The 53301-nt window shown below is 45.4% G+C and overlaps 1 protein-coding gene across 4 annotated transcripts; it reads left to right on the top strand.

The window, feature by feature from the left end:
• The first annotated feature begins 13199 nt into the window (after positions 1–13199).
• dennd5a (DENN/MADD domain containing 5A) lies at positions 13200–51974 on the top strand. 4 transcript variants are annotated; one of them, XR_004222173.1, is made up of 24 exons: positions 13200–13475; positions 20717–20788; positions 24040–24149; positions 25340–25991; positions 26344–26531; positions 29799–30116; positions 30956–31174; positions 38178–38412; positions 38984–39134; positions 39950–40043; positions 40954–41085; positions 42086–42238; positions 42320–42401; positions 42764–42848; positions 43374–43502; positions 43592–43713; positions 44841–44986; positions 45375–45493; positions 45911–46092; positions 46298–46380; positions 47301–47372; positions 47747–47870; positions 48239–48407; positions 50771–51974. XR_004222173.1 is itself a non-coding variant. In NM_001127996.1 (23 exon segments), coding segments are annotated over 23 exon segments (3858 nt in total). In that variant the 5' UTR covers positions 13256–13366; the 3' UTR covers positions 50955–51974.
• Positions 51975–53301: the final 1327 nt, after the last annotated feature.

The raw sequence follows: 53301 nt of genomic DNA, 5'->3' as shown, positions 1-53301 counted from the left end.
GGCTGAGGGAGCCGTGAGGCGGTCTGAGTGACTACAGAAACGTAAAGCTTTAACCCTTTGCTTTTTATTGTTTTCCAAGGGCTGCTGCTAAATTCCACACTGTGTGGCTAATGGGAGCGGCGTTTTGTAAGGTTGCTACGCGAAAGTTACCCAAATTGCGTAAGTTAAGTATAAAGTTACGCTGAAACTTACACAATTTACGTAATTTCCGCAGAAACTGCCTAGAAAACCACGTAACTTGCCTAAAAACATACGTAACTTGTGTAACAAGCAAAAGCCAATGACTGGTTATTATAGAGTCATATCAGCTGTTTGTATTGGGATCTATTTACTGACTGATATGAGCGGCTCCTACATGAACTTTCCAGCAGGGGAATGACTGGTTATTATAGAGTCACATCGGCTGTTTGTATTGGGATCTATTTACTGACTGATATGAGCGGCTCCTACATGAACTTTCCAGCAGGGGAATGACTGGTTATTATAGAGTCACATCAGCTGTTTGTATTGGGATCTATTTACTGACTGATATGAGCGGCTCCTACATGAACTTTCCAGCAGGGGAATGACTGGTTATTATAGAGTCACATCAGCTGTTTGTATTGGGATCTATTTACTGACTGATATGAGCGGCTCCTACATGAACTTTCCAGCAGGGGAATGACTGGTTATTATAGAGTCACATCAGCTGTTTGTATTGGGATCTATTTACTGACTGATATGAGCGGCTCCTACATGAACTTTCCAGCAGGGGAATGACTGGTTATTATAGAGTCACATCGGCTGTTTGTATTGGGATCTATTTACTGACTGATATGAGCGGCTCCTACATGAACTTTCCAGCAGGGGAATGACTGGTTATTATAGAGTCACATCAGCTGTTTGTATTGGGATCTATTTACTGACTGATATGAGCGGCTCCTACATGAACTTTCCAGCAGGGGAATGACTGGTTATTATAGAGTCACATCAGCTGTTTGTATTGGGATCTATTTACTGACTGATATGAGCGGCTCCTACATGAACTTTCCAGCAGGGGAATGACTGGTTATTATAGAGTCACATCAGCTGTTTGTATTGGGATCTATTTACTGACTGATATGAGCGGCTCCTACATGAACTTTCCAGCAGGGGAATGACTGGTTATTATAGAGTCACATCGGCTGTTTGTATTGGGATCTATTTACTGACTGATATGAGCGGCTCCTACATGAACTTTCCAGCAGGGGAATGACTGGTTATTATAGAGTCACATCAGCTGTTTGTATTGGGATCTATTTACTGACTGATATGAGCGGCTCCTACATGAACTTTCCAGCAGGGGAATGACTGGTTATTATAGAGTCACATCAGCTGTTTGTATTGGGATCTATTTACTGACTGATATGAGCGGCTCCTACATGAACTTTCCAGCAGGGGAATGACTGGTTATTATAGAGTCACATCAGCTGTTTGTATTGGGATCTATTTACTGACTGATATGAGCGGCTCCTACATGAACTTTCCAGCAGTGGAACCACAGCAACATCATTGGGCCCCTACGCTTATGCAATTTACGGAACTTATGCAAAAACCTATGTTAAAAAAAGTACATAGCTTGCGTATAAACTCGACTTACTCCCCAATCAAAATACTGACTTAATAGAACATTATTTTTATGAACTACTACTGACTAGTTATTGGGCCCCTAAACTTACACAGTTTGCGTTAACTGATGCAAAAACTCCCGTAACTTCCATATCAAGCAATGGCAGCGCAGAGCAGGGGCAGGTTCTGGAAGCCTTTTCCAGCAATGTTATTGTGATCTGAATTCTGGAGTGGGCACCCTACTGGCTCCTTGTGGAACTACAACTTCCAGCATCACCAGGACCAATTCCTGTTCCTATTTGCCAAGGTTGCAAATTAATTTCAGTTGTGATTCATAAAATTCAAGAAAAAAATGCAAACAAACTTTTTTTGGCTACAACTGTGCTCTTTTGTTTTAGTTTTTACAGGAGTATGGAATAAAGGTTTTTGCTGGGTACATGGGTTTCACTCACATTAACACTGTCACCTTGTGACTGACTGGAACATTGCAGCGACATAAACAACTTTGGTTTGAATGCTGAATTTTTATTACCGAGCTTACTGTATCAGCCCAGAGGGAGGTGCAGCAGCCCTATAAAAGTGCCCCAGGCCTTCACAGTTAACCCAGCAGCTCCCCATCTTGGATATTGTTAGGCCATCTTTTGTGTGTCAGTGGCACTGCACATGCTCCGTGGGCTCTGGGCTGCTGCTGAAAAGCTAAGCTTAGGGGGCTTGGGAAATTATCAGGAAGTCAGGTCACATTTGTCATAGAAGCTGAAGCTACAGGGCTGATTATGAATCAATTCTGATGCAGACTGCACTAGTCTCTATGCTGCTAAGTATTGTGACTGAATTAATTACTAATCAACCTTGTATATTTTATATATACTGTATATTGTGCTTGTTATAGTGTGTATATATATATACTGTATATTGCACCCGTTATAGTGTGTATATACTGTATAGTGGGCCCGTTATAGTATATATACTGTATAGTGGGCCCGTTATAGTGTATATATACTGTATAGTGTGCCCGTTATAGTGTATATATACTGTATAGTGGGCCAGTTATAGTGTATATATACTGTATAGTGGGCCCGTTATAGTGTATATATACTGTATAGTGGGCCCGTTATAGTGTATATACTGTATAGTGGGCCCGTTATAGTGTATATATACTGTATAGTGGGCCCGTTATAGTGTATATATACTGTATAGTGGGCCCGTTATAGTGTGTATATACTGTATAGTGGGCCCGTTATAGTGTGTATATACTGTATAGTGGGCCCGTTATAGTGTATATATACTGTATAGTGGGCCCGTTATAGTGTATATATACTGTATAGTGGGCCCGTTATAGTGTGTATATACTGTATAGTGGGCCCGTTATAGTGTATATATACTGTATAGCGTGCCCATTATAGTGTATATAGACTGTATAGTGGGCCCATTATAGTGTATATATACTGTATAGTGGGCCCGTTATAGTGTATATATACTGTATAGTGGGCCCGTTATAGTGTATATATACTGTATAGTGGGCCCGTTATAGTGTGTATACTGTATAGTGGGCCCGTTATAGTGTGTATATACTGTATAGTGGGCCCGTTATAGTGTGTATATACTGTATAGTGGGCCCGTTATAGTGGGCCGTTAGCGTATATATACTGTATAGTGGGCCCGTTATAGCGTATATATACTGTATAGTGGGCACGTTATAGTGTATATATACTGTATAGTGGGCCCGTTATAGTGTGTATATACTGTATAGTGGGCCCGTTATAGTGTATATATACTGTATAGTGGGCCCGTTATAGTGTATATATACTGTATAGTGGGCCCGTTATAGTGTGTATATATAACTGTATAGTGGGGCCCGTTATAGTGTATATATACTGTATAGTGGGCCCGTTATAGTGTATATATACTGTATAGTGGGCCCGTATAGTGTGTATATATACTGTATAGTGGGCCCGTTATAAGTGTATATATACTGTATAGTGGGCCCGTTATAGTGTGTATATACTGTATAGTGGGCCCGTTATAGTGTGTATATACTGTATAGTGGGCCCGTTATAGTGTGTATATACTGTATAGTGGGCCCGTTATAGTGTGTATATACTGTATAGTGGGGCCCGTTATAGTGTGTATATACTGTATAGTGGGCCCGTTATAGTGTGTATATACTGTATAGTGGGCCCGTTATAGTGTGTATATACTGTATAGTGGGCCCGTTATAGTGTGTATATACTGTATAGTGGGCCCGTTATAGTGTGTATATACTGTATAGTGGGCCCGTTATAGTGTGTATATACTGTATAGTGGGCCCGTTATAGTGTGTATATACTGTATAGTGGGCCGTTATAGTGTGTATATACTGTATAGTGGGCCCGTTATAGTGTGTATATATTGTATAGTGGGCCCGTTATAGTGTGTATATACTGTATAGTGCGCCCGTTATAGTGTATATATACTGTATAGTGGGCCTGTTATAGTGTATATACACTGTATAGTGGGCACGTTATAGTGTATATATACTGTATAGTGGGCCCGTTATAGTGTGTATATACTGTATAGTGGGCACGTTATAGTGTATATATACTGTATAGTGGGCCCGTTATAGTGTATATACACTGTATAGTGGGCACGTTATAGTGTATATATACTGTATAGTGGGCCCGTTATAGTGTGTATATACTGTATAGTGGGCCTGTTATAGTGTATATACACTGTATAGTGGGCCCGTTATAGTGTGTATATATACTGTATAGCGGGCTCGTTATAGTGTGTATATACTGTATAGTGGGCCCGTTATAGTGTATATACACTGTATAGTGGGCACGTTATAGTGTATATACTGTATAGCGGGCCCGTTATAGTGTATATATACTGTATAGTGGGCCCGTTATAGTGTGTATATACTGTATAGTGGGCCCGTTATAGTGTATATATACTGTATAGTGGGCCCGTTATAGTGTATATACACTGTATAGTGGGCACGTTATAGTGTATATACTGTATAGTGGGCCCGTTATAGTGTATATACACTGTATAGTGGGCACGTTATAGTGTATATACTGTATAGCGGGCCCGTTATAGTGTATATATACTGTATAGCGGGCCCGTTATAGTGTATATATACTGTATAGTGGGCCCGTTATAGTGTGTATATACTGTATAGTGGGCCCGTTATAGTGTGTATATACTGTATAGTGGGCCCGTTATAGTGTGTATATACTGTATAGCGGGCCCGTTATAGTGTATATACTGTATAGTGGGCCCGTTATAGTGTATATATACTGTATAGTGGGCCCGTTATAGTGTATATACTGTATAGTGGGCCCGTTATAGTGTATATATACTGTATAGCGGGCCCGTTATAGTGTGTATATACTGTATAGCGGGCCCGTTATAGTGTGTATATACTGTATAGTGGGCCCGTTATAGTTTGTATATACTGTATTGTTGTGCTTGTTATAGTGTGTATATACTGTATAGTGGGCCCGTTATAGTGTATATATACTGTATAGTGGGCCCGTTATAGTGTGTATATATACTGTATAGTGGGCCCGTTATAGTGTATATATACTGTATAGTGGGCCAGTTATAGTGTATATATACTGTATAGTGGGCCCGTTATAGTGTATATATACTGTATAGTGGGCCCGTTATAGTGTATATACTGTATAGGTGGGCCCGTTATAGTGTATATAATACTGTATAGTGGGCCCGTTATAGTGTATATATACTGTATAGTGGGCCCGTTATAGTGTGTATATACTGTATAGTGGGCCCGTTATAGTGTGTATATACTGTATAGTGGGCCCGTTATAGTGTATATATACTGTATAGTGGGCCCGTTATAGTGTATATATACTGTATAGTGGGCCCGTTATAGTGTGTATATACTGTATAGTGGGCCGTTATAGTGTATATATACTGTATAGCGTGCCCATTATAGTGTATATAGACTGTATAGTGGGCCCATTATAGTGTATATATACTGTATAGTGGGCCCGTTATAGTGTATATATACTGTATAGTGGGCCCGTTATAGTGTATATATACTGTATAGTGGGCCCGTTATAGTGTGTATACTGTATAGTGGGCCCGTTATAGTGTGTATATACTGTATAGTGGCCCGTTATAGTGTGTATATACTGTATAGTGGGCCCGTTATAGTGTGTATATACTGTATAGTGGGCCCGTTATAGTGTATATATACTGTATAGCGGGCCCGTTATAGTGTGTATATACTGTATAGCGGGCCGTTATAGTGTGTATATACTGTATAGCGGGCCCGTTATAGTGTGTATATACTGTATAGCGGGCCCGTTATAGTGTGTATACACTGTATAGTGGGCCCGTTATAGTGTATATATACTGTATAGTGGGCCCGTTATAGTGTATATATACTGTATAGTGGGCCCGTTATAGTGTATATATACTGTATAGTGGGCACGTTATAGTGTATATATACTGTATAGTGGGCACGTTATAGTGTATATACACTGTATAGTGGGCCCGTTACAGTGTATATATACTGTATAGTTGGGCCCGTTATAGTGTATATATACTGTATAGTGGGCACGTTATAGTGTATATATACTGTATAGTGGGCCCGTTATAGTGTAAATATACTGTATAGTGGGCCCGTTATAGTGTATATATACTGTATAGTGGGCCCGTTATAGTGTATATATACTGTATAGTGGGCCCGTTATAGTGTATATACTGTATAGTGGGCCCGTTATAGTGTATATATACTGTATAGTGGGCCCGTTATAGTGTGTATATACTGTATAGTGGGCCCGTTATAGTGTATATACTGTATAGTGGGCCGTTATAGTGTGTATATACTGTATAGTGGGCCCGTTATAGTGTATATATACTGTATAGCGTGCCCGTTATAGTGTATATAGACTGTATAGTGGGCCCGTTATAGTGTATATATACTGTATAGGCCCGTTATAGTGTATATATACTGTATAGTGGGCCCGTTATAGTGTATATATACTGTATAGTGGGCCCGTTATAGTGTATATATACTGTATAGTGGGCCCGTTATAGTGTGTATATACTGTATAGTGGGCCCGTTATAGTGTATATATACTGTATAGGCGGGCCCGTTATAGTGTGTATATACTGTATAGCGGGCCCGTTATAGTGTATATACACTGTTATAGTTGGGCCCGTTATAGTGTATATATACTGTATAGTGGGCCCGTTATAGTGTATATATACTGTATAGCGGGCCCGTTATAGTGTGTATATACTGTATAGCGGGCCCGTTATAGTGTATATACACTGTATAGTGGGCCCGTTATAGTGTATATATACTGTATAGTGGGCCCGTTATAGTGTATATATACTGTATAGCGGGGCCCGTTATAGTGTATATATACTGTATAGCGGGCCGTTATAGTGTGTATATACTGTATAGCGGGCCCGTTATAGTGTGTATATACTGTATAGCGGGCCCGTTATAGTGTGTATATACTGTATAGCGGGGCCCGTTATAGTGTGTATACACTGTATAGTGCGGGGCCCGTTATAGTGTATATATACTGTATAGTGGGCCCGTTATAGTGTATATATACTGTATAGTGGGCCCGTTTATAGTGTATATATACTGTATAGTGGGCACGTTATAGTGTATATATACTGTATAGTGGGCAACGTTATAGTGTATATACACTGTATAGTGGGCCCGTTACAGTGTATATATACTGTATAGTGGGCCCGTTATAGTGTATATATACTGTATAGTGGGCACGTTATAGTGTATATATACTGTATAGTGGGCCCGTTATAGTGTATATACTGTATAGTGGGCCCGTTATAGTGTATATATAAGTGGGCCCGTTATAGTGTATATACCTGTATAGTGGGCCTGTGGTATATACTGTATAGTGGCCCGTTATAGTGTATATATACTGTATAGTGGGCCCGTTATAGTGTGTATATACTGTATAGTGGGCCGTTATAGTGTATGCATACTGTATAGTGGGCCCGTTATAGTGTGTATATACTGTATAGTGGGCCCGTTATAGTGTATATATACTGTATAGCGTGCCCGTTATAGTGTATATAGACTGTATAGTGGGCCCGTTATAGTGTATATATACTGTATAGTGTGCCCGTTATAGTGTATATATACTGTATAGTATATACCGTTATAGTGTATATACTGTTATAGTGCCGTATAGGTATTACTGTATAGTGGGCCCGTTATAGTGTGTATATTACTGTATAGTGGGCCCTTAGTGTTATACTGTAGTGCCCGTTAGGTATATACTGTATAGCGGGCCCGTTTATAGTGTGTATATTACTGTATAGCGGGCCCGTTATAGTGTATATACACTGTATAGTGGGCCCGTTATAGTGATACTATACTGTATAGTGGGCCCGTTATAGTGTATATATACTGTATAGCGGCCCGTTATAGTGTGTATATACTGTATAGCGGGCCCGTTATAGTGTATATACACTGTATAGTGGGCCCGTTATAGTGTATATACACTGTATAGTGGGCCCGTTATAGTGTATATATACTGTATAGTGGGCCCGTTATAGTGTATATATACTGTATAGCGGGCCCGTTATAGTGTATATACACTGTATAGTGGGCCCGTTATAGTGTATATATATCTGTATAGTGGGCACGTTATAGTGTATATACACTGTATAGTGGGCCCGTTATAGTGTATATACACTGTATAGTGGGCCCGTTATAGTGTATATATACTGTATAGTGCGGCCCCGTTATAGTGTATATATACTGTATAGCGGGCCCGTTATAGTGTATATACACTGTATAGTGGGCCCGTTATAGTGTATATATACTGTATAGTGGGCCCGTTATAGTGTATATATACTGTATAGCGGGCCCGTTATAGTGTATATACACTGTATAGTGGGCCCGTTATAGTGTATATATACTGTATAGTGGGCACGTTATAGTGTATATACACTGTATAGTGGGCCCGTTATAGTGTATATATACTGTATAGTGGGCCCGTTATAGTGTATATATACTGTATAGTGGGCACGTTATAGTGTATATATACTGTATAGTGGGCCCGTTATAGTGTATATACTGTATAGTGGGCCCGTTATAGTGTATATATACTGTATAGTGGGCCCGTTATAGTGTATATATACTGTATAGTGGGCCCGTTATAGTGTATATACTGTATAGTGGGCCCGTTATAGTGTATATATACTGTATAGTGGGCCCGTTATAGTGTATATATACTGTATAGTGGGCCGTTATAGTGTTTATTATTAGTGGCCGTTATGTATATACTGTATAGTGGGCCCGTTATAGTGTATATATACTGTATAGTGGGCCCGTTATAGTGTATATATACTGTATAGTGGAACTGTTAGATTGTGTATATACAGTACTATATATTGGGAGTTTATATATATACTTTCCTGCTATAGGGCTGGGGGGCCTTGGGCTAGCCTATAACAACATGTCAGCGCCCCTGACTGACTGTGCCACCTATACCCAAGGCTTACTGGCACGCTGATGCTAAAGGGGTGGGTGTGTAGATGCAGGACTAGATTGACAACCAGGATACTCCATACAACCATACTGCCCATAACAGTATAACAGGATAACCTGCAGTCAGAACCCCAGTGAGGGAAATGCCTATGGGCAGGGAGAGCCATGCAATGTGTATTAAGGGGAAAGTTCTTACTTCCCCTTTACGCTTGTGGCTAATTCTGAGGTTGCCTTGTGAGTAAATTCCTTTCCATCTTCCCCGCTGTTCCTCTACCTTGGAGCAGTTTTTGCTTTTCAATGTATGAAACCCACTTATTGTACAGCGCTGCGGGATATGTTGGCGCTTTACAAATAAATGTTAATAATAATAATATATTTGGTATTGGCACGTTCAGGGGACATGGGACTTTCCAAATCAGTTGTATTTTCATGCTAAAAATAATAATAATAATTTTTTGGTACTTAGTCCTTGGCCAAACGTTTGCCACATAAGCGCACCTGGTTTGTGCCACTGCCTCTCCTGTCTTGTAGTTGAGGCTGAAAAAGCACATTTATCATGTACAACCCTATGTGCAACTAGTACTCATCATGGTTTGTGTGTCTCTGTGACTGGCACACACACACCCACACACCAGGTGCCACTGGGCGGCCTTTAGTAGTGGCAGGGTCACGGGCAGGGGCCCTGGAAAGTCATACCCAGTCCCACCCATGGGCAGCCTGTCAGCCCTAGTGCCACCGGTGGGCAATGGATCTCTCAGTCACTGGGCACAACTAGTCTCCTACATGGGCAGCCCGTCAGCCTTAGTGCCACCAGTGGGCAATGGATCTCTCAGGCACTGGGCACAACTAGTCTCCTACATGGGCAGCCCGTCAGCCCTAGTGCCACCGGTGGGCAATGGATCTCTCTCAGGCACTGGGCACAACTAGTCTCCTACATGGGCAGCCTGTCAGCCTTAGTGCCACCAGTGGGCAATGGATCTCTCAGGCACTGGGCACAACTAGTCTCCTACATGGGCAGCCCGTCAGCCTTAGTGCCACCAGTGGGCAATGGACCTCTCAGGCACTGGGCACAACTAGTCTCCTACATGGGCAGCCCTAGTGCCACCGGTGGGCAATGGATCTCTCTCAGGCACTGGGCACAACTAGTCTCCTACATGGGCAGCCTGTCAGCCCTAGTGCCACCAGTGGGCAATGGATCTCTCTCAGGCACTGGGCACAACTAGTCTCCTACATGGGCACAGTTCCGTCAACCCTAGTGCCGACCAGTGGGCAATGGATCTCTCTCAGGCACTGGGCACAACTAGTCTCCTACATGGGCAGCCCATCAGCCCTAGTGCCACCAGTGGGCAATGGATCTCTCTCAGGCACTGGGCACAACTAGTCTCCTACATGGGCAGTCCGTCAACCCTAGTGCCACCAGTGGGCAATGGATCTCTCTCAGGCACTGGGCACAACTAGTCTCCTACATGGGCAGCCCGTCAGCCCTAGTGCCACCAGTGGGCAATGGATCTCTCTCAGGCACTGGGCACAACTAGTCTCCTACATGGGCAGCCCGTCAGCCCTAGTGCCACCGGTGGGCAATGGATCTCTCTCAGGCACTGGGCACAACTAGTCTCCTACATGGGCAGCCTGTCACGAACTAGTGCCCACCAGTGGGCAATGGATTCTCAGGCACTGGGCACAACTAGTCTCCTACATGGGCAGCCCGTCAGCCCTAGTGCCACCAGTGGGCATGGATCTCTCTCAGGCACTGGGCACAACTAGTCTCCTACATGGGCAGCCCGTCAGCCCTAGTGCCACCGGTGGGCAATGGATCTCTCTCAGGCACTGGGCACAACTAGTCTCCTACATGGGCAGCCTGTCAGCCCTAGTGCCACCAGTGGGCAATGGATCTCTCAGGCACTGGGCACAACTAGTCTCCTACATGGGCAGCCTGTCAGCCCTAGTGCCACCAGTGGGCAATGGATCTCTCTCAGGCACTGGGCACAACTAGTCTCCTACATGGGCAGCCCGTCAGCCCTAGTGCCACCAGTGGGCAATGGATCTCTCTCAGGCACTGGGCACAACTAGTCTCCTACATGGGCAGCCTGTCAGCCCTAGTGCCACCGGTGGGCAATGGATCTCTCAGGCACTGGGCACAACTAGTCTCCTACATGGGCAGCCTGTCAGCCCTAGTGCCACCGGTGGGCAATGGATCTCTCAGGCAGGGCACAACTAGTCTCCTACATGGGCAGCCTGTCAGCCCTAGTGCCACCGGGGGAATGGATCTCTCAGGCACTGGGCACACTAGTCTCCTACATGGGCAGCCTGTCAGCCCTAGTGCCACCGGTGGCAATGGATCTCTCTCAGGCACTGGGCACAACTAGTCTCCTACATGGGCAGCCCGTCAGCCCTAGTCCAACAGTGGGCAATGGATCTCTCAGGCACTGGGCACAACTAGTCTCCTACATGGGCATCCTGATAGTGCCACCGGTGGGCAATGGATCTCTCAGGCACTGGGCCACAACTAGTCTCCTACATGGGCAGCCTGTCAGCCCTAGTGCAGCCCCAGAGATGGCAATGGATCTCTCTCAGGCACTGGGCACACACTAGTCTCCTACATGGGCAGCCCGTCAGCCCTAGTGCCACCAGTGGGCAATGCATCTCTCAGGCACTGGGCACAACTAGTCTCCTACATGGGGCCCGTCAGCGTGCCACCGGTGGGCAATGGATCTCTCTCAGGCACTGGGCACAACTAGTCTCCTACATGGGCAGCCTGTCAGCCCTAGTGCCACCGGTGGGCAATGGATCTCTCAGGCACTGGGCACAACTAGTCTCCTACATGGGCAGCCTGTCAGCCCTAGTGCCACCGGTGGGCAATGGATCTCTCAGGCACTGGGCACAACTAGTCTCCTACATGGGCAGCCTGTCAGCCCTAGTGCCACCGGTGGGCAATGGATCTCTCAGGATAGAGATACAGTCTCCTACATGGGCAGCCTGTCAGCCCTAGTGCCACCGGTGGGCAATGGATCTCTCAGGCACTGGACATAAGTCTCCTACATGGGCACAGCCCTAGTGCCACCGGTGGGCAATGGATTACTCTCAGACACTGGGCACAACTAGTCTCCTACATGGGCAGCCTGTCAGCCCTAGTGCACCGGTGGGCAATGGATCTCTCAGGCACTGGGCACAACTAGTCTCCTACATGGGCAGCCTGTCAGCCCTAGTTTCCACCGGTGGGCAATGGATCTCTCAGGCACTGGGCACAACTAGTCTCCTACATGGGCAGCCTGTCAGCCCTAGTTCCACCGGTGGGCAATGGATCTCTCAGGCACTGGGCACAACTAGTCTCCTACATGGGCAGCCTGTCAGCCCTAGTGCCACCGGTGGGCAATGGATCTCTCAGATACTGGGCACAACTAGTCTCCTACATGGGCAGCCTGTCAGCCCTAGTGCCACCGGTGGGCAATGGATCTCTCAGGCACTGGGCACAACTAGTCTCCTACATGGGCAGCCTGTCAGCCCTAGTGCCACCGGTGGGCAATGGATCTCTCAGTCACTAGGCACAACTAGTCTCCTACATGGGCAGCCTGTCAGCCCTAGTGCCACCGGTGGGCAATGGATCTCTCAGATACTGGGCACAACTAGTCTCCTACATGGGCAGCCTGTCAGCCCTAGTGCCACCGGTGGGCAATGGATCTCTCAGGCACTTGGGACAACTAGTCTCCTACATGGGCAGCCTGTCAGCCCTAGTGCCACCGGTGGGCAATGGATCTCTCAGGCACTGGGCACAACTAGTCTCCTACATGGTGTGTTACAATGGGCAGCCAATGGCATTTAGGCACAGCAGCACCATCTCTGGTTGGTTAATTACCCCTGTCACAGGGAGGAGCCAGCATCATCTCAGTTTGCCCAATCTCCCAGGTCACAGAGAGAACCCAGGATAAATTCAGGTTGTCTAATCTCCCCGTACACAGGGAGCCCCCCAGTACCATCAGCCAATCACCCTCGGTCCCATCGGTGGGCAGCCAATCCCATCACTGTACACAGACTGTATCCGCCCCGCCCTCACACACTGCCAGGGACAGTGGGATCCAGACTGCATGATGTCACCCTTGCGACTCAGTGCGCCTGCGCGCCTCATCCGCTGCCGACTCCGCCCCCTGCGCAGCACGGCCCGCCCACAGCTGGGTAGCGGCAGGACAGCTGTCCGGTGGGCTCCCGTGATGCAGCGCGCAGAGCCGTGTAGCCCCGGGCCCCCGGAGGAGGATGACAGGCGGGAGAGGAGGGCGGTTTGACAGCAGCACCATGAGCGGGGGCGGGGGAGGCAGCAGCGCGGCCCCGGGCCGTTTCGCTGATTATTTCGTGATCTGTGGGCTGGATACGGGCACCGGGCTGGAGCCGGACGAGTTGTCTGGTAAGGGCGGGCCCTGGGGCCCATGGGTGCTCTGCCGGGCTGGGGGGGGGGGGCTCAGGCAGCACCCTTACATAGGGGGGTCTGTGTAATGTAGGGGCCCTACTGTGTTATAATGGGGGGGCCCTACTGTGTTATAATGGGGGGGCCCTACTGTGTTATAATGGGGGGCTGTGTTATAATGGGGGGCCCTACTGTGTTATAATGGGGGGGCCCTACTGTGTTATAATGGGGGGGCCCTACTGTGTTATAATGGGGGGGGCCCTACTGTGTTATAATAGGGGGGCCCTACTGTGTTATATGGGGGGGCCCTACTGTGTTAAATAAGGCCCTACTGTGTTATAATGGGGGGCCCTACTGTGTTATAATGGGGGGGGTCCTACTGTGTTATATTGGGGGGGCCCTACTGTGTTATAATGGGGGGGCCCTACTGTGTTATAATGGGGGGGCCCCTACTGTGTTATAATGGGGGGGCCCTACTGTGTTATAATGGGGGGGCCCTACTGTGTTATATGGGGGGGCCCTACTGTGTTATAATGGGGGGCCCTACTGTGTTATAATGGGGGGGTCCTACTGTGTTATAATGGGGGGCCCTACTGTGTTATAATGGGGGGCCCTACTGTGTTATAATGGGGGGGCCCTACTGTGTTATAATGGGGGGCCTACTGTGTTATAATGGGGGGGCCCTACTGTGTTATAATGGGGGGGGCCTACTGTGTTATAATGGGGGGGCCCTACTGTGTTATAATGGGGGGGCTACTGTGTTATAATGGGGGGGCCCCTACTGTGTTATAATGGGGGGGCCTACTGTGTTATAATGGGGGGCCCTACTGTGTTATAATGGGGGCTACTGTTTATAATGGGGGGGCCCTACTGTGTTATAATGGGCGGGGGCCTACTGTGTTATAATGGGGGGGCCCTACTGTGTTATAATGGGGGGCCCTACTGTTTATAATGGGGGGGTCCTACTGTGTTATAATGGGGGGGCCACTTGTTATAATGGGGGGTCCTACTGTGTTATAATGGGGGGGCCCTTACTGTGTTATAATGGGGGCCCTACTGTGTTATAATGGGGGGGTCCTACTGTGTTATAATGGGGGCCCTACTGTGTTATAATGGGGGGCCTACTGTGTTATAATGGGGGCCCTACTGTGTTATAATGGGGGGTCCTACTGTGTTATAATGGGGGGGCCCTTACTGTGTTATAATGGGGGGGGCCCTACTGTGTTATAATGGGGGGTCCTACTGTGTTATAATGGGGGGCCCTACTGTGTTATAATGGGGGTCCTACTGTGTTATAATGGGGGCCCTACTGTGTTATAATGGGGGTCCTACTGTGTTATAATGGGGGGCCCTACTGTGTTATAATGGGGGGCCCTACTGTGTTTTATAATGGGGGGGCCTACTGTGTAAATGGGGGGGCCCTACTGTGTTATAATGGGGGGGCCGGTTGGGGGCCCTACTGTGTTATAATGGGGGGGTCCCTACTGTGTTATAATGGGGGTCCTACTGTGTTATAATGGGGGGCCCTACTGTGTTATAATGGGGGGCCCTACTGTGTTATAATGGGGGGGCCCTACTGTGTTATAATGGGGGGGCCCTACTGTGTTATAATGGGGGGGCCCTACTGTGTTATAATGGGGGGGTCCTACTGTGTTATAATGGGGGGCCCTACTGTGTTATAATGGGGGGGCCCTACTGTGTATAATGGGGGGCCCTACTGTGTTATAATGGGGGGTCCTACTGTGTTTAATGGGGGGCCCTACTGTGTTATAATGGGGGGGTCCTACTGTGTTATAATGGGGGGGGCCCTACTGTGTTATAATGGGGGGGCCCTACTGTGTTATAATGGGGGGGCCCTACTGTGTTATAATGGGGGGGCCCTACTGTGTTATAATGGGGGGGCCCTACTGTGTTATAATGGGGGGGTCCTACTGTGTTATAATGGGGGGCCCTACTGTGTTATAATGGGGGGGCCCTACTGTGTTATAATGGGGGGGCCCTACTGTGTTATAATGGGGGGCCCTACTGTGTTATAATGGGGGGGTCCTACTGTGTTATAATGGGGGGGTCCTGCTGTGTTATAATGGGGCCCTACTGTGTTATAATGGGGGGGCCCTACTGTGTTATAATGGGGGGGCCCTACTGTGTTATAATGGGGGGGTCCTGCTGTGTTATAATGGGGGGGTTCTGCTGTGTTATAATGGGGGGTTATTATGGGAAGGGGGGTCTTACTGTGTTATAATGGGGGAAGGTATTGTGGGAAGTGGGGGGTCCTACTGTGTTATAATGGGGGAATGGGGGGGTATTTTGGGAAGTGGGGGGTCCTGCTGCTGTGTTATAATGGGGGGGCATGGGAAGGGGGGGGTTCTGCTGTTTTATAATGGGGACTTATTATGGGAAGGGGGGTCCTGCTGTGTTATAATAGAGGGCTCCTATGTGATGTGGGGGCCCAGGGTGTTATAATGGGGGGGGGGGGGCTTATGTAATGTCTCTGTAGAAAGGACACTTTGCAATATGGGGGCGACTGGTATTATAGGGGGACCTGTTGCTGGGTAATATAGGGGCACTCAGGTCTTGTAACACAGGGGAACCTGTTGCTGTGTATAAATGGATCATTGTACTGCCCCCCCCCCCCCGCTGTGAGCCCATGTGCTAGCAATTAGTGGTAGCCCACACGCTGTATAATTAGCCAGCCACTGCTCCTTACTCCCCTATTTGTTTTTGGCATTGTGGCTTTTCTCTGTTTATTGTCACTATTGGGTGTCACTGATGCTTTCCCTTTTCCCATCGCTGTTTGTCATATGCACGGGGCTATAAACTGGGGGCTGCTGTTAAAGGGGAAGTAAACCCAAAATAATATGTTGCCTAAAGAAAATGTCTGAACGACTCCCCAATATCCATTCATTCCTCATTCTCACTGGGTTTATAGTTATGTGTAACTGTCACTGTGCCTGTCCCTTTCCCTTCTCTGCACTGCTGGTTCTGACTCCTGATACAACTCCCCAATATCCATTCATCCCTCATTCTCACTGGGTTTATAGTTATGTGTAACTGTCACTGTGTCTGTCCCTTTCCCTTCCCTGCACTGCTGGTTCTGACTCCTGATACAACTCCCCAATACCCATTCATTCCTCATTCTCACTGGGTTTATAGTTATGTGTAACTGTCACTGTGCCTGTCCCTTTCCCTTCTCTGCACTGCTGGTTCTGACTCCTGATACAACTCCCCAATATCCATTCATCCCTCATTCTCACTGGGTTTATAGTTATAACTGTCACTGTGTCTGTCCCTTTCCCTTCCCTTCCCTGCACTGCTGGTTCTGACTCCTGATACAACTCCCCAATATCCATTCATCCCTCATTCTCACTGGGTTTATAGTTATGTGTAACTGTCACTGTGTCTGTCCCTTTCCCTTCCCTGCACTGCTGGTTCTGACTCCTGATACAACTCCCCAATATCCATTCATTCCTCATTCTCACTGGGTTTATAGTTATGTGTAACTGTCACTGTGTCTGTCCTTAACCGTGTTAAGATGAATAAGTAAATCACAATTGGAAGTGCTAGCTGTGATTTTTACTGCTGCTTAGTGAATCTGGGCCTATCAGGGTTACATAGGCATAATGTGCTGTAGCCAGTAACCCATAACGACCAATCAGATGTTTGCTTCCAGTGGCTTAGCAGATCCCTAGAAACTGACTGCTGATTTGTTGCTATGGTTTATGGCAGGGTTCCCTATCCCTAATGTAGTTGGGGAGCTTCACAACCCAAAAGAATCAGCATTAATTATGCACCTTATTAGTTACTGGCTATTGTATTAGGGGAGGGGGATTATGGCGGCCCACCAGAACCAGCATGGCGACCGGTTTTGGCTTCTGACATAATGGTCTTTGGGGCTCATCTGCCTTTATGAAATTGATATTCCTTGCGTGGCGCCCTACTGCCACCACATCTGCCTTTTCCATGGGTAACCCTGTCTCTTTACCACCGGTCCGCGCCCCCCCCCCCGTGCCTGACGGGGCCCCTGACAGCCATGCATGTGCCTTTGCTATAGTATATCAGTGTTTTACCCATACAGCTGCGTCTGTTCCCGTCTGACTCCGAGCTACTTATTAAAGGAGCGATTGTTTTGTTGCTGGGGGAACATTCATTTCAGTAAAGTAGATGATACGCCCCGGGGGAAAGAGACGGTTACATGGTTGGTGAGGCCTCGCGAGAGATCCAATGGCTGCCAGACTGAGCTCCTGGTTAGCGGCAGGGAGGGTGGTTCAGCTGCTGCCTGTTCTGGTCGGTGCCAATAGGAACAGTGTTGGTGCCTGTTATGGCTCGTGTGTCTTCTGATTGGCACTTAGCGGTTGATTGTCACCGACCTCTGGGCAGGAATGGCCTGAACTGATAAGAAATAGCAGCTTTGCATTGTGGGAGCCTCGTGGGGGCAACAGGAGACTAAGGTGCCCAGCTGCCTTTATTCATGGCACAATGTGCCCAGGGGTACTGACTAGCCAGCCTCTTGCAGCCAGACAGCGGTGGCATCAGAATCGGCACTAGGGCATTTATACACGAATGCCGTTTAGCTTGAAGCTTCAGCGACTGGGAATCATGGGAAGGTGCCAGCATTACCTGCCATGCCCACGTTCAGTCTTGTTGTGTGCCACGTGTGGCGCTGCCCTGGTAATTAGCTACTCAAGGGTATTTTATGTCACCAATCACGTTGGCAGCTGCCGTGTGTCCGGGTTGGGTCGCAGCCAAACATCTCTTGCCATTTGGGGCCGGCAGGGACCTCTGCTTTACACACTGGTGCCAAGGTGATGGCATCGTTGGACGCTCGGCAGGTTGTCGCCTGCTTGTTTACTCTCTCGAGCGTGTTGGTGCTGCCCGGGTACTTAACATTCCGCAGGCGCGACTGGTTCAGACAAGGTCACAATAAACGTGCAAAAAACCTGTCTGCTCTGCGTTGTGCATTAAGCGTCCGTTGTGTGGAGATATATTTGGTGATTTTTTTTTTAACCCAGAAATTTCCTTTTTTGTATATTCTTCTTCTCACCACAGTGCCGGCCAGAGTGCCAGTAAATATGGATGTGTGTCCTTATCTCACTCGCATCACTTTCTCTGCAGCCATAACCGCCAGTGCAGCATTGGCTGTACCGCGGGGATGCCCGCTGCTCGCTAGTAAAGCCGGCCCCTTCCTCCCCTCTCCATAATGAATGCACTATATTTGCCATCACCGCGAACAGACAAACAAGAATAGGGCCCAAGGCCGGGAGTGCCGAGATTGTCCAGGGAATGGTCTCCTTGCAGGTCTCCTGTGCCCAGGGCAGGGGTGCCACCATGGGAATTAGGGGGTCCTATTGGCCCAGTTCCAGCCCAAATTGGTGTCTGGCCTGGTGTGCAGCTGCCAGATTACAATAAATGGCCACGGTGCTATATGTAACAGCTTGCAGGATGGAGACGCTTTATATATTATCTCATTTATTTTTACCCAAATATCTTTTCGTATTGTAATTATTTTGGATATCAAGGAATTGCAATAATAGAAATGTGCTGCGAAGACAGAACAAATGGCACCAAAATGTACTTTCCCATGTGCCCCTGAATATTCCCTTTATAGAATGAACCGAAACAAGGGAAAGTTACTGCTTTGTGAATATGTACAGCGCGGCGGGCTGGAGAAGCCTTTGACTGACTTGGCTAGGAGATTGGGGGAAAAAAAGAAACAAAAAGTGAGGAGAGTGGGAGAGATACTGGGGATTGGGTGCAAAATGGAAAGGGGTAACAAAAGTGGGGGTAATTATATGATGGCAGTTGCTATCTCTTTAGCGGGGGAACTATATTTGGCATGTAGCTGCAATTTGCCCGCTAGCCGATGGTTGCCACCGTGTCACCCTCACCTCCAGCAGATAATGTGCCACTCAGGGAATCCATCACACATTCCTGCCTGGGCCACATTCCAAGCATCAGCGCCGACTGTTTCTTTCCCTTTTTTCCCCCCCATTTAGTGTATCAGCTCTTTGCTTTGTTGCCCCAGCCAGGCTGTTAGGGACAAGGGCTACTATATGGTTGGTGTAATTGCCGATGTGAGTTATCAGTATGTCTCGGCATTTCCTCCCATGAGCCTCTCTGGTGTGTCCTTTGGGTTATTTGGCCTTTTTCCCTACTGTTTGTGTGTAAGTACAGAGGGGAAGGTTTGCTATGCCTTTACCCCAGTCCCGAGGCTTTTGCCCCATCACTATTTGTCAGGGAGGGGTTGTGGTTAGCGCCCTCTCAGTGGGTGCAGTTTGCCAAAACCAGACTGGAACCAAAGTCTCTGAATTGGTCTTCATGATTTATTTCTTATAGTTTATGAATTATTATTATTATTCTTCAAATACTTTGCAGCTGTCAAATGGGGGTCACTGACCCCGGCAACCAAAACCTATTCCTCTGTGAGGCTCCAGTTTTATTGTTATCACTTTTTATAACTTTTTCTATTCAGTCCCTGTCATTCAGCCACTCCCTGGTTGCTAAGGTAATTTGGACCATAGCAACCAGATAGCTGTAATAGTTCCAAACTGGAGAGTTGCTGAACAATTATTGAAATAATTGCAAATAAAAAATGAAGACCAATTGCAAATTGTCTCGAAATATCACTCTCTACATCGTACTACAAGGTGTTTTGACTGTTTATTTGACATTGTTATTGCCCTAGAGATTGTGTTCTGATAAGTAACCAAGGGCCAAACTCGGGGAGCAAAATGGTGGTTAAACGGACACGTCCTGACAGAGCATAGGGAATACTTGGTACATCCCTACTTTATCAGGCCAATTCAACGTGCGATTTTTAAAAGTAATATTTAAAGGGGAACTTAACATGATTTTAATATGTGTAACGTGCTGATGCTGTATAAATAAATGATGATGATAACAAACCCACTTTACTGCATGTGAATAGGGAACACCAGCCAAAAACTGTTTTTTTCAATGAGAAAATGTTATTTTAAATGTAAATCTTTACAAATGTTTAATTTAAAAATTTCAAAGGTCTTAATTTTTTATTTAATCTTTGAGATGTAAATGAATTGATTTATTAGTGAATTCACTGCCATAAGTTTATCAAATACCCTCTATAAGACATTATTTTATGTGGCCCTTTTGGCTGGTTGCGGAAGGGGTTAAGATATTCTCTGGTAAACATGAACCTGAGCCTAAAATATCTTGGCTTCCCGCAGGGTTTCCCCCTTGTAATTAACATTTGTTTTATTACCCAGCATTGTGTGAGTACATACAGGCTTCTAAAGCCAGAGACGGGGCTGGACGTTTCTTACCCAGTGCGGCTGAAGGTAAAACCTGACTGAACCAAGGCGCTGCTCTCTAACTTCACATCTTTCGCTCCAAACAAAAAACAGGCCATGACCTATAAAGTGAAGCCGACCGTTTTCATAAAGAAATCATTGTGGGCAACTCCCTTTAGCCTTCGGGCAGCCCCTTCCAACGTGTGACAGGATCTGCATCTCCTCAGGCCTTCAGCCATCTTGGATTTGATAGGCACTCTTGTTATACAGGTATAGGACCCGTTATCCAATATCCCAACTAAGATATAATTATCTTAGGGTTTATTTAATGGTTAAATGATTCCCTTTTCTCTGTAATAATAAAACAGTATCTGTACTTGATCCCAACTAAGATATAATTACCCCTTATTGGGGGCAGAACAGCCCTATTGGGTTTATTTAATGGTTAAATGATTCCCTTTTCTCTGTAATAATAAAACAGTACCTGTACTTGATCCCAACTAAGATATAATTACCCCTTATTGGGGGCAGAACAGCCCTATTGGGTTTATTTCACGGTTAAATGATTCCCTTTTCTCTGTAATAATAAAACAGTACCTGTACTTGATCCCAACTAAGATATAATTACCCCTTATTGGGGCAGAACAGCCCTATTGGGTTTATTTAATGGTTAAATGATTCCCTTTTCTCTGTAATAATAAAACAGTACCTGTACTTGATCCCAACTAAGATATAATTACCCCTTATTGGGGGCAGACTTAAGGCATGGAGATCCAAATTACCGAAAGATCCCTTATCCAGAAAAACCCAGGTCCCGAGCATTCTGGATAACAGATCCCATACCTGTACTATACATAACTCACAAACCAAAGCACATTGCACGGTTGTTCCTCTCGGCCGCCTTGTAATCTCTCACAGATAAACATCACTTGACACGGTTCCTTATACTGAGGCTGTTTGGTTTACGCTGATTTATTTTCATAAGTTGTTCATATTTAGTGATTGCAGCAGAGTTTATTTCCATAACTGCAAATGGAGCAGAAGTATTTAGTCAAACTCTACCACATAAATATCATTTAATATCTTTTAACTCTTTCATAGACTGTGAAAATTCTTGGCCGTTACTTAGGCCGTGTTATTGTAGTCAGCAGATTTTTGGCGGGAACACAGTTTGGAGGACGGTAATAGCTCTAACTCAGTAGCTATAAATATATTAGTCCCCAGTCAGGGCCCCAAAATGTATATATACTGCATGTGTATGACACTAATATAGATATAGATAGATAATATAGATAGATATTCTAGTCAGACTTCCTTATCTTGACACACACTACCTCACAAATCCAAGATGGCTTCCTGGAGTGTATATTACTACCTCACAAATCCAAGATGGCTTCCTGGAGTGTATATTACTACCTCACAAATCCAAGATGGCTTCCTGGAGTGTATATCTGCCAGAGGAATGGGCAGTGTCCCACAGCAAGTTTACATATATTTAATGGCTTCATTTCTTAGGTCTGACCTGAATAACAGCGCTTACTGGAAGTAGCAGCTCTGAATTTCCCTCTGCTTTACTGGCCCTTACTGACGTCTCTGCATTCGCCTCTTTCTGGTTATTCTCTGCCTTTCGGTTCTGTGTGGTGGTTTCTGGGGTGAGGGGCAAGTTCCTGTCGCTCTGATAAGATGCCCCGGCTGATTTCTGTTGGTGTGTTACTAATACAACTGACGCAGTATGTCTGTCTGCTTGCTGAGTAGCGCTACTCCTTCCTTACTCAGCCTTCTGAGAACTTGATTTTCTGCAAAATTCGTAAAGTTGGAAATTCCCTGCAAAGAATGAGATTTTCCAATTAGCTTATTCAGGTGAGATTAAAAGTAACATACACCAAGGTGTAAATTCTGTTGGGGAGTCCAGCAAGATTTCCCTGGCATTCAGTAAAGTGTCAGGTATTCAGTTCCCTTAGACAGTACAGTATGAGGGTACCAGTGCCCAGAACATTCCTTCTCTGTATATTTGTATTTATACATATGGGTAGGAGGTGCCATAGTGTTTCCCTTAGACAGTACAGTATGGGGGTACAGCTTATTGTGTGCCCAGAACATTCCTTCTCTGTATATTTGTATTTATACATATGGGTAGGGGGTGCCATAGTGTTTCCCTTAGACAGTACAGTATAGGGGTTCAGCTTATTGTGTGCCCAGAACATTCCTTCTCTGTATATTTGTATTTATACATATGGGTAGGAGGTGCCATAGTGTTTCCCTTAGACAGTACAGTATAGGGGTTCAGCTTATTGTGTGCCCAGAACATTCCTTCTCTGTATATTTGTATTTATACATATGGGTAGGAGGTGCCATAGTGTTTCCCTTAGACAGTACAGTATCGGGGCACAGCTTATTGTGTGCCCAGAACATTCCTTCTCTGTATATTTGTATTTATACATATGGGTAGGGGGTGCCATAGTGTTTCCCTTAGACAGTACAGTATGGGGGTACAGCTTATTGTGTGCCCAGAACATTCCTTCTCTGTATATTTGTATTTATACATATGGGTAGGGGGTGCCATAGTGTTTTCCCTTAGACAGTACAGTATGGGGGTACAGCTTATTGTGTGCCCAGAACATTCCCTTCTCTGTATATTTGTATTTATACATATGGGTAGGGGGTGCCATAGTGTTTCCCTTAGACAGTACAGTATGGGGGTACAGCTTATTGTGTGCCCAGAACATTCCTTCTCTGTATATTTGTATTTATACAGATGGGTAGGGGGTGCCATAGTGTTTCCCTTAGACAGTACAGTATGGGGGTACAGCTTATTGTGTGCCCAGAACATTCCTTCTCTGTATATTTGTATTTATACATATGGGTAGGGGGTGCCATAGTGTTTCCCTTAGACAGTACAGTATGGGGGTACAGCTTATTGTGTGCCCAGAACATTCCTTCTCTGTATATTTGTATTTATACATATGGGTAGGAGGTGCAATATTTGTTGAGGGAGTAATAAGGAAGGCATATTTTCAATTAAAGACTTGCAGGCAGTAATTTATTCCCAAGTCTGTTCATATATAATGAGTACTTTGTCCCAGAAGCCCATATTTACAGTATTTTTACAGTATAAAAACTGATATTCTCCTCATACAGGAAAACCAAGGAATAAATAGGGCACAGATGAGCCTCAGGCTTCCAAACAGCAGAATAAATCCTGTACATTTCTTGCTCCTTTGCCCTCTGTCCCTGTGTGCCTCACTGCTGGGGACAAATCAGTTTTGCCGCTTGTTACTCTTTGTTTCTTTCAATTCAAGGAGAGAATTTTGAGCAGACCCCTCTGCGCCGCACCTTTAAATCCAAGGTCTTGGCGCGGTACCCAGAGAACGTGGAGTGGAACGCCTTCGACCAGGATGCCGTGGGCATGGTATGTGCTTCTCCTTTCCCCGTGTACACGTGACTCCCTCCCTGCATTGATCTTTGTTCCACATACAATTTGCCCATTATGGCTGCCCGGTGCATTCTGGGAATTGCATGCCCCAACAATAGGGGAGAGAAGGGAGAGCTCCGGCTTCAAGGGGAGACGTACCCGGCTAGAATGTACCGTGTGGGTTGGGACTGCCAGTGCTCTTTATATCCATTGCATTTGGAGTTGACGTTTGGAGTTCATAAGTAAAAAAGTAGTTGATATATTGCTGATATCTAGGTATCACTCATTTGTTATAAGGGATAATGTACCCCCTACTGTAAATGATAAGGATATTAGCAGTCACTGAGGGGTTCTGTGCCCATATAAAGGCACAAGGCTGCAGGCTGAGTTATACAGGGAACTCTGAGTATCACTCATGTATTATAAGGGATAATGTACCCCCTACTGTAAATGATAAGGATATTAGCAGTCACTGAGGGGTTCTGTGCCCATATAAAGGCACAAGGCTGCAGGCTGAGTTATACAGGGAACTCTGAGTATCACTCATGTATTATAAGGGATAATGTACCCCCTACTGTAAATGATAAGGATATTAGCAGTCACTGAGGGGTTCTGTGCCCCCCATATAAAGGCACAAGGCTGCAGGCTGAGTTATACAGGGAACTCTGAGTATCACTCATGTATTATAAGGGATAATGTACCCCCTACTGTAAATGATAAGGATATTAGCAGTCACTGAGGGGTTCTGTGCCCCCCATATAAAGGCACAAGGCTGCAGGCTGAGTTATACAGGGAACTCTGAGTATCACTCATGTATTATAAGGGATACTGTACCCCCTACTGTAAATGATAAGGATATTAGCAGTCACTGAGGGGTTCTGTGCCCATATAAAGGCACAAGGCTGCAGGCTGAGTTATACAGGGAACTCTGAGTATCACTCATGTATTATAAGGGATAATGTACCCCCTACTGTAAATGATAAGGATATTAGCAGTCACTGAGGGGTTCTGTGCCCCCCATATAAAGGCACAAGGCTGCAGGCTGAGTTATACAGGGAACTCTGAGTATCACTCATGTATTATAAGGGATAATGTACCCCCTACTGTAAATGATAAGGATATTAGTCACTGAGGGGAAGTCTTTCACCTGCAGGCTCTCAATATAACAGATTGTATCATTATTGCAGCTATGCATGCCTAAAGGATTAGCATTTAAGACTCAGGCCGACCCCAAGGAGCCCCAGTACCACGCGTTCATCATCACGAGAGAAGACGGCTCTAGAACATTTGGGTTCTCCCTCACCTTCTTTGAAGAAGTCACCAGCAAGCAGATATGCAGCGCCATGCAGACCCTGTACCACATGCATAACGCCGAGTATGACATCATCCACACGTCGGCGAGCAACGGCAGAGACTGCCCCGGAGAGTGCACCGACAGCTCCATCACCAAGCTGCAGCGCTTCAACTCTTATGACATAACACGAGACACCCTGTATGTGTCCAAGTGCATCTGTCTCATCGCCCCCATGTCTTTCATGACCGCCTGTAAGAAAGTCCTGGAGCAGCTCCACCAGGCTGTGACTTCCCCACAGCCGCCGCCATTACCCTTAGAAAGTTACATTTATAACATCCTCTATGAGGTGCCTCTGCCCCCGGCTGGGAGGTCCCTGAAGTTTAATGGGGTGTATGGACCAATCGTGTGTCAGAGGCCGAGCACCAATGAGCTGCCCTTGTTTGACTTTCCTGCCCAGGAAGTGTTTGAGTTGCTTGGGGTGGAAAACGTGGTGCAGCTGTTTACGTGCGCCCTGCTGGAATTCCAGATATTGCTCTACTCCCAACGTAAGTGATGTTCTGCATATAGCCTGTACAGAGAGATACCATAAAACTATGGCACATAGGGATTCCCCTGTACTAAGCACAATTCAGCAGGAACAGCCCCCTAAGTTTGCCCATAGCCTGTACAGAGAGATACCATAAAACTATGGCACATAGGGATTCCCCTGTACTAAGCACAATTCAGCAGGAACAGCCCCCTAAGTTTGCCCATAGCCTGTACAGAGAGATACCATAAACCTATGGCAGCAAAGGGATTCCCCTGTACTAAGCACAATTCAGCAGGAACAGCCCCCTGAGCAGCCTTGTTTTATTCTCTGAATTGATGAATATTTGAATCTCTGATGATGTTTTCCAGATTACCAGAGGTTAATGACGGTGGCAGAGACCATCACAGGCCTGATGTTCCCATTTCAGTGGCAGCATGTCTACGTCCCCATCTTGCCAGCCTCCCTCCTCCATTTCCTGGACGCGCCGGTTCCGTACCTAATGGGATTGCACTCCAATGGGCTGGATGACAGATCTAAGCTGGAGCTGCCACAAGAGGTAAGAATAGTAAAATACAGCCCCGTTCCTTTACAAGAAGCTGTTGGAGTATTTGCTTTAATTCAGGCCCTGTACCAATATATATACAGTATATATACCTGTATATAATATATATATATATATAATATAATATAGGGTTTCCTGGCTGCCATCCGCTGACCCCCCTGTAACGCCGGTGCTGATACCACAGCTGCCCAATCATAGTATTTCCTATTCTAAGATTCTATTTTGGGGCCCTGCTATCTGCTGGTATGGGACAGCGTGACTTTATATTCATATGACGGCCACCTGATTTCCCGATGTGCTTTATATGGGATGGGGGCAAATTATTCCATAGGGCAACACCATGCATTCTGTTGCTCAGCATAATAAATAAAGTTATTTCCCGTACACATTAATTATACAGTATCAGTGGGTTGTACAGTTAGTCATAAATAATTGCTATTGGGAGCACTGCTGGTTCTTACTCTGAAGTCAGATCATTTCAAGCCCACAATATACTGCATATTTTTTGCAATTGGTCTTCATTTTTTACAATGTAGTTTTTTTTTAGTTCTTTTCTGTTCAGGAACTCCCTCTCTGCAGCTATTTGGTTGCTAGGGTCTTGTTTACCTTAGCAGCCAGGGAGTGGTTTGGATGAGAGACTGGTATATGAATAGGAATGGGGCTGAATAGAAAAGAAAGTTACACAAAAGTACCAATAACAATAAAACTGGAGCCTCACAGAGCAATAGGGTTTTGGCTGCCGGGGTCAGTGACCCCCATTTGAAAGCTGCAAAAAGTTGGAAGACGGAAAATAATTCAGACTATAACAAATAAATAATGAAGACCAATTGAAAACTTGTTTAGATTTGGCCATTCCATAACATACTAAAAGTTAACTGACAGGTGAACCCACCCCTTGATATTCCCATTGGCTTTTGTACATTGATTCAAGAGTCGGAACCAGCCGTGGACAGAATGAAAAGGAACATACTAGTATCAGTCGCAGTGACATTTACAAATAACTACGCACTTTAATTATACAGTTTGATAAACATCAGTTGCAATTAAGCCGCCTGGATTACAAACCCCGTTGGGCCAAGGCCCCATTGGATTTCTCTCTTCCATCAAATCCGATTGTTGGATGAGAGGTTATTCAGTTGCCCCAGCCTGATATAGCACATCTCTTTAGTAGCCCAGCGGGGCAAGGAGCTGCTCACATGACAATCACACCAAGCCAGCTGATCTTGCTGAGTTAGGAAGAGCTTTAGGGTGCATTTCCCCTTTAACTGAGTGAGGCTGCGATCAGTAAGGGGAAATATAGCTGTGTTTATGTGCCATTTACCCCCCGGTTGGGCATTCTGAGGGCGCCATGTGACTCACACAGATCAGTCCCTGTATAATCACCGGATTGTTCTGCTCAGTTCAATGATTCCTTGTCTGTTCCCTGCAGCGGCCACAGAAGCAGTTTGTTCTAAGTGTCTAAATGGGCTGATTTAACATGTTCTCGGTTAGTGTGGGGCTGCAGCAGGAGCAGCCTGGGGTGCCTATTGCTCTCTTCTCCATAATCCCCTCCCTGTGCTAACCCTGTCTGTGTGCCGTATACACCTAGTATAGCATCATGGGATCCCTCCATACAGGCTGTGAGCACTTAGGGGGCTGTTCCTGCTGAATTGTGCTTAGTACAGGGGAATCCCTATGTGCCATAGTTTTATGGTATCTCTCTGTACAGGCTATGGGCAAACTTAGGGGGCTGTTCCTGCTGAATTGTGCTTAGTACAGGGGAATCCCTATGCCCCATAGTTTTATGGTATCTCTCTGTACAGGTTATGAGCAAACTTAGGGGGCTGTTCCTGCTGAATTGTGCTTAGTACAGGGGAATCCCTATGTGCCATAGTTTTATGGTATCTCTCTGTACAGGTTATGGGCAAACTTAGGGGGCTGTTCCTGCTGAATTGTGCTTAGTACAGGGGAATCCCTATGTGCCATAGTTTTATGGTATCTGTCTGTACAGGCTATGGGCAACTTGGGGGCTGTTCCTGCTGAATTGTGCTTAGTACAGGGGAATCCCTATGCCCCATAGTTTTATGGTATCTCTCTGTACAGGTTATGAGCAAACTTAGGGGGCTGTTCCTGCTGAATTGTGCTTAGTACAGGGAATCCCTATGTGCCATAGTTTTATGGTATCTCTCTGTACAGGCTATGGGCAACTTAGGGGGCTGTTTCCTGCCTGAATTGTGCTTAGTACAGGGGAATCCCTATGTGCCATAGTTTTATGGTATCTCTCTGTACAGGCTATGGGCAAACTTAGGGGGGCTGTTCCTGCTGAATTGTGCTTAGTACAGGGGAATCCCTATGTGCCATAGTTTTATGGTATCTCTCTGTACAGGTTATGGGCAAACTTAGGGGGCTGTTCCTGCTGAATTGTGCTTAGTACAGGGGAATCCCTATTGTGCCATAGTTTATGGTATCTCTCTGTACAGGTTATGGGCAAACTTAGGGGGCTGTTCCTGCTGAATTGTGCTTAGTACAGGGGAATCCCTATGTGCCATAGTTTTATGGTATCTGTCTGTACAGGCTATGGGCAAACTTAGGGGGCTGTTCCTGCTGAATTGTGCTTAGTACAGGGGAATCCCTATGCCCCATAGTTTTATGGTATCTCTCTGTACAGGTTATGAGCAAACTTAGGGGGCTGTTCCTGCTGAATTGTGCTTAGTACAGGGGAATCCCTATGCCCCATAGTTTTATGGTATCTCTCTGTACAGGTTATGAGCAAACTTAGGGGGCTGTTCCTGCTGAATTGTGCTTAGTACAGGGGAATCCCTATGTGCCATAGTTTTATGGTATCTCTCTGTACAGGCTATGGGCAAACTTAGGGGGCTGTTCCTGCTGAATTGTGCTTAGTACAGGGGAATCCCTATGCCCCATAGTTTTATGGTATCTCTCTGTACAGGTTATGAGCAAACTTAGGGGGCTGTTCCTGCTGAATTGTGCTTAGTACAGGGGAATCCCTATGTGCCATAGTTTTATGGTATCTCTCTGTACAGGCTATGGGCAAACTTAGACTACATCTGATGGTTTCTTTTATGGCCCTGGTTCTTAACCTTGGATGTAGCTGAACTATAATATGCATGCATTAACTCCTTATTATATACATATAACAAAATGCTGGGCATTGTAGCCTAGCAGTGGGTTTAAAGGGTAAGTTTACTGCCAGTTGAGGACCATAACAAGAAGAAGGCTTCATTCTGTATTTGCACTGACCCTTTACATTTGCCGTTTCAGGCCAACCTGTGCTTCGTGGACATAGACAACCACTTTATAGAGCTGCCCGAGGACCTGCCGCAGTTCCCCAACAAGCTGGAATTCATACAGGAGGTATCGGAGATCCTTTTGGCCTTCGGCATCCCCCCCGAGGGGAACCTGCACTGCAGCGAGAGCATCTCCAAGCTGAGGAACCTCAAGGCAGCCGACCTGGTGTCCGACAAGAGGAACGGAAACCTGGCCGGCTCCCCATTAAACTCCTATGAACTTTTAAAAGAGAACGAGACTATTGCCCGGCTTCAGGCGCTGGTGAAGAGGACGGGGGTCAGTCTGGAAAAAGTGAGTCTCTTAAGTCTGTCGTTCAAACTGCTGCCTGGTTGCTAGGGTAGTATTTTATAGAATGGCCATCTCTAAACAACTTTTCAATTGGCCTTCATTACAGTTTTTGAATTATTTGCCTTCTTCCAACTCTTTGCAGTTTTTAAATGGGGGTCACTGACCCCGTCAGAGAAAAAACTATTGCTTTGTGAGGCTTCAATTTTATTGTTATTGTTACTTTTATAACTTTCTTTTCTATTCAGCCCCTCTCTTATTCATATACCCGTCTCTCATCCAAACCACTCCCTGGTTGCTAAGGTAATTTGGACCCTAGCAACTAAATAGCCGCTGAAACTAAGAACAGGAGAGCTCCTGAATCGAAAATGAAATCACTAAAACAACTACAAATAATAACAAATGAAGACCAATTGCAAATTGTCTCAGAATATTACTCTCTACGTCATACTAAAAGTTAACTCAGAGGTGAACCAACCCCTTTGACTTTAAAGGAGAACTAAACCCTAAAAATGAATATGGCTAGAAATGCCATATTTTATATTATAAACTGACAGCATCTCTATAGGACTAATGATATAGGTTGTTACAGTTGTAACAGGAGCTCCCCATCTTGGATTCTGTCCCCCCCCCCCCTCTATTTATGCAGTACCGAATCAGAATCGTTAAAATCATGTGACTTTTTGTCATATAAATGTGGTACTCTTTAACCCTTTCTAATCCTACTTCGGATTCGGAATCATTCACAAAGGATTCAGGGTTCGGGCAAATCCCAAAATGGTGAATTCGGTGCCTCCCTAAGGGGTAAGATGTTAATTCTAATGGCGGCTTCCCATTGGTTGTAGCAGGTGGAAGTGCGGGAGGAGTCGAGCAGCAAAAAGGACGGCAAAGCTCACTGTGACGAGGAGGAGCTCCGAATGCACCAACTCAACATCCAGGTCCGGGAAGTCTTTGCCAACCGCTTCACTCAGATGTTTGCCGATTATGAGGTGTTTGTGATCCAGCCCAGCCAGGACAAGGAATCCTGGTTCACTAACAGGGAGCAAATGCAGAATTTTGATAAAGTGAGTTTTGTCTTGTTATATGTACCCCCATACTGTACTGTGTAGCACTATGGCACCTCCTACCCATATGTATAAATACAAATATACAGAGAAGGAATGTTCTGGGCACACAATAAGCTGTACCCCCATACTGTACTGTCTAAGGGAAACACTATGGCACCCCCTACCCATATGTATAAATACAAATATACAGAGAAGGAATGTTCTGGGCACACAATAAGCTGTACCCCCATACTGTACTGTCTAAGTGAAACACTATGGCACCTCCTACCCATATGTATAAATACAAATATACAGAGAAGGAATGTTCTGGGCACACAAGAGGAGGAGGCCCAGCTCCTGTTGCAAATAGAAAAGGCTGCTAGTTTGGGGCAAGTGATAATAATGGGGGATTTTAATTACCCTGATATTGACTGGGGCAATAGTACTGCCAGGACAGTAAATGGGAACAAGTTTATAAACTTGCTGCATGACCTTTATGTCACAAGTTGTTGAGGAGCCAACCAGGAACCATGCTATACTAGATCTAGTGATCTCTAATGACCCAGAACGTATAGCAAATGTGCAAGTGGTTGAACCCCTGGGTAATAGTGACCATAATGTTATTTCATTTAATGTTTGGTGCAGGAAACAAATTTACACGGGGGCAACAAAGACAATGAATTTTAGGAAGGCAAATTTTAGTTCCTTAAGGGCAGCGCTTCAGGGCATAGATTGGGGCATTATGTTTTCTGATAAAAACACAGAGCAGAAATGGTTGTCATTTAAAATGATATTAAATCATTACTGTTCTCAATTTATTCCATTAATAAGAAAAAGTAGAAGTGTTAAGAATCCCCCTATGTGGCTTAACTCTGAGGTAAAGAAGTTAATAGGGAGAAAAAGGAAAGCTTTTAAGAAATATAAGTCAGAGGGGACAGTAGCTGCGTTTAATGAATATAAACACTATAACAAGTGTTGTAAAACAGCAATCCGGAAGGCAAAGATAGAAAATGAGGAGCGCATCGCGGCCGAGGCCAAGACTAACCCCAAAAAGGTTTTTAAGTATATTAATAGTAAAAAGATGCAGGTTGAGGGTGTGGCCCCATTGAGTTATAATAACAATATGGTTACAGCGGATACAGAAAAGGCAGATGTGCTTAACCAGTTCTTTTCTTCTGTGTATACAGTAGAGGAGCCTGTGGGCCAAGTCTCACCCAATAGCTGCACTGTTGCCTCAGCTCCAACTACACAGTGGTTGGCACAGGATATGGTGCTTAAAGGGTTACACACGATAAATGTAAACAAGGCACCTGGGCCAGATGGAATACACCCTCGGGTACTGAGAGAGCTAGGGGCAGAATTGCAGTGGCCCCTGTTTCTGATATTCTCAGACTCTCTTTCATCAGGTATGGTACCTAGGGATTGGAAGAAGGCGAATGTCATTCCCATATTTATACAGGGAGTAAGATCTCAGCCTGGCAATTATAGGCCTGTAAGTTTGACATCCGTGGTGGGCAAGTTATTTGAAGGCTTGTTAAGGGATCACATTCAAAATTATGTAGTGGAGAATGGCATTATGAGCAGTAATCAGCATGGCTTTATGAAGGACAGGTCATGTCAGACCAATTTAATTGCTTTTTATGATGAGGTAAATAAGAAGCTGGACAGTGGGGATGCAGTAGATATAATCTATTTGGATTTTGCGAAAGCATTTGATACCGTTCCCCACAAACGACTGCTTTCTAAGCTAAGGTCTATTGGTCTTAGTGAAGCCGTTTGCACATGGATAGAAAACTGGCTACAGGATCGGGTACAGAGGGTGGTTGTTAATGGTACATTCTCTACTTGGAATAAGGTCCTCAGTGGGGTCCCTCAGGGTTCTGTACTGGGTCCACTTTTGTTTAATTTGTTCATAAATGACTTAGGGGAGGGTATTATGAGTAATGTATCAGTGTTTGCAGATGACACAAAACTCTGCAGACCAGTCAATTCTATCCAGGATGTGACATCCCTGCAGCAGGATCTTGACCAACTGGCAATCTGGGCAGCTAAGTGGCAGATGAGATTTAATGTGGATAAATGTAAGGTCATGCACCTGGGATGTAAAAATATGCCCCCACTTATACCCTTAATGGGACTGCACTAGGCAAATCCATAATGGAGAAGGACCTTGGAGTCCTTGTAGATAATAAACTTGGCTGTAGCAAGCAATGCCAGGCAGCAGCTGCAAGGGCAAACAAGGTTTTGAGCTGTATTAAAAGGGGTATAGATTCACGGGAGGAGGGGGTTATTCTTCCCCTTTACAGAGCACTGGTAAGGCCCCATCTAGAATATGCTGTTCAGTTTTGGTCTCCAGTGCTCAAACGGGACATTACTGAGTTAGAGAGGGTCCAGAGAAGGGCAACTAAGCTGGTAAAGGGTATGGAAAGTCTCAGTTATGGGGAAAGACTGGCCAAGTTGGGTCTGTTTACACTGGAGAAGAGGCGCTTAAGAGGTGACATGATAACTATGTATAAATATATAAAGGGATCATATAATAACCTTTCTAATGTTTTATTTACCAGTAGGTCCTTCCAACGGAGACGAGGGCACCCACTCCGTTTAGAAGAAGGGAGGTTCCATTTAAACATTCGGAAAGGATTTTTTACAGTGAGAGCTGTGAGGTTCTGGAATTCCCTCCCCGAATCAGTCGTGCTGGCTGATACATTATATAACTTTAAGAAGGGGCTGGATGGATTCTTAGCAAGTGAGGGAATACAGGGTTATGGGAGATAGCTCTTAGTACAAGTTGATCCAGGGACTGGTCCGATTGCCATCTTGGAGTCAGGAAGGAATTTTTTCCCCTCTGTGGCAAATTAGAGAGGCTTCAGATGGGGTTTTTTGCCTTCCTCTGGATCAACTAGTAGTTAGGCAGGTTATATATAGGCATTATGGTTGAACTTGATGGACGTATGTCTTTTTTCAACCCAACTTACTATGTTACTATGTTACTATGTTACAATAAGCTGTACCCCCATACTGTACTGTCTAAGGGAAACACTATGGCACCTCCTACCCATATGTATAAATACAAATATACAGAGAAGGAATGTTCTGGGCACACAATAAGCTGTACCCCCATACTGTACTGTCTAAGGGAAACACTATGGCACCCCCTACCCATATGTATAAATACAAATATACAGAGAGGAATGTTCTGGGCACACAATAAGCTGTACCCCCATACTGTACTGTCTAAGGGAAACACTATGGCACCTCCTACCCATATGTATAAATACAAATATACAGAGAAGGAATGTTCTGGGCACACAATAAGCTGTACCCCCATACTGTACTGTCTAAGGGAAACACTATGGCACCCCCTACCCATATGTATAAATACAAATATACAGAGAAGGAATGTTCTGGGCACACAATAAGCTGTACCCCCATACTGTACTGTCTAAGGGAAACACTATGGCACCCCCTACCCATATGTATAAATACAAATATACAGAGAGGGAATGTTCTGGGCACACAATAAGCTGTACCCCCATACTGTACTGTCTAAGGGAAACACTATGGCACCCCCTACCCATATAGTTACATAGTTAGTTACATAGTTAAATAGGGTTGAAAAAAGACCTGTGTCCATCAAGTTCAACCCATCCAAGTAAACCCAGCACACCTAACCCACACCTACCAATCTATACACTCACATACATAAACTATAAATACAACCACTAGTACTAACTGTAGATATTAGTATCACAATAGCCTTGGATATTCTGATTGATCAAGAACTCATCCAGGCCCCTCTTAAAGGCATTAACAGAATCTGCCATTACCACATCTCTAGGAAGGGCATTCCATAACCTCACTGCCCTCACCGTGAGGAACCCCCTACGCTGCTTCAAATGGAAGCTCCGTTCCTCTAATCTAAAGGGGTGACCTCTGGTGCGTTGATTGTTTATATGGGAAAAAAGAACATCCCCCAACTGCCTATAATCCCCTCTAATGTACTTGTACAGAGTAATCATGTCCCCTCGCAAGCGCCTCTTTTCCAGAGAAAACAACCCCAACCTCGACAGTCTAACCTCATAGTTTAAATCTTCCATCCCCTTAACCAGTTTAGTTGCAGTCTCTGCACTCTCTCCAGCTCATTAATATCCTTCTTAAGGACTGGAGCCCAAAACTGCCCCCCATACTCAAGGTGAGGCCTTACCAGGGACCTATAAAGGGGCAAAATTATGTTCTCATCCCTTGAGTCAATGCCCTTTTTTATACAAGACAGCACTTTATTTGCTTTAGTAGCCACAGAATGACACTGCCTGGCATTAGACAACTTGTTATCTACAAAAACCCCTAGATCCTTCTCCATTAAGGAAACCCCCAACACACTACCATTCAGTAGATAGTTTGCGTTTATATTATTTCTACCAAAGTGCATAACTTTGCACTTATCAACATTGAACCTCATTTCCCAGTTTGCTGCCCAGTTTTCCAATTTTGTCAAATCGCTCTGCAAAGCGGCACATCCTGCATGGAACTTATAGTTTTGCACAATTTAGTGTCATCAGCAAAAATAGAAACAATACTGTCTATGCCCCCCTCCAGGTCATTAATAAACAAGTTAAAAAGCAAAGGCCCAAGGACTGACCCCTGCGGTACTCCACTAACCACACTGGTCCAATTAGAAAATGTTCCATTTACAACCACTCTTTGTACTCTATCCTTCAGCCAGTTTTCTATCCAATTACAAATATTATGTTCTAGGCCAATATTCCTTAATTTGATCATTAACCTTCTGTGAGGTACTGTATCAAACGCTTTAGCAAAGTCCAAGTAGATCCCATCAACTGCCATTCCAGCATCAAGGTTCCTACTCACCTCCTCATAAAAGGCGACTAAATTAGTCTGGCAAGATCTGTTACCCATAAAACCATGCTGGCACAAACTAATAGTATTGTGAACTGCAATGTATTCAAGTACCCTATCCCTTATTACCCCTTCCAAAAGTTTTCCTACTACTGATGTCAGACTAACAGGCCTATAGTTTTCAGGCTGAGAACGGGATCCCTTTTTAAATAACGGCACCACATTAGCAATCCGCCAGTCTCTTGGCACCATGCCAGACCTCAATGAATCCTGAAAAATTAAGTGAAGAGGTTTGGCAATCACAGCGCTCAGCTCATTTAATACCCTGGGATGAATCCCATCCGGCCCTGGACCTTTGTTTACCTTTACATGTTCAAGTCTCTTTTGAATTTCCTCCCGAGTGACCCATGCGTAAATACAAATATACAGAGAAGGAATGTTCTGGGCACACAATAAGCTGTACCCCCATACTGTACTGTCTAAGGGCAACACTATGGCACCTCCTACCCATATGTATAAATACAAATATACAGAGAAGGAATGTTCTGGGCACACAATAAGCTGTACCCCCATACTGTACTGTCTAAGGGAAACACTATGGCACCTCCTACCCATATGTATAAATACAAATATACAGAGAGGGAATGTTCTGGGCACACAATAAGCTGTACCCCCATACTGTACTGTCTAAGGGAAACACTATGGCACCTCCTACCCATATGTATAAATACAAATATACAGAGAAGGAATGTTCTGGGCACACAATAAGCTGTACCCCCATACTGTACTGTCTAAGGGAAACACTATGGCACCTCCTACCCATATGTATAAATACAAATATACAGAGAAGGAATGTTCTGGGCACACAATAAGCTGTACCCCCATACTGTACTGTCTAAGGGAAACACTATGGCACCCCCTACCCATATGTATAAATACAAATATACAGAGAAGGAATGTTCTGGGCACACAATAAGCTGTACCCCCATACTGTACTGTCTAAGGGAAACACTATGGCACCCCCTACCCATATGTATAAATACAAATATACAGAGAAGGAATGTTCTGGGCACACAATAAGCTGTACCCCCATACTGTACTGTCTAAGGGAAACACTATGGCACCCCCTACCCATATGTATAAATACAAATATACAGAGAGGGAATGTTCTGGGCACACAATAAGCTGTACCCCCATACTGTACTGTCTAAGGGAAACACTATGGCACCCCCTACCCATATGTATAAATACAAATATACAGAGAAGGAATGTTCTGGGCACACAATAAGCTGTACCCCCATACTGTACTGTCTAAGGGAAACACTATGGCACCCCCTACCCATATGTATAAATACAAATATACAGAGAAGGAATGTTCTGGGCACACAATAAGCTGTACCCCCATACTGTACTGTCTAAGGGAAACACTATGGCACCCCCTACCCATATGTATAAATACAAATATACAGAGAAGGAATGTTCTGGGCACACAATAAGCTGTACCCCCATACTGTACTGTCTAAGGGAAACACTATGGCACCCCCTACCCATATGTATAAATACAAATATACAGAGAAGGAATGTTCTGGGCACACAATAAGCTGTACCCCCATACTGTACTGTCTAAGGGAAACACTATGGCACCTCCTACCCATATGTATAAATACAAATATACAGAGAAGGGAATGTTCTGGGCACACAATAAGCTGTACCCCCATACTGTACTGTCTAAGGGAAACACTATGGCACCTCCTACCCATATGTATAAATACAAATATACAGAGAAGGAATGTTCTGGGCACACAATAAGCTGTACCCCCATACTGTACTGTCTAAGGGAAACACTATGGCACCCCCTACCCATATGTATAAATACAAATATACAGAGAGGGAATGTTCTGGGCACACAATAAGCTGTACCCCCATACTGTACTGTCTAAGGGAAACACTATGGCACCCCCTACCCATATGTATAAATACAAATATACAGAGAGGGAATGTTCTGGGCACACAATAAGCTGTACCCCCATACTGTACTGTCTAAGGGAAACACTATGGCACCTCCTACCCATATGTATAAATACAAATATACAGAGAGGGTTAAAAACGAGAGGGTTGGCCAATTATAACACAGAAGCAGTAATATTCTCCTGTCGCCATCCAGGCCTCGTTCCTATCAGACCAGCCGGAGCCCTACCTCCCCTTCCTCTCCCGGTTCCTCGAGACACAGATGTTTGCTTCCTTCATCGACAATAAAATCATGTGCCACGATGACGATGACAAGGATCCAGTTTTACGGGTATTTGATTCTCGGGTGGATAAAATTCGCCAGCTAAACGTCCGGACCCCCACTCTCCGCACATCCATGTACCAGAAGTGCACCGCCATCGAGGAGGCCGGTACGGATAATGGTTAAAAGGCGTAATTTACTTATAATATTAAAGGGGAAGTTGACCTTTAAGTTAACTCTTAGTATGTTATAGAATTGCCCATTCTTAGCATTTTTTCAATTGGTATTTATTTGTATACTTTTGAGTTATTTGCGTTCCTCTTCTGATTCTTTCCAACTTTCAGATGGGGGTCACTGACCCCAACAGCCAGAAACTATTGCTCTTCAAGGCTACAATTTTATTGTTATTACTTTTTATTACCTATTTTTCTTTTCAGGCTCTCTCCTATTCCTATTCCAGTCTCTTATTCAAACCACTGCCTGGTTGCTAGGTTAAACTTGAACCTAGCAACCAGATAGCTGTAGAAATTCCTGAGCTGCTGAACACAAAGCTAAATATTTCAAAAACAATAAAGACCAATTGCAAACTGAATAACCTGCTCTATATCATCCTTAACGTTAATTTAAAGGTGAACTACCCCTTTAACAGCGCGCAAGTAGCAGTAGCGCTAGGGACCCGTATGATAGGTGCAGCCTTTTTAAATGTGAACAGACAATATTTTTCCCTTTTTATTTTACAGTAAAAGCCATAGAGCAAAGACTGTCCAAAATAGACCACACGGCGATCCACCCCCATCTGCTGGATATGAAGATAGGGCAGGGAAAGTACGAGCCTGGATTCTTCCCCAAACTGCAGTCGGATGTTCTTTCCACGGGACCTGCCACAAATAAGTGAGACTTTCTCCCCAAAATATAAATGGAAATCTCCCAAAATAACCCCCTTTGCTGGCGATAAGAATCACATGACTGATTTTCCACCTACACCTTCTGTTTTGTTATGTATAACCTCCCACTACTGCCCCTGCTGGTGCTATTGTGCATGACCTGTCCCATCTGGGAATGTCTCCCACTACTGCCCCTGCTGGTGCTATTGTGCATGACCTGTCCCATCTGGGAATGTCTTCCACTACTGCCCCTGCTGGTGCTATTGTGCATGACCTGTCCCATCTGGGAATGTCTCCCACTACTGCCCCTGCTGGTGCTATTGTGCATGGCCTGTCCCATCTGGGAATGTCTCCCAATACTGCCCCTGCTGGTGCTATTGTGCATGACCTGTCCCATCTTGGAATGTCTCCCACTACTGCCCCTGCTGGTGCTATTGTGCATGACCTGTCCCATCTGGGAATGTCTCCCACTACTGCCCCTGCTGGTGCTATTGTGCACGACCTGTCCCATCTGGGAATGTCTCCCAATACTGCCCCTGCTGGTGCTATTGTGCATGACCTGTCCCATCTGGGAATGTCTCCCACTACTGCCCCTGCTGGTGCTATTGTGCATGACCTGTCTCATCTGGGAATGTCTCCCACTACTGCCCCTGCTGGTGCTATTGTGCATGACCTGTCTCATCTGGGAATGTCTCCCACTACTGCCTCTGCTGGTGCTATTGTGCATGACCTGTCTCATCTGGGAATGTCTCCCACTACTGCCCCTGCTGGTGCTATTGTGCATGACATCCCCTCACTGCCATGTTTGAAATATTTCTGCAGATGGACCAAGAGGAACGCGCCAGCACAGTGGAGGAGGAAGGACAGACAGAAGCAGCACTCAGAGCACCTTAGGCTGGACAATGACCAGAGAGAGGTAAGACTAGTCATGTCTGAGACAATTTGCAATTGGTTTTCATTGTTTGTGTTTTTTTTTTTTTAATATTAATTGTCGTTACTTATCTTTATATTCAGCAGCTCCCCAGTTCGAAATTGTCTTTATTAGATATCTCCCTCTTCAACTGCATGAGAATGATATTTATAAATATAGTTAGTCTGGGACTGCTGTAATGTGCCACAGACAGTCACTATTTATTGGGCTGGGGGGGGGGGGGTTGTTTGTGCCTCTGGGTACTGGGAATGCCAGGGGGGCTGTAAGGTGCCACAGACAGTCACTATTTATTGGGCTGGGGGGGCTGTTTGTGCCTCTGGGTACTGGAAATGCCAGGGGGGCTGTAAGGTGCCACAGACAGTCACTATTTATTGGGCTGGGGGGGCTGTTTGTGCCTCTGGGTACTGGGAATGCCGGGGGGGCTGTAAGGTGCCACAGACAGTCACTATTTATTTGGCTGGGGGGGGCTGTTTGTGCCTCTGGGTACTGGGAATGCCAGGGGGGCTGTAAGGTGCCACAGACAGTCACTATTTATTGGGCTGGGGGGGGCTGTTTGTGCCTCTGGGTACTGGGAATGCCAGGGGGGCTGTAAGGTGCCACAGACAGTCACTATTTATTGGGCTGGGGGGGGGGGGCTGTTTGGGCCTCTGGGTATGCCAGGGGGGCTGTAAGGTGCCACAGACAGTCACTATTTATTGGGCTGGGGGGGGGCTGTTTGTGCCTCTGGGTACTGGGAATGCTGGGGCCTATTTTGGATCTCGGCCCAGACCTGAATACAATACGGTCCCATGAAGGTGATGATGTGTTCATCCCACCTCTGTAAAATCCATTATCACATATCGATATCTCCCCTTGATACAGAAAAATCTTATTTTTATGTTCCTGTTTTTCACAGAAATACATTCAAGAAGCAAGAAATATGAGCAGCGGGATCCGGCAACCCAAACTGTCCAACCTGTCACCCTCTGTAATTGCGCAGACCAACTGGAAGTTTGTGGAGGGGCTGCTGAAGGAATGTCGGAACAAGGTGCGGGGTGAATGCCGGGCTGCACTTCTGTGTCATCTCTTGTTCTCTGTCAGATTGTAATTGGTATTAGCTACACCTGGGTGTTAACATTGGGCAAATTATCATATTATAATAGGGGGCTGAGCAGAGAGGAAAGCATTATAAGCTTTATGCAGTCCTTACCAACATGATTTTCCAGCCAGAGCCGATCAATGTCTGGCTTTAACCATGCAGCTAGTAAGTCCCCAGACTATATTGGCCGCATATGGAGTGGGAATAAGAGTCAATTGAAAAGGCAAAATCCATATACTAAGCCTGCTTGTTTGACCCATGACGATTATTGGTGTATTTAGGCACCTTCTATATGAAAGTGGCTCGTCACTCACTTTTGCAGAGCCAATCAGAGGCAGATTTTTATATATTTCCTGTTATTTATATAGCGGCAACACATTTCTGCAGCGCTTTACAGAGATTAATCATCATTCATATTAATTTCTGCCCCAGAGGAGCTTTTAAGGTCCCTATTACATTCACACATTTTCACCTTGCAGATAGTGCCCTGGCTGGGATTGAACTCCGGAACCAAGCAGTGTCAGAGCAGTAAAGCTGCCCATACACGGGCAGATCCGCACGCTTGGCGATGTCGCCAAGTGAGAGGATCTTCACCCGATATCCCCACCTACGGGTGGCCGATATCGGGTAACATGTAGGCCCCAGGGCCAAACGATCGAATTCTAACGGCGGCAATGGGGCAGTCGGTTCGGGGAGCCGATGCGATCTCCGATCTGACTGAATTTTCTAACCTGCCCGATTGATATCTGGCCAATTTCAGGCCAGATATCGGTCGACCAGGACCCTCTTTTCTGCCCCTACACGGGCCAATAAGCTGCCGAATCGGTCCAATGGACCCATATTGGCAGCTAGTATCGGCCCGTGTATGGGGACCTTAAGTGTGTTTGATTATTGTGGGAGTTGTAGTTATGTAGCCTGGCTGATAAGTCTCGTTATTGTACAATTGCAGACCAAGAGAATGCTGGTGGAGAAGATGGGAAGGGAAGCGGTAGAGCTGGGCCACGGAGAAGTGAGCATTACAGGGGTAGAAGAGAATGCTCTGATCGCCAGTCTGTGTGACCTGCTGGAGAGAATTTGGAGCCACGGTCTGCAAGTGAAGCAGGTACATACAGTCTTGTTGTGCTGACACAGCACAGGCACTTCCTGTTGGAGTCCCTAACCCCTTCCTGTTCTTGTATCTCAGGGGAAGTCAGCCTTGTGGTCACACTTACTGCATTACCAGGACAGCAGGAGGAGAGCGACCTGGGGCAGTCTTGGCGGAACAGGTGTTTTTTTCAGTAAAAAGTCCTGAAAGGCATAGTATTGACTAATAGTGACTAATAATGTTTTGCACTGGGGTTCTTTCTTGAGTAGAACAAATCCCTAGATTATTGTACTTGGTAGGAAGGTGGGGGCCCAGACAACTCCCCATAGGCCCAATAAATGGTGACCATCTATGGCATCTTACAGCAGCCCCTCCAGCATTGCCAGAATTCCCAGATTGCCAGTCTGGGCCTGAAGGCAGGAAAGAAACCATTGCTAACCTATTCCTGTTAATAGCAATGATTGCAGCAGTGCAAGAGAATTCTGCTGAAATTCTGTCGCTCAGTTCCCTACTTCATTAAATAACCAGTATCTTTCATTTTAGATTTGGTACTGGACTGTGAGAGAAGGAAGTCTGACCCCTTTCTGGTCATGTACCCCCTAAAGATCTCACTTGTTCAGGATATGAGGTGAGTGTGACTGATGTATCTGGGATGGGGAGCTGGCCTCACACATGTATAACGTAGCCTTTATATGCTCACAGAACCCCTCAGTGACTGCTAATATCCTTATCATTTACAGTAGGGGGTACATTATCCCTTATAATACATGAGTGATACTCAGAGTTCCCTGTATAACTCAGCCTGCAGCCTTGTGCCTTTATATGGGGGGCACAGAACCCCTCAGTGACTGCTAATATCCTTATCATTTACAGTAGGGGGTACATTATCCCTTATAATACATGAGTGATACTCAGAGTTCCCTGTATAACTCAGCCTGCAGCCTTGTGCCTTTATATGGGGGACACAGAACCCCTCAGTGACTGCTAATATCCTTATCATTTACAGTAGGGGGTACATTATCCCTTATAATACATGAGTGATACTGTATAGTCACAGCACTGTTCCTTGTAGTACAGAAGTGAGGCCCCATCATATACAGAGAGAGGAAAGGCACGGTCAGTAGTTACTAAGTAAATCCCATGTAATTCGCAGGCATATTCAGAACATTGGAGAAATCAAGACAGATGTAGGGAAGGCGCGAGCCTGGGTCAGGCTGTCTATGGAAAAGAAACTTCTGTCCCGGCACCTGAAGCAGCTGCTGTTGGATCATGATCTCAGCAAGTGAGGCTCGTGGGGAATGCTGGGTAATCTGTGAGCAAACTGGGTTGTTAGTAAATAAACAATACACCCGGTTCCCTTGTGTCCCCCAGGAAGCTGTACAAGCGCTACGCCTTCCTGCGCTGCGACGATGAGAAGGAACAGTTCCTCTATCATTTGCTCTCCTTCAATGCTGTGGATTATTTCTGCTTTACTAACGTGTTTACAACTATCAGTAAGTTCAATGGGCTCTGTATGACTGCGTGTATGGTATTGTTCCTGTGTGCGTCAAACTATGTATTCCCCCCCCAGATGCACCACTAGGGGCAGTTCATCTTTAACTTTTACTATGACATAGACATTGATATACTGAGACATTTTGCAATTTTATTTTTTGTGGATTTTTAGTTATTTAGCTTTTTGTTCAGCAGCTCTCTCCTGTTTGGGATTTCAGCAGCTGTCTGGTTGCTAGGGTCTTGTTAACTTTAGCAACCAGGCAGTGGTTTGAATGAGAGACTGGAATATGAATAGGGGAGGCGCTGAACAGAAAGATTAGGAATAAAAAGTATCAATAATAATAAAGAGGAAAGTGCACAGAGCAATAGGTTTTGGCTGCCAGGGTCAGTGACCCCCATTTGAAAGCTGGAAAGACATAGAAGAGGTAGGCAAATACTTCAAAACCTATATAAAATAAATCATGAAGACCAATTGCAAAGCTGTAAGAAATAGGACATTCTATAACATACTAAAAGTTACCTTTAAATGATTCATTTGCCATAAAATAGCAATCATTTGATTGGCTGATATATTAAAAGGAAGATAATCAGGAGTGCAAGCGTTCTTACTACCATTATACACTGAGCTTTGTGCGTGCCCTGCTTTACTCAAATCCAGGGATCAAGTCTGATGTAAAAACAAGTAAAACCATTAAACAAACTACCAATAATAAAATATGAAGACCAATTGCAAATTGTCTCAGAATAGCACTCTCTACATCATACTATAAATTAACCGCAAGGTGAACAACCCGTTTAATAGCTCCTGACATTTATAGGAATACCATGAGTATAGAAGTAGCTGCTTATAGGATTATCATGGGCGGAATAGCTGCCGTCTGGAACGTATGACGGATAATTCCTACGCTGATCATATCCACGGAGGTCACAAATAATTTCATCTCCGATTAGGAGTCATATTCTCCATAATCTTGTTACTGGCTCTAGGATTAGAGTAACATTTAGAAACAGATATTCTCTGACCTGTTACATTGGTACTTGTGACAACAGAACATTCCGTCTGTAAAATGCATTTTTCTCATTCATTTGGAATCTGTTATGATTTCTTTTTTTCCCTTCGCTCTAGTGATCCCCTACCACATCCTGATTGTCCCTAGCAAGAAGCTCGGCGGCTCCATGTTCACAGCCAACCCCTGGATCTGTATATCTGGGGAGCTGGGAGAGACTGGGGTACTGCAGGTTCCCAGGAATATTCTAGAGATGACGTATGAGGTTTGTCAGCTTTGACCTGTGCTGCTGCTGTTCTGATCCAATCTCCTTTCTGCTCTTTAATATCCTATGATACATGTTTGGCCCTTTACTATCTCATCTGATAAACTGTACAATCAGTGTAATGTGGGGACTGCCTTGTGTAAACCATTTAGTGGCTACTAAGGGGCACAAAACAGACCAGTATGGAGTTGCCATAGGAGCAATGAGGGACCAGTGACCCAATTGTGCTCTTGTCATTCAATAAAGCAGCTTTTCCAGCTGCACTGCCCCATATACAGTCTGCCCTGTCTTTAGATCAACTGTATCCCCATATTAAAAGTAGGGGCCCCCCTGTTACACGTTCTGCAGACTGGGAATTAAATTGTGTGTTTCTTATCTCGTTCCTCAGTGCCAGAACCTCGGGAAGCTGACGACTGTACAGATTGGACACGACAATTCTGGCCTGTATGCCAAGTGGCTGGTGGAATATGTTATGGTCCGAAATGAAATAACTGGACACACCTACAAGTGAGAATCCATTCAGACACTACTTTTAACCCGTTCAGCACCCACCCATATGTATAAATGAGAGGAAGGAGAAGGAATGTTCTGGGCACACAATAAGCTGTACCCCCATACTGTACTGTCTAAGGGAAACACTATGGCACCCCCTACCCATATGTATAAATACAAATATACAGAGAAGGAATGTTCTGGGCACACAATAAGCTGTACCCCCATACTGTACTGTCTAAGGGAAACACTATGGCACCCCCTACCCATATGTATAAATACAAATATACAGAGAAGGAATGTTCTGGGCACACAATAAGCTGTACCCCCATACTGTACTGTCTAAGGGAAACACTATGGCACCCCCTACCCATATGTATAAATACAAATATACAGACAGAGAAGGAATGTTCTGACTGCTTATGTTTGTAGGTTCCCTTGTGGGCGCTGGTTGGGAAAAGGAATGGATGATGGCAGTCTGGAACGTGTGCTGGTTGGAGACCTGCTTACATCCAGTACAGACACTGAAGAGAAACCATGCCGGACCCCTCCCCTGCAGCACTCACCCAGCATGATCAGGAGGCTTGTGGCCATATCCCCCAATAGCCGACCAAGTAAGTAGAAAGTATAAATAGATAGAGTGATAGATAGTCATCTGCCTGCACTACTGATTTGTTCCCACTCTCTGTCCCAATTCCCTGATTGTCTTCTCCTTATTACACTGTCCCACTCTCACCAGAGATGCCCATTCCAGGTCATTACTCTCCATGTATTTTGCATGGATAACACTTGGGTTAATGAGATTTCCTTCTCTTTTAGAATTAAATACGGGTCAGATCCAGGAGGCTATTGGAGAAGCAGTGAATGGAATTGTGAAACATTTTCATAAACCAGAGAAAGAGGTAACTGCAGGATTCTAGTCCTAGAATACTATAATCAGAGTGAGGTGGTGATACTTGTGGCGCAGTTAGTGGGGTAGTAGGGGTCTTCTGTATGTACCAGTAAATGGGAGCCGCAAATCTAACGAAGAGATCTCTGCTTCCAAACTTGTTTCTTGTAGTTCTCGAGATTTTGAGCCTGTCCTCCCTTAAGGTGGCCATACACGGTAAGATCTGCTTGCTTGGCAAGGTCACCAAGCGAGGGGATCTTCTCCCTATATCCCCCCACCTATGGGTGGCCGACATTGTGCTAATTCGGTTGTTTGGCCCTGGGGCCAAATGATAGAATAAGAATGGCAGGTGTAGGGGCAGTAGATTCGGGGACCACATCAACGTGCTGATACGGTCCCTGATCCGATGGAAAAAAACTGCCCAAACAAGGCCGATTTCAGGCCAGATGTCGTTCATGGCCATTCACGAGCAGATAAGCTGCTGAATCGGTCTAAAGGACAAATAGCGGCAGCTAGAATCGGCCCATGTTCCTTTAGCCCCCTTATGAATGCTGGGGGTGCTGTGCAAGTTAAGTGCTATCTGGGCCACCATACATACCATCTGTGTTATCTAAGGTGCATATAAGTTACAGAATGGGGCCCACCAAGAAGAACAATGTACGGGGTGTTTAAGTGAAGCAGGTGAGGATCAGAGATCTCCCCTGTCAGTCACAGGGCTCCCCTCCAGTTTGTACAGCAGCCCCCTTACTTTTATCCATGGTCTATTTATCTTTAACCTCACACAGCAGTTTTAATATAAAGGGGTACTTATATATATGAGTTCATTACATGGGTGCGTCGTCATATTCCAGAAATATACTGCTGGCTGATAAGGAAAGTGACTTGCTGTTTAATAATCCTGCCTGTGAATAATAATGTTATTGTTGTCTGTAGAAGTCCATTTAGACCTTGGGTAACAGATAAGATTTGCATCCAGTCCAAGACAACACGGACCCCCATGCTACAGTAAGAGCTGAGGCAGTTGGGATTTGTAGTATTCTGTGCCAGTCACAGAGGTGGTGGTTTCTAATTTCCAAAGACTTATTGGGTGGCTTCCTACTCTCCTGCTGGTCAGAGTGATTTATAAGGTGCCTTCCTACTTGTGCCAATCACAGAGAGGCTCGTTGGGCGCATTCCTGCTCTCCCGTGCCAATATTAGAGGGGTATAATTGTTGGCTTCCTGCTATCCTATACTGGCTAATCACATAATACATTGTGGTGGACAAGGCTTAATTGGGTCGGATCATTCTCTTGCCTTCTGTAGTTAGAAAATGCTGAGAATCCCCGGATTGCCAGTGTCTCTGTATCACCTTCTTCGGAAAAATGTTTTTACCTTCCAGAGAGGCAGTTTAACGTTATTACTGTGCGGAGAGAACGGACTGGTGTCTGCCCTTGAACAAGTTTTCCAGCATGGAATCCGATCCCCTCGGCTTTTCAAAAGCATCTTCATCTGGGACTTCTTAGGTAATGTACGGGGGTAGGATCTGGGCTTGCCCGTCATCATCATCATAGGCCGGCAATATCGGGCTAATTCAGTTGTTTGGCCCTCAGCCCATACAATTGAATTGCAATGATGGAGGTAGAAGAGGTTGGAGCGAGAACCACATCATTGAGATGATGAGGTCCCCAATGCGACTGGTTGGGTAGGGCTGTCGGGGGTCCCCATTCCCATAGGCAGATAAGCGGCCAAATTGGACTAAAGGGCTCAAATTAGCAGCTTAAATCTGCCTGTGTACCACCACCTTTACTTGGCCTTTAGACAGGGAGGGGGATAAAACCCTGCAGCTACATTCTAGATACAATATATATATATAATATATCACCCCCTGCAGAAAAAGCACAAGCTTATTACGAATCTCTGGAAGTGAATGAATTGGTGCCAGAAGAGGACTGGCAGAAACGGGCGCGGAATTTCTCCCGCTTTATTAACGCCATTAACAACAACCCTAGAAACATTGGGAAAGACGGCAAGTTTCAGATGTTTGTTTGCTTAGGAGCCCGGTAAGTGGCCACGATATTCCCCCATATGCATCATTTCAACATATTGTGAATTTTCATCCCATTAAGAACGAGTGCGGCCAATAGGTTTGGCACCCTATTGTATTGGAAACAAGTATGAATTTAATACAGACCTTTAGAGCAATGGTGGACATAAAGGACAAGGAAAGTGCTATTCCCTGGGGTAACATTGGCACCCTCAAGTAAATCACTAACCTTAGACTCCGTGACTGGCAGATACACAGTGAGTCGCATGAGACATTTTACTATACTGTGCATACGCTGGTCCCAGACTCCCAATCTAGCATGAAGCTCCACCCCAGTCACCTCTTTATCTAGCATGAAGCTCCACCCCAATCACTTCCTTATCTAGCATGAAGCTCCACCCCAGTCACCTCTTTGTCTAGCATGAAGCTCCACCCCAATCGCTTCCTTATCTAGCATGAAGCTCCACCCCAGTCACCTCTTTATCTAGCATGAAGCTCCACCCCAATCACTTCCTTATCTAGCATGAAGCTCCACCCCAGTCACCTCTTTATCTAGCATGAAGCTCCACCCCAGTCACCTCTTTATCTAGCATGAAGCTCCACCCCAATTACTTCCTTATCTAGCATGAAGCTCCACCCCAATCACTTCCTTATCTAGCATGAAGCTCCACCCCAGTCACCTCTTTGTCTAGCATGAAGCTCCACCCCAGTCACCTCTTTATCTAGCATGAAGCTCCACCCCAATTACTTCCTTATCTAGCATGAAGCTCCACCCCAATCGCTTCCTTATCTAGCATGAAGCTCCACCCCAGTCACCTCTTTATCTAGCATGAAGCTCCACCCCAATTACTTCCTTATCTAGCATGAAGCTCCACCCCAATCACTTCCTTATCTAGCATGAAGCTCCACCCCAGTCACCTCTTTATCTAGCATGAAGCTCCACCCCAATTACTTCCTTATCTAGCATGAAGCTCCACCCCAATCACCCTTATCTAGCATGAAGCTCCACCCCAGTCACCTCTTTATCTAGCATGAAGCTCCACCCCAATCACTTCCTTATCTAGCATGAAGCTCCACCCCAATCACCTCTTTATCTAGCATGAAGCTCCACCCCAGTCACCTCTTTATCTAGCATGAAGCTCCACCCCAATCACTTCCTTATCTAGCATGAAGCTCCACCCCAATCACTTCCTTATCTAGCATGAAGCTCCACCCCAGTCACCTCTTTGTCTAGCATGAAGCTCCACCCCAATCACCCTTATCTAGCATGAAGCTCCACCCCAGTCACCTCTTTATCTAGCATGAAGCTCCACCCCAATCACTTCCTTATCTAGCATGAAGCTCCACCCCAATCACCTCTTTATCTAGCATGAAGCTCCACCCCAGTCACCTCTTTATCTAGCATGAAGCTCCACCCCAATTACTTCCTTATCTAGCATGAAGCTCCACCCCAATCACTTCCTTATCTAGCATGAAGCTCCACCCCAGTCACCTCTTTATCTAGCATGAAGCTCCACCCCAATTACTTCCTTATCTAGCATGAAGCTCCACCCCAATCACCCTTATCTAGCATGAAGCTCCACCCCAGTCACCTCTTTATCTAGCATGAAGCTCCACCCCAATCACTTCCTTATCTAGCATGAAGCTCCACCCCAATCACCTCTTTATCTAGCATGAAGCTCCACCCCAGTCACCTCTTTATCTAGCATGAAGCTCCACCCCAATCACTTCCTTATCTAGCATGAAGCTCCACCCCAATCACTTCCTTATCTAGCATGATGCTCCACCCCAATCAATTCCTTATCTAGCATGAAGCTCCACCCCAGTCACCTCTTTATCTAGCATGAAGCTCCACCCCAGTCACTTCCTTATCTAGCATGAAGCTCCACCCCAGTCACCTCTTTATCTAGCGTGCAGCTCCACCCCAGTCACTGACTTATCTAGCAAGAAGCTCCGCCCCTTTGGTATTCCCATTTAGCCTTCCTTATCTTTTCAATAGGGAGCCAGCCAAAGAGCTGTCTACTTCACATGCACAGTAGACATCTCTTTGACCAGCTTTGTATTTAAAGGAGAAGGAAGGCTCAGAAAACTAAATGGGGCCGAGCTTCACATCAGCTAAGTGTCTTGGGCGGAGCTTCACAGTAGGTAAGGAAGTGACAGGTTTCTGCAAAATGGTTCAGCTTCTGTCTATGAAAGGACATCAGAGTGCTGGGAGAGAGGTATGTCATTTTTGAGGGTTTGCTTTTTCTTTAAATGGTGAAGAAAACGGCAACCATAGATTTCATTCAGCGCTGTTCTTCAGTCCAACCATGTGTTTGTAGGTAGGTGTTCCGTAATGTTCTATACTGGAGATTTCATTACTGCATGTTTCCTGCCTAGGGACCACCATTTGCACCACTGGATTGCACTGCTGGCCGACTGCCCCATTATAGCACAAATGTACGAGGAGACGGCTCTAATCAAGGACCACACGTTGGTGAACTCTCTAATCCGAGTGTTACAGACACTACAAGAGTTTAACATCACCTTAGAAAGCTCCCTCATTAAAGGAATCAATATCTGAAGCTTCCTGAGAACACAGCGAGCGATACTTCACCCCCCCCAGCAGTGGGCGGCGACGTCTCTGTGGACCCCCCAAGTCCCGCCACAAAGAGAGGGGCTTCCGGGAGCGTCGGAGGATTAGCAAGTCAGATGGAGCGCCATCCCTTGTGCGAGCGACTGGTTCAAGGAAAGGACCGAACCTCTTTTCTAGTTTGTTTTTCATACAGAAGTGGTGAAAGTGACTATTGCACAGCGTCATTTCCCTGCTGCCATGTCGGTTGCTTTCGTCCAATCACGTCGCTCTCATCCCGTCTCCGGACCACGGTGAAAGATTTCTCCCCGTTTAAATATCTGTTCCATTGTATAGATATTTGCTTTGAAGGCATGTCATCACTTATTTGCTGTCACAGAAATATATCTCTATTTTTCCATCCGATCGTGCTAGATCCCGGTGTTCGTGCAGAATTTCCCTTGTCAGTATTACTGTCTGATCGGAGGGGCGCAGCTATTGTAGATCACGCTACGCAGACACACAGTGATTTTTTTTTTTCACCCCCCCTCGGCTTTATTTAACTCATTGTGTGTTTGTTATTCTGTCTTTCTGTGGAACAAAGATGTGTAACCAGCGACTACAACTCCCGGGACCATGGGTGGTGCTGGGAGTTAGCCTTTTACAGCAGTTAGTGGGTTGCTGGCTGGATATCTAAACAGGGGTGTGTGGTAATACAGGGGCAATTGGTGGTTTCTTTATTGGACACTCCCCTTCCTCGGAGTCTTTTCTAAACTGCCCAATGTCATTTGCTTCTTATTCGCCTGTGACTCCCTCATCCTGCTGCTTCTCTGGCCGCCTACCATGCAATAACTAATGTTAGGTGATGGCACCCATAGGAACTGTTCCAGAATGACCGGACCTCTGTCACGCCATTTTCTAACTGTGCTAGACTTTAAACAAATAAACCTATTCTCACGGTTGGTCATCTGGATCAGAACCGAGAGGCACTTTTGCACAGAGCAGGCTAAAAATAAATATATTTACACAGTATCTGCATTTTGCTTTTGTTAGTGTGTGTCGGGGGGTGAGTGATCGCTCTGCTGCTAACTCTGAGTATCACTCATGTATTATAAGGGATAATGTACCCCCTACTGTAAATGATAAGGATATTAGCAGTCACTGAGGGGTTCTGTGCCCATATAAAGGCACAAGACTGCAGGCTGAGTTATACAGGGAACTCTGAGTATCACTCATGTATTATAAGGGATAATGTACCCCCTACTGTAAATGATAAGGATATTAGCAGTCACTGAGGGGTTCTGTGCCCATATAAAGGCACAAGACTGCAGGCTGAGTTATACAGGGAACTCTGAGTATCACTCATGTATTATAAGGGATAATGTACCCCCTACTGTAAATGATAAGGATATTAGCAGTCACTGAGGGGTTCTGTGCCCATATAAAGGCACAAGACTGCAGGCTGAGTTATACAGGGAACTCTGAGTATCACTCATGTATTATAAGGGATAATGTACCCCCTACTGTAAATGATAAGGATATTAGCAGTCACTGAGGGGTTCTGTGCCCCCATATAAAGGCACAAGGCTGCAGGCTGAGTTATACAGGGAACTCTGAGTATCACTCATGTATTATAAGGGATAATGTACCCCCTACTGTAAATGATAAGGATATTAGCAGTCACTGAGGGGTTCTGTGCCCCCCATATAAAGGCACAAGGCTGCAGGCTGAGTTATACAGGGAACTCTGAGTATCACTCATGTATTATAAGGGATAATGTACCCCCTACTGTAAATGATAAGGATATTAGCAGTCACTGAGGGGTTCTGTGCCCATATAAAGGCACAAGGCTGCAGGCTGAGTAATACTGGTCAGGATAAAGCAAGAGTGACTTCTAAATATCCTTATGTCTGAGATAAAATAAAGTGCTTTATTAGGGCACTGAATTCATACACTAGAATTACCACCATATCCAAAGTGGAAGTAATTCCAGGGTTCCCTGTTGTCAGTAGGTAATTCATCAGGGTGGGCGCATTGGTGCTCAGGGCAAGGGGCAAGTTTAGCCAGGCATGGACTGGCAATCTGTGGATTCTGGCAAATACCCTTGGGGGGCAGTTTGGACCTCTGTGTACTTAAAACGCCAGAGCCTTTTTTGAATCCCATTCCAGGCCTGGCCTCAACCCTGTATGCCCTAAATAATGGGCACTAGTGGCTGGTTATGCAAGGGGCACACACACTGGCAAGGGCTAAAGGGAGAGGCTTTATATACAAGTCATTTCTATTTGTGGGGAAAGTCAGTTTTAGAAATGGGTTAGTTTGTAGGGGAAACAGATTTAGCACAGAAGTCGCAGTTTTTGGA

Source organism: Xenopus tropicalis, chromosome 4 (genome assembly GCF_000004195.4).
Source record: "Xenopus tropicalis strain Nigerian chromosome 4, UCB_Xtro_10.0, whole genome shotgun sequence".
Taxonomy (NCBI): Eukaryota; Metazoa; Chordata; class Amphibia; order Anura; family Pipidae; genus Xenopus; species Xenopus tropicalis.
Note: the sequence above shows the minus strand (reverse complement) of the source record. Positions and strands in the feature narration are given on the sequence as shown.

Coding starts and splice junctions, on each gene's coding strand:
- dennd5a (XM_031899879.1), top strand. CDS start 13,328: ATGACAGGCGGGAGAGGAGGGCGGTTTGACAGCAGCACCATGAGCGGG. Junction 25,992..26,343: donor GATATTGCTCTACTCCCAAC/GTAAGTGATGTT, acceptor GATGTTTTCCAG/ATTACCAGAGGTTAATGACG. Junction 46,093..46,297: donor ATCCCCCAATAGCCGACCAA/GTAAGTAGAAAG, acceptor CTTCTCTTTTAG/AATTAAATACGGGTCAGATC.